The 72089-nt window shown below is 38.8% G+C and overlaps 2 protein-coding genes across 5 annotated transcripts in view; both read right to left on the minus strand.

The window, feature by feature from the left end:
* Window positions 1-4531: 4531 nt before the first annotated feature.
* Window positions 4532-35508, minus strand: LOC104612604 (B3 domain-containing protein Os07g0563300-like). 2 transcript variants are annotated; one of them, XM_019200307.2, is made up of 14 exons: window positions 35318-35508; window positions 34885-35218; window positions 31983-32064; window positions 31709-31807; window positions 25670-26448; window positions 25038-25134; window positions 15850-16024; window positions 14854-14930; window positions 11628-11675; window positions 11269-11535; window positions 8038-8087; window positions 6451-6564; window positions 5878-5945; window positions 4532-5672 (listed from the first exon to the last, which is right to left on the minus strand). In XM_019200307.2, the coding sequence occupies exons 2-14, from the start codon at window positions 35028-35030 to the stop codon at window positions 4903-4905; spliced, it is 2772 nt and encodes a 923-aa protein (XP_019055852.1). In that variant the 5' UTR covers window positions 35031-35218; window positions 35318-35508; the 3' UTR covers window positions 4532-4902. The 2 variants fall into 2 exon arrangements, with proteins under 2 accessions (XP_019055852.1, XP_088750540.1); XM_088894414.1 differs by lacking the exon at window positions 35318-35508 and adding an exon at window positions 32349-32457 and having other exon boundaries at window positions 34885-35007.
* Window positions 35509-57234: 21726 nt separating this feature from the next.
* Window positions 57235-72089, minus strand: part of LOC104612605 (sphingosine kinase 1-like) — a 23368-nt gene continuing 8513 nt past the window's right edge. For 2 of the 3 annotated variants that reach the window (XM_088894416.1, XM_010280076.3), the window contains 2 exons: window positions 69461-69583; window positions 57235-57744 (listed from right to left, as the gene is read on the minus strand). In XM_088894416.1, the coding sequence (XP_088750542.1) occupies window positions 57538-57744; window positions 69461-69583 (330 nt within the window). In that variant the 3' untranslated portion in view covers window positions 57235-57537. The remainder of the gene's footprint in view (window positions 57745-69460; window positions 69584-72089) is intronic. The other variant, XM_088894415.1, reaches the window with a different exon arrangement.

Here is a 72089-nt window from a genome sequence, read left to right on the forward strand (position 1 = left end):
GCCACATAAACTGGTAAGCTCCTCAAAATTAATTGATGTCTATAAAGTGAATTCACAAGAGAGAATATGATGAAGTTTGAGGAAAATTACTTGTAAGTGTTATAATTTGTTTCTGTGACTTATTCAATTTTATCACAATATATGAGGATTAGGAAATCAAATAGGATTTTCATCATGGCCAACACTAATTCCATTCATGTGTATAGTTGTACTTGATTGAAGTTTTAATGAACACTCGAGCATTTGGTGAACATCATGAACTGTTAATGCATGAATAATTTTTGACAGTTGAGAAAAAGAGGACAATAAGGAAGCAAAAATTATCCCTGGACAAAGTCCAAACTACTCCGCTGTCATGAATTGAATAGTAAAACTAGCAGTTCATGATATGAGTTCAGTCCCAACTTCGCTATTTCAAGTTGAATAGTAAAACTAGCAACTTGGAATATGAGTAATGTCATCTATCTCTATCCTATGACCTTTTTGAGATGGAGCAAAAAATGCACTCACATTCAAAAAAAAAATTAATAATATATTCTTTCGGTGACGGCTAAGGTTCAAGGGGGCAAATATAGTTGGATATTCAATTTAGTGCATTGACAGGAGTTAAGATCAAGCTCGAGGTGATGGTTAGTCATGGTAGTCAAGGAGCTGCTATATACTGAATGGAATTGAGTGTTGGAGCATGAAGAATCTCATGTTCTTCCCGTCCTTCGTTCTTGTGTATGTGGTAAGAGTGACTTGTCATGGGGATGAATTAGAATACTTATGTATGATTTCCGATCACCTAACTCATTCTCATCCCAGAATTCATGCGATAGATAGGAGTAATTTGGGGGAATGGCTAGTTTATGATTATTATCTTTGCTTGAGGACAAGCAATAGCTTAAGTGTGGGGGTATTTGATGTGTGTGCATGCTACACATTGTTTTTATTGTCTCATACATGGTTTTTATGATAAATCTTAATAGTTCTTGCCCTAATTGAGCTGAATTTCAAGAAACAGGAGTTTGGAACAATTTAGGGTTAATAGAGCATGAAGACATGGTGATATTGCTGCAAAGGAGCACTTCGGCCTAGGAGAATAGAGGCACAGCCGCAACTTATTGGAAGGCTCCAAGAGGCTACTGATTTTAGCAGAGTTCGAAGGGGAGTAGGAATCTAAAGCTGCAAGAAAGAGTATAAAAGAAAAAGAAAAAGAAAAAGAAAAAATTAGGATTCGACTTCTTGTTACAGGAACCAAGGGAGAAGTGTTGGGAGAAAGATCACAATGATGCCAAAGGAGAATTGGAGAGGAGATCGAGAATTCATGCAAAAGTTTTAGGTTGTCTTCTTCTTTAATTTAGCGATTTCGGTAACCTATGTTCAACTAGGGTTTTCTTTTGTTTGAATCTTTCATTCTTTCTACCATGCGAACCATGATTGATGTTATTTCAGATCTGTGATTGATCTTTTATGCTAATCCGATTGATAGTTATTCAGTATTGGGATTTCTTGATTAGGGTTTTCAATAATAAGAGTAAATTCGGCCAATCTACTCTTATTTCTTGGATTACCTATATTGCTTGAGAAAGGGTTTAGGTAATCGGACTAACTGATCAAGAAAACGAATTGAATGTATCTTAGAGATAATTTATATGATTCGTTTGGCATTCATTCAACAAAAACTGATATCATTCGATTTTTTTGTCCTTAATGCATTTATAGTAATTAAATTCTTAATAGAGATATAAGGGTTGTTACTCGTAGATAGATTGGCATGTGCTCGAAAGAGGTTGTTCATAACAAGAAGGAAATCGCCAACGCATAACTGAAATCAACTTCGGTTGGATAGTTTAATGAGATAACCACTGAACCGATTCTGCAATCATTTTCGTGAAGTGCTTTCTCTATTCAATTAGGGTGGTTTAATTCGAGAATACCTAAAATAGTTAGCTGATTAGGAAGTAATTCATTGATTTTCGGATTATCAAATAACATAAGGCAGATTTAGTACTAGTAGTTGTTAGATTAATCCTCGTGGGAATGATACTTTACTCATCAATATATTACTTGATTGGCTAGTACACTTGCTAGTGTAGTTCTAAACGCATCACTGCCTATACTAGATTGGTCGTCCGAGTCCTCTTCCAGATATAGATCTTCCAGTTGATAGTTTACCCAGCCCTCATCGACCCCTTCCTTTTCCTTGCCGCACCCTCTTACATATGGATTCGGATGATCTTTCTCTGAGTTGCTTCCTTTTGAGAGCTGAGGCACGGATCTAGGGACCCATTGCAGAGATCTAGCTGTTTTCTCTTTTCGCCTATTCGAAACAAAGCCTCCAACACAATTCTTCTCCGGAGAGGAAGAAAATAGAACTAATTTTGTGTCTATAATCTCCTTCCGTCTGTCCTGGGCCACGTGCTCACTTAAACAGTCACGTGGCCCCAGAACTGATTCTTTGGTTGGCCTAGCCCCACCTCTAACCGGTTCAGAAACTCCGGCCCACGATAGCATGTTATATGGTCCAACCCTCTTCTTGACCACGTCAGCAAAGGAGGTTCGAGCCCCCCCCCCCCCCATCCCCACTTCAAGAAGCTTCAAAATTTTTTGAATTTTTTGCTCTAAATGGCTTACTTGAGTTGAGTCTTGGTTTTCCAGTTGCAACTTTTCAGCTTCCTCCTTAGGTCTTTGCCTCTCTGCCTTCAAGCCCACCAACACCTGTCTGCCATGTGAGATCAAACCCGCCACGTCTCCTTCGTCTTCAACCTCAGTTCTTCTTCCCCAAAGTTCCACCTCCATCTCTGAAACCAACCATACTCTGTACCAAACATCATCTACAAAGATTTCGAACACCTTTGGGATCGATTCTGGTTCCACCCCTTTAACTCTCACCTCCACTACTCGAAAATCCTGTAGGTTGCATTCTTCTAGCACTCCCCCCAGCATTTTTACCAGGTTTTCTAGGATTAATCTATTCCATAGATGAAACGGGAGTCCAAACATTTTCTACGTGAAGCTCCCTCTGAATGGCTCCACCTCATTACACAAGGGTTTCCATTTCTGAACATAAGCCAATCCCTCTTCCCACTCGAAAGCTGTGAATCCCCTGTTGACACCATCTCCGACACTTAGTATTGCCTTCTGATTTGAAAATGGCTCCAAAGTAACCTCCGAGTCAATCTGCAAGTTATTCACTACCTCATACAACAGCTTCCTCCAGTCTTGAACATCCTTACTGGTGGAGACCACCATTTTCTTCTCCCATTCGTCCAGTTCCACCTCAACCCAAACTTTTAGTCCTCTGTTTGGAAACACTACGGCCTTGCCGCAGCTAAAAGAACTTTGCTTCAGTGCCTGGAAAGAGGACTCAGGGATATCCTTTTTGCTGCTCTGTTCTTTTTCTTTGTCTATTTGCAGGTGATTAGCCGTAGCAAGGAAACTCTGCAACTCCTCCGCAAATAGCCTTGACTTTGCTTCCCTTCCGATATACAAACCATTCCTTTTGGTCACCAAAGTGTTCTACGATAGTGATGAACCACCCTTTATTATTCCATCTGAGTTCCATTTCATATTTTTTCTTTTCCAATTCCAGTACATTCCTCCACCCTACGGTTTTTATGGACTGGAGTACACCATCGATCAAACCTTTCAACCAGTGAACAGCTTCCTCAAAAAGAATTATCGTCGCCCTTCTACCCTCTCTTACCTTTAGCAGATTCTTACTTTTAGATTTTCCACCTTCCAGGAGAAACCTCTTTGCTTCAATATCCAACCCAGTCCTCCATCTATTCACCACCTGAAATTCCTGTTCGTTTTCTCTTCCCATCACCTCCTGTTCATTTTCCACCTCCCCTTCAATCAACTCCAGAATAATGCCTTGTGATTGTTGTCCGCATGAAACATCAGGAGGTATTTTTAGAGCCACCCACATTCAGAGGCAAGGTTTTTAAAACCCGATCGGACAAGGAACCATTATGGGTCTAGTTCCCAGGTCGAACAGTATGACCATCTGATCTGGATGGATGGCCGCCCACTGACAAAAAAAATAAAAAATAAAAAAACGACCAAAACTGTTGTCTGGGTTCAGTTTCAGTTGTTCGATGGCCCAAATCAATAGTTTGCTGACCAAATCAATGGTTTTTGGCCATAAGACAATTTTTGGGTGAAACGGAACAATCAAGTGACCAATTGCTGGTTTTTGGTCCAACCATCTGGGTCCGGTCCAATTTTGAAAACACTGTGCAGAGGTTCTTGTTGAGGCATGGTTATAATGAACGACAACCTATTAGCCCCACAAGATATTCCTGGTGTTTGGCATGGATGATATAATAATGCTGACCAATTAGGCCGTAGCCTAAAAATTTCTCATTTAATTTTTGTATTGTACCGACTTGCAAGTCCAGTCCAACGATTCATCTATCAATAAGACGACATACTATAGAGCAAGTCGAGCTTCTATTTCCAAATTCGAAGTTTCTAATTCTGTATGGATTTTTTCATAGGTAGTTTGATACTTTGATTGCTAAAAAAAGTAACACCATCACCATGGTTTTCAAACTTAAACCATAAATGCAATGAAGCTCAAAAGAGTAAACAGGAAACATTCCTTTTCTCTGTTTTGAAGGATTGAAAACCCTCGCCTTCTCCTGAAGACAACAAGATCAGCATCCAAAAAAATGTAGAGCTTCTATCCTGCTGTCCAGTCTCTTGGTGTTGAAAAGAAGTACAAGACATACAATCAATAAATTACCATATTCTCCAAAATCCTACCTCTTTCCTTTTATGTACATGGGCAGCCGTTGTTTGTGGATGTGGATCGGGTTAAGGGAGCACCCCGTGTAGATGTCAATGAATTTACACAGAACCGCCCCCACTGTGCATATCTTCAATATTATATTGCAAAACACTGACAAGAATCTAGCCTGTTGCTGATGTTGGTGCAGACATGGACATAGATAAAGTGATAGGATGGTCGGCATCAACTTCTAGATGATTACTTCCGTGGGAAATACCATCAGTCTTGTCCCCTCCTGCTCCAGCACCATCCCCACCACCTTCGTTTAGATCTCTGGTGGCTGAACTTGAAAGTCTCTGCTTCCTCAGATACATGTCAGTTGCATCTTGGATCATCCTTAGCATACTGGCAGATTCTGAAACAGAAGGTGGTTCATCCTCCCTTTCTGGCTGGATGTTCAGATCAATTTGGCCTTTAAGAGGTGAACAGGAGGGTTTCTTCCTGTTTGAATCCTCCTCAGAAACCCCATTTTCTGATTGTTTCTGGTTTGGACTGCTATTTCTTGCATTACTGCTCACTGGTGGATCATCTTCCTGAGTTGTCTTCTTAGGTAGGTGAATCTGCTGCTGCTTTTTGCGAGCTGTCTCTGCTTCCTTCTCCGATTGTCGCTTCTCCCGCCGTAGCATGAGGGTGCGGAAGCGGCGTTTGACGGTCAGGCAGACATTACATGTGCATGTCTGTTTATGCTTGGGGCCCTTCCCACTTGGAGGCTGGATGCAGACAATGCATGTGCACCCAGGCCGATGGCGAGGATGCTTTGTAGTTGGCTGAGCAGATGGAGGCAGTGCATCACCTTCTCCCATAATGGCAAGGTTTGCAAGAGTGTCAAGCCCATCTGATGCTTCAACAGCATCTTTGTCTTGTTTGGCAGCCTTGGTTCTCTTGGAAGCAGCTGCCAAGTCATAGATACAACAGTTTGTCAAATATTGCTCTACTGGCTTTGACAAAATCTGGGAATGCAGTACAAGTCTACAAAAAAATAGTAATAGAAGCTTTTAACAGGTCCTTTGGGATCAAAATCTGCCACAAATATGTTAGGCAGTAGAAGACAAATAGTTAAGAAAAAAATACAAAGATGCATAACAGGTTCTACTTACTGGATTTTCCAGAAGAAATAATCTCTTCAAGCTGCTCCATGCTTAATTCCTGTGCTGAATTACAAGACCTGGTAAACACATACAAGCATCTGAGCAAAAGTACAAACAGTGGTTATGGTTTCCTTCCTCTCTCTCTCTCTCTCTCTCATATAACAAAGAGGATGGACAAGGTTAGGAACAGGGTTAATTTCAACAAGATCAGGGTCAGAGTAACCCCTAGTGCATTATCATCACCCATCTCCAAAGGAGACAACAGTACTAAAACATAATATCAGGAATTATGAAGAGGAGATATTCCTACTCCCCTAAATCTCATCTATCTTAAATTATGGACATGCATCAAAGAATCAATGTCCATAGAAAAGGAAATAGCATCTCTTTTAAACTAACCAACAGTTTGATCCCATGCACCATCCTAGAAACCAATGGTCTAAAGTATATCCAATCAAGACAAGGAAACTTGCTTAAGTGGGGAAAATATGGGAAGGAAACCATATTTCCTATAAGAAACAAACACCAAATTGTCCTGACAAACAATATGAATTGCCCAAGGTCTATGTTCGAAATGCATACCTTTTTGGATCCCATGAGTTTTTGGAACAGGTCCATCTGGATGGAAGAAGTGCATCAAAGGGTAGTTTACGCCACTTAGAACAGTCTTCACACTGAGCCCATTGGACCTTATCACTAACATAGATGAAATGTAGCATTGGCATTCACTTGTAGAAAATATACAAAACCAATGAAGTTTTGAGATTGGAAAAGAAAAGCATTAACTGTTTCTTAATGAGAAAGGAGGTACAAACTTGAGATGCTGTAACCAAAAAAAAAAAAAAAACCACAAACAAGCAAACAAAAAGAGTTTAGCACTATTAAAAAGTCTGGATTGCATTAACATCATGTTCAATATGTAATAGATCTAAACTCTTTGTGCCCAATTTGTTTGTATCCATGCCAGCATGCACTTTATACATTGGTAGTTTACAAGTTACTTATTCAATGCGTGACTTATTCAGCGTGCACTTATAAAACAGAAAATAGAAAGTATCAAAATACATGAGTAAATGTCATTGAATTGCTTTATGGATGGTAGATGCAAAAACACAGCAATGTCAACAAGTGATAAGTGATAACATGAGCTGCCAACAATATTACTCTTATGTTAAGAATAGAACTATGTTCATATTCCTATGAAATGTTATTGGCAGAAGAATTCTCATGATGCAAGAGTCTTTGTCATCTTTCTTTGTGTTAACGAATCAAGTATCCTGAAAGCATTCAAGTCTTGTAAAATTCTTCTGTTAAATAGTTTTCAAAATTTTTCTAGAGTAAAGATGATCTTTTGGCTTCTTTCTTTGGCTGTGGAATTTTTTGGGGGTCCTTAAAGATGGTCACATGTACAAACTTTTTGCACAGTATTCCTTGTATACATGTAAATTTTATTTTTTACTACAGTACTACTTCCTGAAGAAAATATTTCCGGCAAAACAGCAATTTCAATGAAGGATATAGCATCTAAACATTTCGAGTTCAACTAAATCTAGGACAGTAAATGGATTGGATTTAGATTTAATCCAACTCAGCTTCATTTTTTTTAAGCAAACAAAAAAAAAAAAAGTTATTTACTTTTTAAACTTATATATAATAAATTAATATAAATATGAAATATAGAATTTATTATGTTCACAATATATAAAATTATATATTTATATTAAATCAATATATATTATAATATAATCAGATTCAAATTTTAATCGGATCAGATGTCACTTTCAGAGTCTGTTCACAGCCCTAACTAAATCTATGACTTAAATGAAACCAACATTCTTATATGACATAGGTGAATAATTATCCAATTATGGATAGAAGTCAAATCATATAATTGCACGTTTTTCCCAAGGAATGACTGAATAACAATAAAGTGTTACCTTCCCAACCAAATATTATGAAATTAATATTATAGAAAATTATTGAGGCAAATTCTACAATACCCACAATAATTCCATTAATGAATATCAATTTATAAACATATGGAAACATAAATTCTATAGCAAGATAGTAAAGAAAATAATCACCAACCATAAGCAAATTTACAACTGTAACCAAGAAAATAGCTTTCTTAGCCAAACATAATGAGAATGAAAAAAGGATGAAAATTACCCCTGATTAGTGGTTGCAAAAATTGTCGGCCTCCCAAGTACTGGTGCTTCCTGTAAGAGACAATCATATTAAACATACAAGAGAGATTTTCTTGCTGCTGTCAGTTGTTGCACTTGAAAAGGCTAATTAAGACAAATGTTTTAAAAAGGACACATAGCTCACAAGCAACACTCATTTTGTGAGCTGCACCTTACCTGACCCTAGGTGTGCTTCATCAGTTATACTTGATGTTATCTCATCATTAATATAGTTGTGCACTGGTTGAAGAAAATGGAAAATTTTAGATCCTATTCTACAAACAAATTAATCAGGGATTGGTCCATAGGGACAGCTACTGCATCTAGAAGAAATTTGCCTCATATAGTTTGGAACCTCCTCCCCTGTTGAAATACATCAAATTAAACTTTGATGGCTGCAACTTGGGCAACCAGGGGATATCAGAAGTTGGAAGCACATTCAAAATCATATGGGAGATATGTTGAACGTCTATTCTAGATCAATTTGGAATGACAACTTAATTTAAGAAGAGTACTTATCATAAAAAAAAAAAAAACCTTCGAGCAGAGCTTTCACTCAATGCTTTAAGGTTTGAGGCTAAGTACCTCCCTAAAGCTAGCATCTAGCAAGGTCAGAGGAAGACAAGGACACCAAAGTGGTAATAGGGTGGATGATAGAGTAGTAACTGTTCCTTGGCTTTACAAGTATATTTTATTGGAGATTGGATCATTAACTTACAATGTGAATATCTCATTTGGATGAATTAGAAGATCAGCAAACTCCCTAGAAAATGGACTGGCAAGAGAGGGGGTAAACAGAGCAGATTTGTAAACTGGACTTACCAATGAAGGGTAGGCAAAAGGGACTTTCACATTGTATTCACAGAGATCATGGTTGTAATTCCAGCATTCTGATTTTCCTTCTTTACTTTCCCATTGTACTACTGTACATATTTTATTAATTAAGTTACCTGAATAAGTTAAATGATATAAAGTTTTCTTTCATTGGTCATTGATGGTTGACTCAACTCAGCCTTGATCCCAATTATTTAGGACTGGCTACATGAATCCTGTCCTTCTATTTTTTCTATCAAGAGAAATGTTTTTAGTCAGGTATTGATCAGAGAAGTTTTTGTGTTTATACTTCAAAGTTTCAGCCCATGCAAAATGATTTGCAACTTCTAGATCAGACTAGTCTGTCTACATAATAATGTTGTTAATTTAGGACTTTTAGGCCCTGTTCATTTAGACCCCGTTTGCTTTTCAATAAGTTACTTACCCAGGTAAATACAATTACCTGGGTAAGTAAGTGTATTTACCCATGTTCTTTTATTTCCCAAGTAAAAAAAGGAAAAGACTATTTTAGCCATAAAAATTCATTATTGAAAGGGGCATTTTTGTCCCATTCAAGTGTTGGAAACTTTCTCCCCCAGGTGGGAAAGTTATTTACCCACCTAGGAGATGGGTAAATAAACTTTCCCTGGTCCCCACATTAATCTGAACAAAGAACATGGGATTCTTGGTCAATGGGAACCAAAATTCCATTGACCTACTTTCCCCCCTCTCAAAATTCAAAAAAAGAATGCCCCCTTAGTGGTAAATAAGCTTGGGAAAGTTGGTCAATGGGTATCTTTTTCCCATTGACCAACTTTACAATGTTCTTTTTGCATTTACTAATGGGCCCTACGGTAAAATAAGCTCCACTTCCTTGGGTAAAACTTACCCATCTCCTAGGTGGGTAAGTAACTTTCCCACCTAGGGGAAATTTTATAAAGCATAATGGGACAACATTAACCATTTTTATATTAGATTTTTATGGGTAAAAATGACATTCTGTTACTTGCTTGGAATCTTAGAAATCAAAAGAACATGGGTAAATGCAGTTACCCAGGTAAATGTTACCCATGAAACATTTACCTGGGTAAGTTCCCTTAACCGGGTAAGTTACAAGGATGCAAAACGAGGCCTTAGTAGGGACTGGCTCTCAAGGTGATTTTACTATTAGAAATTTGTTCAGAAACTCTAATAGCCAAAATGTCATCTTTGCATTCTATATATATACAAAAGCAAGCCTATATAAGCCTTTAGAGGTGAGAAAAAAGCCTATATAAGGCCATGAAAGAGAGTCATAAAACTGAAGTATACAATTTGGCCATTTTTGTTAGATTCCTACCTGAGAAGTCCTGAGTATTGACTACTCAAATGTGTAATATAATACTAAATAAATCAAGATGCTGATCTAATGAACCCAAAAGGTTCCTATTTTCTCAAAATTACCTATGCTTCTGATGCTTTCTTATTTCTTCTTTATCTTCCTTTTACTTTTCCAAGATCATTTGGAATGTCTTCTAAACCACCGTATATCAGTTTCCATTTTGGGTCCACGGCCATTTTTTTTATCAGCAAAAGTTTATTGGATTAATTAATTATAAGAGAGATAATAGTACACCTTGATGACCATAAAATCATCCCAAGTATGTTTGCTAGGTTACATAGAAGCTCAAAACAACTGTTGCCTTTCCACTCCTTGTTTAGCAAGGGAATCAGCTAACCTATTTGCACACCTTCTAACCCACTTGAAATTAGCATTTAGTTCTCTTGCAAGCCTTTCAACTTCCCTGTAAGCATTCTTGAGGGTCCAAGGGATATGTTTATTACATCTCGCCCAAGAACCTTTGAATCCCCTTCCACCTCCATCAAAGTTCAATTTTACTTTATATCCCCTACAACAGGATATAAAAACACTACTTCAGCCAACTTTCTTCTTCCCAAGAAAGAGAAGGGGAAAGATCATGTGGAAATGAATGAAAGCAGCCATGTTATAGATAATTTGGGAAGAACAAAGTCCCAGACACAGAATACTTTCAAACAAAATCCAATCTCATCATCATCCAAGCCTCATCTCAATTCCAAGCGGTTGGCTTCAAACAAAAGCCAAACTAAAGGAGAATTAATTGGGGTGATAAAAATTAGGGTCATTGACTGGATCAAGACCATTGAGGAATTCTCTTGATTCATAATGATATCCTAAGAGAATGGTCAGTGGTGGCATCATCATCTTCCAGGAAGAAGCAACATTACATGGACAGCACCATCGCAGGGGCAAGCTGCAATGGTCCGACACTTTATAGAAAAATGAAATAGAAAGTCTCACATACCACGGTGTAGCATAGTTTGTATATCTTTCATATGTCAATAATACAATTATGAGTTACTGATAAAGAAACTGGCATACCTCATATTCTTCGAATTCATGGCCCTCGATTACTACAATACTGGGTGCATGGTTAGGAGGTGGGCGGAGCAGTCCTTGAGCTTCTTCCCATGTTAATTTGAGCTCTATCAAGTCCTCATTTTCAATCCGTAGGCGTTTACTCTTCGAGCCAAGGGTGCTGCTTTTCCTCTTACTTGGGATAGAAGCCTTGGCTCCAGGCACATCTTTTGCTATGTATCCAGATTTATCAACCTTAGACCAAGTGCTTGCTGGATCTGCTGATTTAACCTGGTTGATTGAGGAATAACTAGTTGATTTTGAATTACCCTTTAAATGATGAAGAAGAGTTGAAACATTTAAGTTTAGTTTTTCTATTTAACCTCTCCATTTGCAGAGATACCACTCCCAGATTTATGTGTTTGATTATCCTGTCAATAAAATATAACATAAACAAAATTTAGTAAATTTTCAAAAAAATTATTTTATACTGCACAAAGAACAAACTTGTAAATGGGTAGGCACGAGTAATTAATGAAGCAGAAGACCTAGAACAAACCAATATTAAACAGGGGTAGCAATTTCTGTCTAAATCCGTTCAACTGACCCACTTACAAGAAGGTGGATATGAAGATTTCATTTAGTGGATTCCATATGGGTTGAAGACCCAGAAAATTGAGTTTACATGGGTGGATTTGGGTTTGGTAGCACCCCTGATGTGCTCTCTATCCCAAACAAACAAAAGTAATAATCTGCCCCTATCCTTCCCATCTATTCTCTCTATCTCCTCAGATCAGCTGATGCAGGTTAAGTCACAATCATGTTAGGCTATACAAAAATTTGTGTTAAACGGGTTTACAGATTAAAAGTGTATGCTTTAACACAATCCACACCTAACCCATCCAGTTGCTAAAACAAAAGCCTGTGAACTATATGAAATTCACTTATCACTAAAGTTGGTACTTAAAAGTAAGGATCCCAATGTGGCAAAGCCAGTTTTGGCCTCTACACTCCTAATCACAAATCAAAGAGAAATGTACAAGCAATTTTGAGAGCTTCAACATAAAAGCATGGTGCACTCCTAACAGTAGTACTACCTTCCATGCCACATCACCTTTTTCTTAAATCCAGAACAGAAGGGCATTTCTTTATCTAGAAGGATGCAAGGAAATTGTACAAGAGCATGAAGCTGACAATCCAATGATTCTGTTAGCATTAACCCAGGTTTAGATCAGTGCCTGGGCCTGGAGTCTGCCATAAAAGCTGTTCCCTAGCTACTCCAGTCTTAACCAAAGCGTCAGTCTCTTAAGTTAGACAAGTGAGGTGTCCATTTGAACGAGCAGTTCAGATTTGATGCTTATCTATATTCACAAAGCAAGTTCCATTCCAACAGCCCCAGCCATGTGTCAAAGGTAAATTCATCCTTCTAGGTCTTTCTATATTTATTTAATGTTTGGAATTTATTCAAGAAAATTCAAAACAATTGAACACGGCCTCAGTTGATCCCCTATCTGATTAATAGTATGCATATGGCTGAAATAAGACAAATCATAAGAGATCTAGGTCACCTGGAATCCTTTAAACATGTACACTTGGATACCCAGAAATAGAATCCATGTGATTCATGTATTCCCACAGAGGTGATTATTTTGGTGCTGGTGATAATGCACAATTAGGCAACTTAATTTCTTTTTCCCTTTCCCACCACAAAAAAGAAAAAGAAAAGAGAATGGGAAGAAAACTTCATAATGGTCGACTAATATCCATGTTACATGAAAACTTCATAATGGGAAGAAAAGAAAATGGGCACCACATCTGCATTGGGCACATATAGACACTGATGCAGACATGACACTTGAGGGGACTCTTCCCTCTGTCAAATCAGTAATATGTGACTAAAAAGCCTCAAATTCTTGGGGTAAAATGTTGACATGAATTGTGAATTTTCTAATACTTGATAATTAACTATAATGATTTATAAATTGTTTAACTTGCTTAGTGTTTTCACAGAATTTCACTCAATCTGACACAGCTACAAAGCCTCAGACTCAGGGAATTCCAAAAAAAAAAAGATTCAGGGGTTTCTACAGTTATACTCTAAATTTAAGATTTATCTTTTAGTGATTCATTCTTATGTTGGTAGTTAAGTTGGGTGAAGACCCTGGAGGATTTCCAAGGCTTCTCAACAAATGACATTTTGAGAACTTGGAAGGAAGTGGCTTTATCGGCTCAAGCCAAGGAAAGAGTAAATATGGAATGGAGACCCCCAGCAACCAACTTTGTTAAACTCAATTTTGATGGGAGCTATATTGGTAATCAGGTTGCGGCTGGGCTGGGAGGGGTGTTCAGAGATACAGAAGGAAAGGTTTTAGCACTGTGTGGGTTACTCCATGGGTTCAAATTTGCTAAGCAATTCAGTATCACGGACAAGATGTAGCTCCCAAATTCCATAGGTCTATAGACATACTTTTCGGGAAATAGAAAGCATATCAAAGGAGCTGAATGTTGTCTTTAAATGGGTGAGAAGATCAGCAAATGGGATGGCGGGTGTTTTGGCCAAACAAGGGACAGCAAGGCACCAAATGTTTTGGGCAAAATTACAAATTATAATGTGTCTTTAAGGTGGAAATACCCACCTATTGTAATACTTGAAATTGATATTAATAAAATATTTTTACTGATCAAAAAAATCTTTATGTTAAATAAACAATGAAATAATCAATGGGAAAAAACTAATTATAGGTAGAACCATAAATGAATTTATTTGTAAAAACCTAGGAGTAGCTTCAATAGGTGATAAAATGAAGGGAAGCAGACTAAGATGGTTTTGTTGTCTAGAGAGGACCATCTGCAACAACAGTAAGAAGTGGTTTGTTACAAGTTGAAAGGAATAGAAGAGTTAGGTGCAGCCAAAAAAGGACATGGGTTGAAGTAGTAAGAAATGATTTAAAGGCTCATAATTTAACAATGTATATGACACTGAACAAGTATGAGAATGATGGTTCACATTTGAGAGTGGCCACTTTATGAAAAAAAAAAAAAAAAAAAAAGAAAGAAGAAAAAAGGAAAAAAATCCATAGGTTAGGCCCATATCTAGTCTACCCCTCCCAAGACCCCAGATAGCTGGGACCAACATTGGGTAATAGCCCTTATAATGGCAGAACAAGATTCATGTATCTGACCCCATATAGCATAAATCAAGTATTCATATGTGCAGGCCAACTGAGTTCAGCAAATAAGGAGTACAAAGTGCTTCCATGACATAGTATCAGACATCAAAGAATTGCAACTCTAAGATTGGCAACAAAAGAAGCAGTTGTATGAACCAAAGTTCAAAGTATCGACATAAGTCGATACTTATCGGCCTGTATCGGTGCTTTTTTTATGTTTTATTTATTTTTTTTCAGAACCGGTTCAGAGGGGTCAGTTTAAGTCCCGGCTACCCTCTGAACCATGGTCTGACTCGATACAACCCCTGTAGGTGTATCGGGAAGCCACCGTCATCATACGTATCAATACTTTGAACCTTGGAATGAACTATCAGTGGTATTCTCCATATTACGATCTCAAAATGAAAACTAGACACTAGACTACTTTATGATGCTATACCTGGTCAGCTGGAACACTAGAAGCCTTTCTGAATCCCATAACCAGTTTTCCTTCTGGATCAATCCGACTGAATGTTACTGAGAAAGAAAATTAACTCTCAATTACAATTTGAGGAAGTTAATTATATATTAATAAAAAAACAAGCCAAAAATGGAGAAATGGAACCAAATAGATGAACAAGAAAAATAAAACTCATGGATAATATATCATGCCAATGTTGCATGGAGACCTTATTTCTTTTTCAATTGCCCAAGTAATGTGTCACCCCAAGCCAACTAGTGCCAAACTCCCAAATCCCATGTTGGACTCCTTAGAGCAGGAGCAGATGAATTACAGAATTTTCCAATCAAGTTTTCTCTCCAAAGAGGCAAATCTTGGAGCTCAGAACATGGACATGACCATCTATGTTTGTAATGCATTTGTTCATTGCAAGATTCAAATGATCCCAAATACTAGATTCAAATGCACAAGACATCAGTAATTACTTAATTATTAAAATAAAAATTGGGTAATGGTCATCTCTAATTGTTGTTGTATTTGTCTCCAATCTGTAGTTTTTAGCTCACAAAGCCAGACTCTTTAGCATACATTTTATTACAATTTCTGCAACCTTATCCATGCATGAGTTTTTCCACCCAATTAAAACTCAAAGAAAGGCACTGTTATATTATCAAATTACACAAGAAAGTTGAAATTTTAGCATAAACTAGAAATCAAAGAGGGAGAAAACATGTATTGTAGCAGTATCCCAACATTACCAACAAAATAATCTAAAGACTAAAATAATGATGGTACAGGTAATGATTATGAGGTTCCTGAACTGGCACAATGTGGTATGCGAGTGCTGAACTGCTACTTGTAGATGATAACGGCGTCCTATTACCGACAGATGAACAGAAGCATGGAAGGGGAGTTCTGAAAAACTTAACTCAAGGCCAATCAAAGTGTCTAAGAAACAACTCCCAAGAATTAGTTTCCACTTAAGTTAATAAATACCTGTATCACCTGCTTGCAACTGCATTGACTGAATACAAGGTGTAACCCCTTCTAGAACATACATCCTGCTGTTATTATTTGGCCAGAAACGGAACTGGAATACCCATTCCTTGCCTTTTGCATCCTGGACTTTTAAAGGCAACCCTTCAGGTTGAGAAATTGCAGGGAAGTAAGCCTGTTTCATAGCAAGTGTATATTAGTAACAATTTCATTTGTAACGGAAGAGATATACCACATAATACCTTCATATAATTTAATGAAGAGCCACTTCTCAAAACGTATAATGATAATCTAATAACTGAAAGCAGAGGTTTTGTTTTTTCAGAATAGAGCAGCAGTTTAATAATACCCAATAATGCCCCCCCTGGTAAGCCAATCTGATCTTTTAACCTTTATAATAATGGACTCCATAAAGAAAATAAAATGCACCAAAATATCATTGTAGCTCTAAAGCCAACAACAGCACAAGAGCATAGAATAATTCAAGGAAAAGGCCTATCACAAAAATAATTCAAGGAAAATGCTTAGTTCTATAGCCATAGGACCCAAAATTGTCATTCATCCAATTTTCAGGAAGGCCACCTACCACGTTGAAACATGACTACAAATGTGTTCACTTTACTCCATATGCATTTGAACAATCAAAGGTCCTACTGGGTATCTCTAGAAAAGCTGTGAAACTAATCCATTACTTAAATGTGTTCACTAATCCATTAATAATCTTTTTTAAGATACTGGGGAGGAAGGAGTGAAAATTTTAAAGATTCTAATGCCGCCTTTTCAGAACCTGGGAAAAGCTATATAGGTGGAATCAATATGGAGGAAATGGTGATGGGATTTATGGAGGTTTTGGGCTGCTCGGGGGGCAAAATCATACTAATAAAATCAACCTTGGCTAACCTACCCTTTTTTTGATGAATAACTTTAAACTTTTATTAGAAAGATATCAAATATAAACAAGCAATACAAGAATCTCTAGGAGAGGAGTAAGATGTGCAACCTCTCACATTTTTTTATCAATAGAAGCAACCTCTCACATATTTAAAACATTTAGATTACAGATCAATATGAGCCAGTACAACTGATCCCTAGTTATCTCTTGCTTGGCTAAAGTATTTTCCATCCCATTAGCCGATCTTCTAACCCATTGAATCCTCAAGGTCATCTTGTTAGTTAACCAGTTAAACTTCTTTATCTCAACCCTGCAAGTCCAAATTACAGAATCTAGCTTCTTTAACCATCCCACTATTAGTGTTGAATCTCCTTCAATAACCAACTTGTCCAAGTTCCCAAGTTCAACTCTTTATCTATCTGTACCACTTGAATTACTGAAAGAAATTCAGCCCTGAACAAGTCTGCCATGCCCCCGGGCCCGAAAACAATGCAACAACACGGTTGTCCTTATTTCTAAAAACACACCCCACTCTAGAAGGGCCTCGATTGCCTTGGCTACTACCATCTAATTTCAATTTGATAAAATCTTCCTGGGGAGATGCCCAAACAGAAGATATCAGCTTCTTTTTTGAACTTTTTTCCACTTCAACCCAATTCCTCCATATATCATCAATGGATACATGAGAGAAAATATCCATTGTTCTAATCCAAAAAAAAAAATTCTAGTATTCCTTTCTTCCCAAATTGTCCAGATCATGCCCTTGAACATCTCCACATAACCCTGTCCCTTTTTCTAGGCCACACAAAAGTGGTTGGACAAAAAAAGTCTGTTCAACTCTGTTCACAAGTTCCACCTGCACCCAAACAACAAAAAAAAAGCCAACCCCAAATGCCTACAACAAAAAGGACAGGAAATTAGTAAGTGATAAAAACTCTTCCTATTAGCTTTGTAAAGTATACGCCAATTTGGGGATAGACACAGATAAGGTCTTCTTTTAACCTACCCACTTACTATTTGTCAATTTTTAGGTCCCCTGCTAGTGTTGCTAGAGTTGTGGAGAAATTAATGAGGGACTTCTTGTGGGATCCAGGGGACACTAAAAGAGACCATTTGGTTAATTAGGATCTAGTCTGTTTAAATAAAAGGGAAAGGGTCTAGGTTTCAGAAGATTGAGAAGTAGAAATGCTTCTCTCCTTGGGAAGATGAAGGGACTAGAATAGCTAGGAGCAGACCAGAAAAGGACATCAGTTGAAATAGTAAGAAATTATTTAAGCACTCATACTTTAAAAATGGATATGGCATTAAACAGAACAAAATGGTGAAATAGGATTCATGTAGCCAACCCCATATGGTTGGATTACAGATTAGATGATGATGACGATAATTGATTTTTTGCTTGCTAATATGTATAGACTAATAGCTAAATATTCTGTCGACTTAAACGCTTACGAAAAGAATTGCCCTATCACTACTTAAACTCCCCTAAAAAAAGGCTAAAATTCAATAAAATGTAAAACATACAATGATACTAATCAAAACTATGGAAACAAAATTAAAAAGTAGATTGAAAATCCCACTTTTGCTAAACAGTAAAGAATTTTTTCAACCATAAAAGAATAAAATATATAGGTACGAGCTATTAGAACAACCATAAGTAGTAGTGGTTGTTGGAAGTAGCCCAGGTAGCCCACCACCTCAGCAAGACTAGAAACATTCTTTCAACCTTTCCTCTGCAAAGAAGTAAAAGAGAGGTTTTTTTGTATGGGGAGTGTGACGATTTCAGTTTCAGATCTTAACTTGATGTAGAAAAGAAGTAAAAGAGAGAGAGAGAGAAGAAGAGGAGAAATCGAAGAAGAAGAAAAAACCTGTTCGAACCCAAGAGAAGAGAATAGTTCTAATTCTCCCTTAGGTCGGCCAGGATATATAGATTACTATCATGAATAGAAAAAGACTTCTATGCCCCTATTTAAGTTGGGACACATCAGCACTCACTAAAAGACATAACACCCTATTAATAAAACTTAAATTGACTATTCTACCCTTCTTTACTCGACACTAACACTCCCCCTCAAGCTGGAGAGTATATATCATATAGTCCCAGCTTGTTACATATGTAATTCACTCTTGCCCGACTCAACCCTTGGTGAACAAGTCTGCCCATTGACTCCCTGTATTAACATATGCTATACTTATCATTCCACTAAGAACCTTTTCTCTCACAAAGTAACAATCAACCTCTATGTGCTTTGTTCTCTCATGAAAAACTGGGTTAGAGGATATGTGAACTGTAGCTTGGCTGTCACAATATAGCTTCATGGTAATCGAATACCCCATCTCCTGTAGGAGATTTCTTAGCCACACTAGTTCACAAATTGTATGTGTCATGGCTCTGTATTTGGCTTCTGCACTACTTCTTGCCACCACGGTCTGCTTCTTGCTCCTCCATGTCACCAAGTTACCCCTAAAGAAAGTACAATAACCTGTAGTGGACCTTCTGTTAGATATAGATCCATCCCAATCAGGAGCTCCCTTCAAATACCTTACAATCCTTAGGACCACGTCCCAATGTGGAACCCGAGGATTCTGCATAAATTGACTCACCACACTCACTACAAATGAGATATCTAGCCGAATGATAGTTAGATAGTTTAGCTTGCCCACCAACCTTCTGTACCTTCCTAGATCTTCAAACTCCTCACTTGTATCACTGCTCAACTTAACATTCAATTCCATGGGTGTTTCCACTAGTTTGGCACCCAATAAGCTTATCTCCTCCAATAGAACAAATACATATTTCCTCTGGCACAAATTAATACCATACTTGGACCTTGCCACTTCTATCCCTAAGAAGTATTTCAATTTGCCAAGGTCTTTTGTTTGAAAATGATCATGTAGAAATGTTTTCAACCTGTCAATCCTGGGCCTACCACTACTAGTAATAACAATATCATCAACATATACCACTAACAAAATCTTCCCCGCATCAAGTCATAGCTGAATACTGAATGGTCAACCTGATACTGTTTCATGCCAAACTTCTTTATGACTTCACTGAAACTGCCAAACCAAGCACGAGGGGACTATTTAAGTCCATAGATAGCTTTCCTGAGCCTACACACCTTACCATCCTCTCCCTGAGCAACAAACCCGGGTGGTTGCTCCATATACACCTCTTCAAGAAGATCACCATGCAAAAAGGTGTTCTTAATATCAAGCTGAAACAAGGGCCAATCATGTATAGAAGCTAGGGAGATCATAACACAAACAGAACCAATCTTCGCAACAGGAGAGAAGGTCTATGTGTAGTCAATACCATATAACTATGAATAACCCTTGGCAACCAACCAAGCTTTCGATCTCTCAACACTACCATCAGGCAAATACTTGACCGTATATACCCACTTACATCCTACAGTATGCTTACCCGGGGGAAGAGTGGTGAGATCCCACGTATGATTATGAGCTAGAGCGAAGAGTTCTTCTTCCATCGCCTGACACCAACCTGGAGAGATAAGGGCTCCTTGGACATCCTTGGGAACAGAAACAGAAGATAACAACCAAACAAATTTTCGATGGGAAGGAGATAGGTGAGAAACAGAAACATAATTGGAGATAGGACGAAGGGTACAACTACGTTTACCTTTCTGCAGGGCAATGGGAAGGTCAAGGTCAGAAACGGGGGTGATGGTGCTGCGGAAGTCACTTCTGGATCCGTCGATAGTGAAGAAGCTAGATGGGTCGGTGCATGTCGATGCGTATACACTTGATGGATAGGTGGTCGTGCAAGAGGAAGTGGCACCGGAGGTGAAGACTTAGGTGCAGATAGAACAAGAGGAATGGGGTCCGCGACAGGAACTAGAAGCGGAAGGAAAGAAGAAGGGGAAGAGACATCAGACCCATAAAAGAATGGAACCAACTCAAAGAAGCTAACATTGGGACACAAAACAATGTCGAGAACTAGGATTATAACACTTGTACCCTTTCTGGGTCCTAGGATAGCCATGAAAGACACTTCGTAGATCATCTAGTTTGTCTAGTCCGGGACTAAGATTATGAACGAAGCATACACATCCAAAAACCTTAGGAGTAGGAGGAAAATGAGACAACGTAGGAAACAGAATAGTGAATGGAGACTGACCATCAAGGATGGACATAGGCATTCTGTTAATAAGGAAGCAAGATGTAAGCACTGCATCACTCCAGAAATGTTTGTGTACATTCATATGGTGCAACAGGGACTGAGCGGTTTCTAAGAGATGGCGATTTTTCCGTTCAGCTACCCCATTTTGTTGGGGGGTGTAAGAGCAAGAGGTTTGATGAATAATACCATGTTGTTCTAAATATTGCTAAAAGGGTGTATAAAAATATTCTTGGCCATTAACTGAATGTAGGATCTTAATGTGAATACCAAATCGAGTGCGGATTTCAGCATGAAATTTTTGGAAAGTAGAAAATAATTCACTTATTTCTTTCATAAGATAAAGCCATGTCATCCTTGAATAATCGTCAACAAAAATAACAAAGTACTTGTATCCATTGTGTGACACTACTTTATTTGGACCCCAAATGTGCAAATGGACCAAAGAAAAAGGACTCGACATACAATAATCGACTCTAGGACTGAAGGAAACCCGATGAAGTTTCCCATACTGACACGACTCACAATCCAAAGTAAAAAGATGAGTCAATGCTGGAACAAGTTGCTTAAGTGCTTTAAGAAACTGGTGTCTAAGTCTGCAATGCCACTGGAGAGGGGTGAGAGACGACTAAAGAGCTGTTGAAGAACCACCACCACCACTATCAAGGTAATACAATCCACAGCTTCATGCCCTCCACCAATCTTCATCCTCGTCTTGAGATCCTGAAATACACAAGATGAAGGGTAAAAGGTGATAGAGCAATTAAGAGACTTGGTCAATTTACTAACAGACATAAGATTAAAAGGAAATTTGGATACATACAAAACTGAAGACAAAAATAATGAACCAGTTTTAACATCACCAATACCACTTATGAAAGAAGTGGAACCATTAGCAAGAGTGACAGTGTTGGTTGTAGAGGATGAAGAAAGTGAAGATAACACACCTGGAACCCCAGTCATGTGATCGGAAGCTCCAGAATCAATGATCCAGTGGGAGGGTTTGGATGCCAGACAAGCCATACCTGAGTGGGTAAGCGTAGTTGTACTCGGCTCAGAAGTAGCCTGTATCAACCGCTCATATTCAGTACAAGAAATACTCACCATCTCCTGTCCGAAGGCATTTATAGGTGAAGGTGTCGGACTGGTCTATTGACTCCCTTGTTCCATATCACCACTTGCCACTGCATGATTTGCCCAGGATGACAGTGGGCCATGTAGATCATAGCAAAAATTAATAGTGTGCCCATCCATACCACAATGCGTACACTTTTTCGGACCATGATTACGTCCTCTACCACGAGCTCCCCCTGAATCTTGACCGCCAACATGCCCACCACCATGAATGGTACATGTGTCCACCTCTACCACCACGGCTTGGCTGGCCCTGATGAGCTACTCCTCTACCACCATGGCCGCCCCCTCTAGCCACCGCAAGGGCAGTCCTATCGGATATGGTGGGGTTCTCTAGAGAGCCAATAGAAATCCTCCAAAGGTGGGCAAACACCTCCTCGAGAGAGGGTAGGGCAGACCCACCTAGTATCTGAGCCCTCACTGGTTTATATTCAGGCTTCAATCCCACCAAAAATCTTGTTACATCAAGTTGCTCTCTGTTGTTGCTGAATTTTAACATCAGATGCAAGGGGGTGATGCACACTCAACTCATTCCTCAAATTTCTTAGACTAGCATAATACTCTTCAAGACTCTGGTTACCTTATTGTAGACTAAAATACTCTTGATAGAGTTGATATACTCCGGTGGTGTTATCCTGTCCTGAATAAAGCTTCCTTGCAATGATCCCAAATTTCCTTGGCTGTGTCTAAGAACATGAAATTTACACTAATCTTAGGTTCCATACTGTTCCACAGCCAAGTCATAATCTATGCATCTTCTTGTTCCCAATCACCATACTCCTGGGAATCAACTGGGGGTTTTTCTTCTCTTATATGTTTTGCTTTCTTCTTGGCTCTGAGAAACACTTCAATAGGTTTGGCCCAAGGTACGTAATTTTCTCCATTCAATTTAATTGAGGTCATCTGTACATTCAAGTAGTCTTGAGGGATCATAACCGACTTATGTTCATTATCTCCCATGGCTGTAATTTTTTTTTTTTTTTGTTTCAACCTGCCTTACCCAGTAATCACTACACTGCACTCCAACAACATTGTACATCACTCCTCAAGTTAATCACTCACCACCATAGGACAGACCATTGCTGAAACATACACTGTCACAGGTTTCAGCAATGTTAACCTCTACTATTGTCACTTTCGGCACCTCACAAACACATCACAGACAAGAGTACCACACATCTGCACCATACGACTGTTACTAATCTGAACCACACATCTGCACCTACCACAAAACCTACTATTGCAGCCCTCTTCATTCCATCGAGTAGAGGGTTCTCTACCAATCACCTGAAACCGCAGCTTCACACCCAACCGAACACATTAAAAACTCCAGAATGAAGATACGGCAACTCCTTCTCAGCCCTATTACGAAACTCCAAAAAAAGAAAAGAAAATTGAGAGATTACGAACAGAACAGATCTGAACTGACTTAACCTGGCTCTGATACCATGTGACGATTTCAGTTTCAGATCTTGATGTAGAAAAGAAGTAAAAGAGAGAGAGAGGGAGAGAAGAAGAGGAGAAATCGAAGAAGAAGAAAAAACCTGTTCAAACCCAAGAGAAGAGAATAGTTCTAATTCTCTCTTAGGTCGGCCAGGATATATAGATTATTAACATGAACAGAACAGATCTGAACTGACTTAACCTGGCTCTGATACCATGTGACGATTTCAGTTTCAGATCTTAACTTAATGTAGAAAAGAAGTAAAAGAGAGAGAGAGGGAGAGAAGAAGAGGAGAAATCGAAGAAGAAGAAAAAACCTGTTCAAACCCAAGAGAAGAGAATAGTTCTAATTCTCTCTTAGGTCGGCCAGGATATATAGATTATTAACATGAATAGAAAAAGACATTTATGCCCCTATTTAAGTTGGGACATATCAGCACTCACTAAAAGACATAACACCATATTAATAAAACTTAATTGACTATTCTACCCTTCTTTACTCAACACTAACAGGGAGAATTCTATCCAACATGATTCTTTATTGAAGACAGATGGGAATTATCGTCTTTCTATGTTTTATGTTTATTCAATTGTGTATACATTCTTATTTCTTTTTCAATGAAAACATTACCTTATCCTTGTAAAAGATAATTTTTTTTATAAACAATGTCATAAAGTTGTATTTAACAAGTTAAAATAACATCAATATACAAATGATCTTTGCAAAAGTATACAAACAGTAGGTGATTGGAATAGCACTATTTTTGAATCCTCTAATGATCAGTAGTTGTCTGTGCTCTAGGATGACCAAGAAACTTGTTATATAGGGGCCTCACCCCCCCCCCCCAAGTACTTACTATATTAACAAAATCATATTTTACCTGTGAATAAAAAATAAAGAAGATTCCAAAACAAACAATGGAACTCTCCACTACAAAGGTCCAAAAGATGCTTTAGCATAGCATGGCAATCATACATCTCTTGTAAAATTCTGCTTGAGTTAATGCAGCAGCAATCACCAGGTAGAACTGCATAAAACTCAACTTTTATAGAGGAAGCATCAGTAATCCAGACCCTCCTGGAGTAGGTGGGATGTTTTGGGATGGGATCCCAAGTCTCCTGGAGTAGTAGGTGGGATGCTTACCACTTTCAGCAATAGACTATTTGAGCTTAACACTCTCAAAACCATATCCAAGTCATGTGATATGAAATTTGTTGGACCAGTTATCAGATATAGACCATTTCTGAGCATGGAACTAGGGATGGACATGTCAATTATGAAGAAGCAATTGTTATTTCCATCAAGAAACTTTTTATCCTGTGTACTTTATCCATTCTTTATTCCTCTTTTACTTAAAAAATTTAAGTTTCAACAATAAGTCATGCCTCTCCTAAGGAAATCAAGAAACTTGTTATTCGTTATTCCTCTCCTAAGGAATTATCTTTAGATTTGGTCTATGTTGATCAAATATCGAAAAAAACAAAAATTTACTTTATAGTCATTTCAAAGTGTAGTTCAACCTCAAAAATAGAGATGTTTAACAATTCAATCATCAAAAGAAAAAAAAAATGTCTAACCTCTGCACATTTTTTGGGAAGCACTAAACGCCCAATCCGGCCTGCATCACTAGCACTTAACATCTTCTCAAACAATGGTGTGATGACAGCATTTTTGCTTTACCATGGTCAAGGTTTATAATTTGTTTTATAAGACATAATAATTATGACAATGAGAAGAGAACTCGTAGCAAAGTAAAAACAAAAGTAGAACAGGAGGTTCTATCAACTGTTAAACAAAATAGAAATTATTTCTACTGAAAAAAAAAAACCTTTTTACATGTGGCAGCTGAGGTGGAATGGAAAAGGTCATAAATCCATTAATCACCCCATGGTCATCCACTCATCTGTCAAGTGGCAGAAGTGGCATACCCTTTTGGTATTCTTCTCTTAAAAAGTTTAAAAAGAATTCCTTTAATGTGAAGTTTCTCCTAGCCATGCAGGTATGTGGCTGATGAATGACAAGTTTGGATTAGCCGCCATGTCACTATGTCATCCATCCATGAGTAAGAAACCCTGAATTAAAAGGAATTAGTTGTTATTAAAGATGGTTATCTTTGTTGTTGTCATATGATGCTAAAATGCAGCCACAATGTTTTACATCTGTTATCTGAAAATGCTAAGAAACAAAAATATTATTAATTAGTGGATACTCTCCAGAGATTTGTTGTAGCTCTTGATCTGTTATCCTTGGCCAGTATCTGGGAAGTAACTGATTCCTTCCTCGAGCATCCCCTCGAGGTCTTCCATTGCGTAATTGAGATTCGGTAGATGAATCGCCACCATTATTTGGACTAGCACAGATTTGCTTTGTCAATGGAGGTGGAGGGGTTTGCCGTTGTGATTGAGTTCCAGAAGTCTTAGTTGCAGCATTTGTGTCACTGGTTGAAACATAAGGTGCACCAAACCCAAAATGTGGAGTTGATGGTTCATCCTTTGGAATGGATGATGATAGTGAAATATTTACAAATGAACTTGGATGTATGTCATTGTTCATAGAAGTATCTCCTTTTCGTGTATCTGCTGGATCATTTTCTCCCTTATGGCGGTAGGAATGATGTGAGCCATCAAGATTCCCTTCTTCCCTGTGAAACGTAGTTAATCCAGCCAATGTGTCAATACCAGCATTACCATTTGCAAGTCTATCTGATGTGGGAAGCTTCAAGCTGCTTGATGCTAATCTTTCAGATGGATCATCAGACTTCTTCTTGTCCATTGCAGAGACAGCACCTAATCTGTCAACTTCATAAGGCAACCTAGGGTGCAACTCAGGCTGAGAAGTAGCAGTATTCCATAAATTGGGTGGTTGACGCCACTGTGCTGCAACTGCACTTGGACCTGAAGTATGACTCCAATTCTTGATTGAGAGGTCTTTAAGTCTCTCGGGAAGTGGTAGAGGCAGAAAAAAAGAGGATGGCCATATCGTGGATGCCTGAGAAAGAAAAGATACAAAATGTTAAACATAAGACCACATACCATTTCTCCACACAGATAAAGAAATAAGTTCAATAAATGGTTGAACTAAGTTGAAGCAATATGCAATCAATATCAGATTAGAAATAAGAAATTAATTAATGTTGATAACAATGAGCCAAACAATGACATCACAAACCATAATTGTAAAGGCACCAAGGAGAAGCTAGGGGAGAGGAAAGTGCCTTCTTGCCTAGGTGCCTAGGCAAATTATTATATTATTAGATAAGAAGGAAGACTAGAGGAGAAAAGGCTCAATCTTGCATCCAGCACAGAGGAATTAAATAAGAAGGAAGCACAGGGGACTATTGTTGACAAGGAAAGAGCCATGAGATGCAAATTAAAGAGAGAGTTGGAAGAAACCTTACTAAGGGAAGAAATCAGCTGGAAACAGAAATTTAGGTGCAAGTGGTTAAAAGAAGGGGACGGTAATACAAAATATTTTCATTCTTTGGAAAATGGGAGAAAGAGGAAGAACTATGTAACTAAATTGGAGATAGAAGGGCAGGAGATAACCAATCAAAGTGAGATTGCCAGGAGATTTGTAGATCACTTTAAATCCATCTTTAGAAGACCTTTGATTGAAAGAGTGGATATGGAGGACCTTGATTGGACTTGCCTGGAATCTGAAAAAGCTTGCTGGATAGAAAGGAATTTTGAAGAAGAGGAAATAAGGATGGCAGTTTTCTCAATGAACAGAGCTAAAGCCCCTAGGAAATTGTAAAACATGATCTAGTTGAGGTGTTCATTGAATTTGTGGAGAAGGGTTTCATTAGTCCAGGGATAAATGCGACCTTTTAGCTCTTGTCCCAAAAAAGCCTGATGCTTGCCATCCAAAGGACTTTAGATTGATCAACTTAGTGACCAGCTTGTACAAGATTATTGCTAAGGACCTTTCCACAAGGCTAAAAACAGTTCTTCCTACCTTAATCAGTTAGCAACAAGGGGCTTTTGTAAAAGGGAGACAAATAGCTGGCCAAATCCTTATCGCAAATGAATGTGTGGAAGAAATGAAGAGATCTAGGAAAAAAGGCTTTGCATGTAAGTTAGACCTTGAGAAAGCTTATGATCTAGTGGATTGGGTGTTCTTAATTGAGGTAATGAGATCTTGTGGATTAGGGGAGAGATGGTGTAATTGGATCTTTGGATGTGTTAAGACTTGTCATTACTCAATTCTGGTCAATGGGATTGTGAGAGATTTCTTTCTAGCTCGTAGAGGTTTGAGGCAGGGAGACCCCCTTTCACCCTTCCTCTTCACCCTAGTTGCGGAGGTCTTGAGTAGAATGATTTATAAGGCTGAAAGGAATAATAGAATTAATGGTTAGAAGGTTGGAAGGGATAGGTTACTGATTACTCACTTATAGTTTGCAGATGATATTATAAACTTTTGTGAAGGGGGAGATCAACTTTTGGAGAGGAATCTGAAGGACTTGGTGAGGAATTTTGAACTTGTCTCTGATCTTAAAATTAATCTTGAGAAGAGTTGTATCGCGAGATTTAATATGGAAGAAGGAGCCCTTACAGTTGTTGCAAATGTCCTAGATTGCTCCATCTCAAGTTGGCCTATGACCTATTTAGGACTTCCCTAGGTGCAAACCCTAGAAAGAGTAGATTTTGGAGTCCAATCTTTGAGAGGTGTACCAAGAGACTAGCAACCTGGAAAAAGAATTACATCTCACTTGGGAGTAGGATTACTCCGATTAAGTCCATGCTAGCTAATCTGTCAATCTACTACTTGTCAGTCTTTAGGGTCCCTAAAAAGGAAATAAATAAGATAGAGAAACTGATGAGAGACTTTTTGTGGGAATCGGGAGAAGGTAAAAAAAGAACACTTGGTTAATTGGGAGATTGTGAGTAGAAGCCTAGAAGAAGGAGAACTGAGAATTGGGAATGTGGATAAAAAGAATTTGGCATTGCTAGGAAAATGGTTATTGAGATGGCCACGGTAACGGGGCAGACTCTAGCATAAACTAATAGCCACTATTCATGGTAGGTTAGGGAATGGCTGGGATGCAGGTGTCTCTAACCAGGCTACATTAGCATCTCTTCCTATCCCTATACTCAATTTCCTTGTACAAAAACAAATGTATTTCTAAATTCATTGTTCCCCATGTTCATCCAGTGGATCATAATTGGGATTTTGGCTTTCATAGAGGGTTAAGGGATGATGAATTGAGAGGGCTTGCCTGGATTTGCTTCAAATACTTCAAAGTGTGTGTGTCTTGATCCTGATAAGTCAGACAAGCGTATCTGGGAAGTTTTGGTGCAGACATTGTTCCCCCTGTTTTCTTGTGCTTCCTTCTTCAAGTCTCTTTGTAATTCTTTGCCCTCTCATTTGTTTCCCTTGAAAGAATTTTGGTGCAAACCCATTCCCCCTAAAATAAGAGCTTTTTGTTGGGAAGTAATTCATGGGAAAATTAGTACTTTGGATTTTGGAAATACTACAAAAGAGGAGATCCAATTTATGTCTCTCTCCAAAGTTTCATCACTGTATCATGAATATATGGTGATGGATCTTCTGGTCGATCAATTAGGCTTCATTTGTATTGAAAGAGAAGCTCCTTTGTTAGCATCCAATCTGAACGGTTCAGATAGGCACATTATTCAGCTAATTCAATAACAGATGCCCTTGCAAGGCCTGGAGTAACCAGGGAATAGATCTTATGGGGGAACCAGGGCAGGGTATTGATGTAAACCCACCTTTAATATAACAGAAACTTATAGATGTATGTCAGCCTAGTGCTGTTTGAATAGTCCTCACCAAGGTTCAAAGTATCGACACACCTCTGTATATCGGCAGCGGTGTATCGGTACTAAAAACCATGCGCTTTTATATTTTTTTTAATAATATATATATATATTATTAAAAAAAGGGTTCCCAAAACACCTGTTACCGGTGTTTCGGAAGTTGGAACCCAAAAGATACGGTATCGTATCAAAATTTTGATCCTTGGTCCTCACTGCAACTGTTTTGGATAGAGAGGTTTTCAGTCATTTTTACAGCTAATACAATCCAATGTTACTGCTCAAAAAAGTAAAATGAGATTTTACTTGGGTTAAATTTAGTGTGTAAAATGATAGGCTTAGTTTCTATCACTTTTTACTCTGTCTCCATTTGTTTGCAGCAGGACAAACAAATACAGTTCATAGACTGCCCTCTCTACATAAGAGGAACTGAACCTACACCTTCACTCCTTTAGCAAGTTGATCAGCAAAAGAATGGGTTGGTCTTGGAATCCATTTGAAGGAGATTTCCAGTCCTATGATACCCAGAGATACCTAGATGATGTATCATGTCTGATCTGATGCTTCAATTTTTAGCATAAAATCTGTATGCAGAATTTTATCGATGCCCTTGTCATATCTGGGTAACATAGGTTCAGAATCTTCAGATTAAATGCCAAAGATCTCACCTAACAAATATGATAATGCAGAAATCAGGGTTCACTGCCATCTCTCATCCAACTAATAATCACTTGAAAATCCTCTACAACCTCATATAAAGAAGCTCCAATTGTTGAGAGGTCAAATCATTATTGTATTCCTTAGTTGCTTATTTTATGCAAGAAATTGTTTGGAAGAGAAAATAATTAGTTTTTCTAATCATTAGCAATCTCAAAATTACATTGACAACCTAAAAACAGTTATAGGATGTCTTTCCAAAAAAAAAAAAAAAACAAAAAGAAAGGCCAAGATCCCTAGTGGCTGACCATGCTCACATTGAACATGAAATACTTTTTTTTTTGAAGAATTAAAGAAAAAATTTATTGAAAAATAAAAGCAGATTACAGCACTACAGGGGTGTTAAGATAACACCCGAACCTGCTACCAATCCCAACAAAGCTTACAAAGACACAAGACTAACAGAAAAGACCTAAGAAATTCCCCCCTCATACAGCAAGGCTTGAACATGAAAGACATTACTAGTGCTGCATTCCTAATACCCAGTACAAGTGCTTCCCCTTTACTCTCTAGCTAGACTGCCCGCAAGGTTATTGGCTGATCTTAGCACCCATCTGAACAACGTGGTCATCCTGGCTGTGCTGGCGATCTTGCCTATCTTATGTAGCATCACAGTGGCAAACTTTCATGGGCCCAAAGGATAGCAAACTTTCAAATATTGTAGGAGGGCTAGAATCTCCGCCCTTATTCCTGTGCCTCTCCTACTAACCCTGAAAATGTAGCTACTAGCTCTTCCATCGCTCCTATAAAAGTTTGCTATATCAAGGAGGGGCCCATGTTTCATACAAGCACTTCTATGGGTATAGGGTTGCATTTATAGGTAGACCATTAAACCCTTCCCTTCTATATATCCAATGTAGAACCCTTCTTTTTTTTTCTAATAACCAATAGTCTTCTCCATCTCTGTCTTCTCATCATTGAAGATCCTTGAATTCCTCTATTCCCAAATGCTCCAAATAATTGCTGGTCATAGTTGTCAAGGAGACAAGGCGTCCTTGGAAGCTCGCCTTGCCCAATCGCCAAGCAGTTTTGTATACTATGATATAAAATACTTTTATATTATTAATTTTTTGAGATTATAATTATAAAATAGACATCATTAAACAAAAATATTCATTTTGTGTGTTTATATACTAATTTCTTTTTATTATTTTCTTATTTTTTAGGGTTTAATCAACACAAACATTGCTAACTGCTGTATTAAACCCTCACAGACTTCAAAACCTGAACCAACAAGTAAGGAAAAACTTAAAATTTTTTCTAATCAACACATTTTTTTCTTCCTTTCTTCTTTTTCTTCTCATAAATATGTCGATTATCTAGACTTTGACATGAAGTTTATACTTTTCTTATGAAAATTATGGATAATTATTAAAGAAATATGGTTATGGAACCTAGGGAACTACCCTAGGATATATGGTTTTTACTTAAAAAAATCCATCGCCTAGGAAACAAGGCACCCCCTGTCGCCTGGCCTCACCTTGGTGACTTGAAAACTATGTTGCTGTTCTAGTTCTTTTTTTTTTTTTTTTTTTTTGGATTGGCAACAAGAAACGAATTGTATCTGTGTTTTTTCATACAAAATTCTAATTATTCTAGTGGAATTGATAACCATCTATCATCAAATTCTATAGCCATTAACCACTACCACAAGGATTAGGCAGCTTAACAATCTTCTTTTCATATTATATCCATAATAAAACAGCAACAGGGAAACATTGAGAGATCTGATTAGGAACAGGTTAAGCATTTCGTACCGGGATCATATTTTTTCTAGCACATGCGATGCACTCAACTCCTCCAGCATCCAATAACAAAAATGAATGGAAAGAAACAATACATCCACAGTGCACCCTCTGCAAAAGAGATGAACCACTATAAAATTTAGAAAATAAACAACAGCTAAATCTGAAGATACATTTTTGAAATATACATAATCTATTTAATGTCTACATTATATCAGTTAACTTATACATCTACCTAAATAAACAGGAAAACAAACAAAAAATAGGAGTGATACTTTCAGCTTACCTTCCCACATGACTCACAGCCCCTCCAACCAGCAGCTTCTGAGTGAAAAGTTTCACAGTATCTCCCTTCCTCAAATGCAGAACTGGAGTCACATAGGGTTAAAATCACATTCTAAAGAAACTACATAGAGGAATTGGCAAAAATACAACCTTAATTTTGGCAAGAATACAGGATAAGCAGCAAAATTAAATTCGAAGATAAGTAGTACCGTTTAAACTGATGCAAAACTACATGGAGGAATCAGCAAATACACAACCTTTATTTTAGGCAAGAAAGCCAAGAACACAGGATAAGCAGTACAACTAAATGTGACAATAACTAAAGTTGCTTAAATTAACGCACATCTATCTGACAAAGGAGTAAAACCTGGTTGTGAAGATTCTCCATTCTCCAAATAAAGTTCCACCACTCCACAAGTCCCAAGCACAATTTCCTCATTCATAGGTTCCTTCACTTGGGATTTGGAAACCATTAACTGATATAATGTAGACATTAAATAGATTATGTATATTTCAAAAATGTATCTTTAGACTTTAAAAGCACAACATTTTTCGGAAGGGCCTTCTAGCGCCTGAGGCATGGCATGGAAGGCAAGGCATCCTTCATTTTGAAGTAAGGTTCAAGTTTTCAAAAATAAAAAATAACAATAATACATAAAAAAATGCAGACCTGAATTTTAAAAGAAATTAAATGTTATAAAAAGCATATTGGGGCAAATTAAAATGCATAAGCATGACATAGAAAATATATCCAAAGTCAAAATGTGGGAGTGACAGAAAATATATGGATCATACCAAATTCAAGCATGTGAAACTTTCAATGTGTTTATTTATCTCCTAGTTGCATTATTCCTAGGAGATCAGCCCTCCACCTCTGTAAAGGCCCTCTACAACAAGCCCAAAGAACAAGTCCATACAGGGGTTTGAGATAGCGCACTAGTGCTCATGACCTAAATTTTTAGCTCGTACATATAAAGGGAATGATTTCATATTTTAATCACAATCCATTCTATTTAGGACCAGGAATCAGAAATTAGTTGTATTGTTGTTGCTTCTTTAGTGGAAACATTGCTTTTTGAGATCCTATTTGCACGAATTGAGGCTTCAGGTATTTAAAAGGTCTTTGTTTTCTGTTGGTTTTAAAAGCTATAGACCATTACTAGTGATAAGAAGCAATAAAAGGTAGTTTAGAAGTTAAATGTGTAAAACATAAAAGATTCTACAAAAAATAATGAAATAAGGAATATCCAAAAATGGCATGCACCAGCACCTAAGCTGATGCACAAGGGACGCCAATCACATGCCTTTTGAAAGGGGCTGACCAGTTCAAGAGAGGCACATACCTTAAAATGTGCTTCACCATTGCACCTAGGCATGCCTGAGGTGTGCCTTTTGAAATATTGGATGGTGATAGGCTTCTATTTTACTTTACTGCAATTATCTCTTTTAGTTAGTTGGGGTTAAGGCTGAGTTGAGTTGAACTGTTTTAGTTCATTAATGAATAGATTTCTTCATATACATGTATTCCATGGAAGAGACAAGACTAGACATGCTGCACTTCCATTATTAGGATTTGAAATATCTATGGAAAAGTAATGATAAAAAAATATTTGTGGACAAGTTTCAGGAGAAAACAAAAGGAAAGATCTTATTAATACCCTACTGTATAGACTTTCAATTTGTTTCTCCTTTCTTCAAATCATCTTATATAATTCACCTTCTAATCAATGATGTCCTGATTTGTGTTTTCTTTCCTTATGGTAACCATATTAGGCTAATAGCTTTTCTCCTTCAACTTATTAAAAAAAACAAATCACTAATCAATTCTAATCTAACTAGTTTGCATTCCTAAGTGGTAGGAGGCAATCTAGGTAAATATGATCCTGAGTTTAATTATAAATTACATTAGGCAGGACTATTTGCCTCTTTTGTGCGGAAAGATTACATAAAGAATAAACTTTGATAGTTGGGGGTGAGGAAGTAGTAAATGAATAGTCTTAAAGGGTAAGCCTACTGCTTATTACAGGTCAGAAAGCTTTCTTTTAAAAAAAAGTAAGGAAGAAATGATCAACTAATGTTTGCGTTTTCTCCATAATGAAAGAGAGTCATTTTAACCCTTCAAACAAATCGAACACCAAAATTCAGAGCCTCAAGGCAAACCCTGCATATGATGAAACGAAATGCAAAGGCCAGGTCAATGGGAAAAAAAATAGAAGAGACAGATTTATGTAATGTCCATGACCATTCCAGATAATAGTAGAAGTTATATAAATATCAGTTAAACTTGAGTGCCAGAACAAATAATGCATGGGAGACAACAATTGAAACATAAGAAAATAATCGTGGCAATGGAGAACAGAACATAATTCACAAATCACAATAGAAATAAGCACACACTTTCGGACCAGTAACAGGTACCTTCTAAAATACACCTATACAATGTGACAGAGTACAAAAGAAGTTTACTTAGGAGGTCAGAACTTGAAAATGAAGGGAAAAAGGCTCCATTTTACAAACATAAACCCCAAAGAAGCAATTTTTCTACCAAAACGTAACGCACTCGGAAGGGACTAAAACCAACTACAGCCACTAATTAACGCAAAACCGAACATTCAAACCCAAAAGAACTTCCATCTCCAGTAAAAAGAGTAAAGTCGTCCCTTCACGAACAAAGCTCAAAAGGAATTCGAATTTTCACTTCAAACAATCGTAGTCAGCTTAAACATAATCCCAAAACAGCGGAAGAATCCACTGAATCAGCACATAGAAATTTATCAAAGCTTCAAAAACACATAAAAATCCTAGGCAACCCGATCCACCAAACTCCAAATTAACGTTGCAACAAATTAACAGCCGAAATCGAAACGAATACAGAAAAATAGAGATGAAGTAAAATTGCTTACGCGCATCGATCGCAGAGCTCAGCGTATTCTCCATTCCGAAGCCGCCATCCCTTCCTCAGCCTCTCCGATTTAGCATCCTTACAGTCTTGATTGAAACAGATCTTCGAAGAAGCAGCAGCAGGAGCAGGAGCGGAAGACGACGACATCGAAGTTCTCCGGTCTCCACTTTCAGAACCACAAAAGCAGATAAGCACGAAGAACAAAAACCCTAGAGACGTACTTCAGAAGGAGGAGACGAGAGAAGAAGAGGGTGGTGCCTTGATCTGTAATCATGAGAGTGAGAGAGGAGTTGAAGAGAGGGGTTTCGGACTGGGCGAGGGAGAGCAAAACACAACTACACAAGTAACAAAAATATATTATTTAAATATAAAATAAAATAAACAAATAAATAAATCTTTTAAAACACGACGAGGCGAGGCGAGGCGTGGCGTGCCTTCTTTTTGGCGTCGTCGACCTCGTCGTTCTATTTCACTATATCTCTCTCTCTCTCTTAGTATTCTCTCTCCTCTCCCTTTATATATATATATATATATATCTCTCCACTTTCTCTCACGTCGTCGTCGTCGTCGTCGTCGCCGTTGTCATTAATGGACGAGAATTCCGTTCTTATCGCTTAGCTTTTTTTCTCTGAGACTTCTCTTTTCTTGAAAGTTCTGTTAATAAAAAAAAATATTAATCTAAATAAAATAAAATAACAACACATGCATGGCCCGCGAGGGCGCGAACGTCATGCAAGCACGTAACACGCACCCTTCTTTCTCAAGTCTCATTTGTCACTCACACGCGCTTTTTTGCTCACTTCAAGGCTTGAAACCCACGCCTTGGGTGGTGGGCCCCGTGGAACTTAGGTGGGTCACACATTAAAAAATCAATCACATGGCTAAGATTACGCGATAGAGACGTTATACACGAATACGATACGCTAAAAAATAGCGTAGCTCGGTTTTGCGAGTGCTCCATCTGCTTTTGTTCTTGTCTCTACAACCGTGGTATTCGGCTGGCAAGGTGGGAAATATCTCGGAATTCTAGGTCTTATTTGGTCAATGACCGGTCAGTGTAATAGGGACTAGGGTAGTTGCTCAAGGTGGAATGCCGGGTATGATATAGTATTACTCAGAGTTTCAACACGGTAACAGCCTGTAGACCACGGAGAGGGAGAAGCTCCCAAGGCCCAAGCTCGGGTTTTTTTTTTTTTTTATTACGTGGAAACGGTATAGTATTATACGGTGGGACACGGTAACATGTGATCACAATGTCCTCAAGAGCTAACAGCCTTTATTTTTCAACACGTGCCACATAGAAGAAGATGCTCCTAACTGGACGACGACGACGAACCAAAAGCCTATAATTTCCTCCGGACCACACGTGGCACTGGATGAGACACGAAACCTGTCTCATAAAACCTCAACTCAAACTCGTGGGGTTCGAGTTTGGGATAGAAGTTTGGAATTAGGACCACCGCATTTGCATGCAGCGTGTCGCATCGTAATAAAAGCTTAATAATATAATAAAAGAAAATACAGAAAAGGAGTTCGGATTCGAAGTGAGCTCGTGAGGGGGGGGGGGGGGTTCAGACCGTCCGGGTCGGAGTTGGACCCACCACCACAACCTGGAAATAGATCACCACCGCAGAATACGAAAATGATGAGCGGTGGGACCGCCTTCCACAAAAAGCGTAAAGTTTACGGCCTCACGCACAATAATATAAACGGTAAGAGTTGGCCGTCTGAACAGGATAAGTGTTGGAAGGGTCGTACCTTGGCCCAGAGACAAAGGTGGGACCCAGGAAAAGACGCTGCAAAGTTAAATATGTCTTTTCATGGAAAAGCTAGAGCCTAGAGGTGGCAAAAAATTGTAATTTACCAGGATGGTAGATTTTGAATGAAAAAAAAAAACAAAACAAAACAAAAAATGATGCAAGAAAACCCAATAAGATGACGCCATCGGAATTAGGATTCAGCTAATATCGCCACGAATACTATTCTTCTCATAATTGAGAGTGCGTTGTCGACTTGTCGTGGGGGACCCGTCGTCATCCAACGAATCCCCAAAACCCAAGAGCTGGGGCAATAAATACACACAGTCCCAAAACCGAAACAACGTATCTCTCAATCTCATCCTTCCGAATTACTCGTGAAGTGAACACTCTACAATTATTATATTATAGGATGATTTTCGTCAATGAGCGTTAATTACATTCAAGCCCATTCCATCGAATTAGGATTAGATTTAGGTTAGTATGGGTCCACCAGAAATGGATGGCCAGTATTTGTGGAGTTTGGAACCTTTGTTTGTTGATTGGGTGCCAATGTGCGACGCATGTGATATGCACGTAATTAGGGAATAGAGATATTTTTATTTTATTTTTGGTAAAAGATATTTTTATTGGGTTCTGCGTTGCGTGTAAGCACGTGTATAAGAAGAGTAAGACAATGATTTGTTGATTGCTGGAGTGTTTATTATTGGCGGTGGACAGTTTTGTGGTGGTTTTTAATAGGGAAGGAGAACGTCTATCGTTAATATGGCGTTTTCAGGTTGCCAAATCAGCTAAATGTTAAGTTGAGGAAATGCAAAGAGAAGGAGAATTTCTCAGTAATAGTTCTTCGTTGGCAGCTGGGGCATTTGATTTCTAGCGCAACAAACAACTTTGCAAACAATACTTTCCGCCCAATCAACCGAGATAATGCTATTGCTCAAGCCAAACGTGTTGTTTCATTAATTTCGTCAGAAAACATGTCAAAAACGCTACGTTGGTTTCGTCTCTACTCAACGTTATGTTTTTTAGAAACTTCTCAGTTTCCAAGACGTGAATTCCTTTCATTATTGTTGCTGGTTTTAAAAATAAATCAAAATCATCTGTTTTGAAAACATATTCTTTCTCTGCAGATTTTCTTCTTTGTAAAACTCTGTGCTATTTTCTTCTCTATGATTTCTGTGCTATTTTACATGGTATCAAAGCCACTCTGACTTCTTTGCTCTATATTTCATTCTTTCATTTTGCAGTGGAGTTAAATCACGATTCACCTTATTTCTTGTATACCTCGAATAATCCAGGGACTGTTGGTGTCTTGTCCGTTCAATTGAGATAATTATCCAACCTAGCAGCTTGCGATGAGGAATGCCCTAGAACTAAGAAACATGCAAGTACTGCTTCATTGATGGTTTACTGTTGAAGCCAGATGTAGGATCAATGCAAGAATCGCTTTGGATCAAATGCAATTAAATGGTTATTTCTTGGATTTTCAACTCATTGGTGCGTAAACTCTATGACAGTGTTGTCTACACAAACACAATTAATGAAATCTGGAAAGATCTTGAAAAGAGGTTCTCGTAGAGAAATGCACCAAGAGCCTACCAGCTCAAAAAAAAAAACTTGTGACCCTTGGGGTAGCCTATTTCACCAAATTAAAGGCACTATGGGATGAGCTCTAGACATTAATACATGTACCTGAATGCACTTGTGGAGCAGCTAAACAATTTGTGACCATACAAGAAGATGAGAAGCTTCATCAGTTTCTCATGGGACTTGGTGATGCCTTCAACACTATCAGATCCAATGTTCTTGGATCAAAACCTATGTCAAACATCAATAGAGCATACACTCCTACAGTATATGAGGAAAAGCATCTTGTATCTTGTCGTCGTCAACACGCAGATTATGCTAAATCTTGATGTCGGAGTGGAACTCTTTGTGAATTCTTCCAAGAATCGTTCGATGTCGAATTCCCAGATCATGCTTAAGGTGAAGTGTGAACACTACAAGAAACTTGGGCACACACAAGAAAACTGCTATAAACTTATCAGATATCCGCTAGACTGGAACACAGGTAAAACACAAGCATGGGGCAAAGGGACAAGAGTCGCATTTGCATCAATTAGTACACAAAATGATGTGGCATCTCTCGTGCAATGATTGAATTTGGAATAATACAATCAGCTTTTGACTCTCATAACACCATATAACATTGTAGCCAATGCCTTTGGTAAGGCCCTTGTTTACCTTTCACAGTCAACCTTCTTGGATCTTGGATAGAGTTTTAGATCATATGGTCTCTGATCCGAAACTTCTTACTATTCACAATACCTTAGTCTAACCTAAGCTAGTTTGCTTACCCAATGGAGTGGTTTTGCAAGCCACACATCAAGGCTTGGGTATGCTAACCACCAATATTACTCTTCATGAAGTTTTCCATATACCTGGTTTCCATTGCAATTTGATCTCTATTAACAAATTAACTAATCAATTGCGGTGTATTGCCTTTTTCTTGCCAACTACTTGTTTGATCCAGGACCTAGTGTCAAAGAAAGTGATTGGCACGGATGAAGCACGTAACAGAATTTATTTCCACACTGTTGACATTCCATGTTCCTCTATTTTGACTACCCACAATGAAGTTACTACTAAAACATGGATAAGCACTTGGGTCATGCTTCTCGACATTCTCTTTCATTAGTTCTTGATATTTCTACTCATCATGTTAGATTGCCATGTGACACTTGCCACAGTGCAAAGCAATTGTATATGCTATTTCTAATAAGCAACTCTTGAGCAATGGAACTGTTTCACCTAGATCATGTTGACATTCGGGGTGGTTACTCTACTCCTTATAGTGGCACGATATTTTCTCACTATAGTAGATGATTTTTCTCATAGTACTTGGTTGTATCTGATGAACAATAAATCTCAAGTCCTTCATTATTTTTCTTAGTTCTACAATATGGTCAAAATATAATATTCAATGTTCTATACATATCCTATGGGCTAATAATGGATTAGTGTTTTTTCACACCCCATGAAAAGTTTCTTGTTACAACAGGGAATTATTCACCAACATTCTTGCATCGACATGTCACAACAAAATGGTGTGGTCAAACGCAAACACAGACATTTGCTTGAGATAGCTCAAGCACTTCGTTTCCAGGCAGGCCTCCCTCTTTCTTTTTGGGGAGAGTGTGTAACTACAACAACATATTTGATTAATTATCTCCCACCTCAAGTACTTAGCAGCTAATAAGGGCAGATTTGGCCCTCTATTGACATCATGGCACATGGCATCTCAGAACAACTAGATGACACCTCAACACCACCTAGGCGATGACTTGCCTTAGCCAAAGAGATGGAGTTTGACCTAGTGACCTGGTGAAAACCTAGCTAACGACCTCGTCTACAACTCTGAGCAGCTTGTAGCGCCTCATCTAGGGGCCGATCTATGGCACCTCGTTAGTACAGTCAAAGTGACCTCAATGAGGAGCGACCTCCCTTGAGGGCTTGCCGACCTAATTGAGGTCCAGGTGGCAACTTGCGAGACGTGCTCACTAACCAATTCGGCATGCATATCCTGACACTTCCAGATTTCTCGAAAGTTGACCCCTATATCGAATGTTCCAAAGGAAACCAAACAAGGCGTGAAGACTAGTCTATGTGCACAGCTACCTCTGAGGATATCGGGCTAGTTAGGCACATCTTCCCAAAGACCTCAGACATGACGCATGAAGCGCACACCAAACAATGCCTATATAAGGGCATCTACCTCAGTGACACAAGGTACACATGATTTGTGCTTAGTAGCTCTCTTGCATTCAAGTATTAGCTCGCTTACACAACTAGCCATTGACTTAAGCATCGGAGTGACCACACCGAATTAACCACCCCGGGTTCTCTATGCTTTCTCTCTTTGCAGCTTGACTCGCCAACCAAGCAACCGACGTCCGAGCTATCATCCAGCTAGGAGCTTCCAGATCATGCACTATCAGCGACAAAACACCTTTCAAATTGTTGTTTAATCAACCATTAACATATGATCATATTCACGTGTTCAGCTGCTTAGTCTATGCCAGAAACCACAATTGCACCCGCAAAAGTTTCCGATTGCACAATTAGAGGTATATTTGTCAGATATCCATTTGGTCAAAAGACTTACAAAATCTTTTATTTGGATTCCTACTAAATTTTCACCTTACATGACGTTGTCTTCTATGAAGATTATTTTCTATTCATATTAAATGAATCTACACCTCTTACCAATTCTAGGCCCGTTATACTATTACCTACTAACAACATTAACAGCTTCTCACAAGATGAACCAATGGTTCAACCTAGCCCAAATCAGTTGGACCTAGTTCAGCCCAACCTGGTTCATCCTACACATGGCATAACTAACATAACTCATCCTTGACGACAACGACATCCTCCTACATACTTGAGGGATTATGATTGCCACTTCTCTGGATATTCAACTAGCTTTCTTCATCATGTAGATACCCCAGATAAGCTACGCACATATAATCAAGCAGTTCTTGATCCACGATGGCAGCAAGCTATGGAAGATGAACTTTCAGCATTAAATCAAAATAACACATGGACTCTTGTTGAACTTTTATTAGAAAACGGGCAATAGGCATACAATGGGTGTACAAAATCAAGTATCGTTCTAATGGAACAACTGAGCATTATAAAACAATGGCTAAAGGATACACTCAAGTTAAGGGTTTGGGATTCCATGATACATACGCACCAGTGGCTAAATTAGTTACAATTTCATGCCTTCTATTAGTTTCTGTTAGTCGAGGTAGACTCTCCACCAACTCAATGTTAACAATGCCTTTTTAAATGGCGACCTCTATGAGGAAGTCTACATAGAAATTTTGTCAAGTCTCTTTACTTCATGAGACAAACGAGTGTGTAAACTCAACAAATCCCTTTATGGCCTATGGCAAGCCTCACGACAATGGTTTGAAAAGTTTTTAGATGCCCTCATGCAGTATGGACTCACTCAGTCCTTAAATGATTACTCACTCTTCTTCTCTTCCAATTCAGGTTCATACATTGGCATCCTTGTTAATGTCAATGATTTGATTATTACCAGCAGTAATCTTGACCAAATTAATTATTTAAAGCAATACTTACACAAGTGTTTCTATTTCAAAGATTTGGGACCACTTACTTATTTCTTGGGGATTGAAGTTCAACACTCTTCATTTGGAATTTATTTTTACATTAACAAATATACATGCTTGACATTCTCCATTAAGTCGGCATGACTTATTGTCACCCAACATTATTTCCAATGGAACAACAACTATGGTTTGATGAACAAAGTCCCTTACTTTTAAATCCTAGCCGATTTCGCTATCTCATTGTCCAGTTAGTGTACTTAACCATCACATAGCTAGAACTTTGTTACTCTGTCCATGCCCTTAATCAACATATGCAACATCCAACTGAAGCCCATATGTCTCCATCCTTGCACGTCCTCTAATATCTTTTTGCCTCTCTAAACAAAGGTCTTTTCCTACCTTCATCAAACGACTTCATTGTTCGAGCCTACTGTGATTCTAACTGGGGTAGTTGCCCAATCTCATGAAGATCCACAATAGGGTATGTAATCTTTGTTGGTAATTCCCTTATATCCTAGAAGAGGAAGAAACATAATATTGTAGTTCGTTCATCAACCGAGGTAGAATATCGTGCAATGGCTTCTACCACTATAGAATTGCTCTGGCTCAAACAACTTGTTGATCTCAATATTTCTGTTACTTACCCGTTGTTGCTTCATTATGACAATCAAGCTGCTCTTCACATAGCAACAAACCCAGTTTTTCAAGAACGGACAAAGCATATTGCAATTGATTGTAATTTCTCGCGTGAACATGTTCGAATGAAGACAATCAAAACTTCACAAATTTCAACAAAGGAGCATCTATCTAACTTATTTACCAAAGCCTTGGGAGCTGACTGCTTTCATTATCTACTTAGCAAGTTAGGCATTCGGTCTCTTCATGTCCAACTTGAAGGGGGTGTTAATAAAACAAGATTTTGTTAAAAAAAGTTCGAACATTCCATAAAGATAGGCTGGCAATCCAAACACATTCACTACGTGTTCACTCTCCTAAGACTTCATCGCACCTGTGTTTATAAATATTATTACCACGCGATGAACAAAAATCCTCATGCGATGAGTTAAAAGGCAGATAGAAAACTCTTCTTTCTCTGTAGATATTCTTCTCTATAAAACTCTATGCTATTTTCTTCTCTCTAAATTCTGTGCCATTTTACAATAACATATCTTCATTTTGTTATTTAATATCATGTTCTATAAATTATATAATTTTTACACCACAAAATTTGTGTCTATTTTAAAATCATTATTTTGATAGTTTTAAAAACATGCATTGCTTTTTGAAACAAAACCAAACTTTGTTTTTATCTTTGGAAACAAAAAAAAATCAAAAACATGTTTTTTATTTATTGTCGATATGGCAACTTCAAAAACAAATGAAAACAAAAACATTCATGTTGTAGAACACCCATAATAAAACATGTGTTTCCATTTTCCATAAATGTTTAAGAAGAAAATTGGTGATTCATAACAAAACTTTTCCTCTTAACAACCACTAACATCTATCATCTAACTTACTCAAAATGCACAAGTAAAGCCCTTAGATAAGTGAAGGGATCGGAAATCCATCATATGGATGGCCGAACTCTACAGGAAGGTTGGGCAAAATTTCAAAAGTTTCTTTACTCCCATCAGGGAATCCTATTCCCAATTTAAAAAACTGCATTTTCAAAGTTCTTTCATGTAACCAAACCGGACCAAATATCAAACCAAAATAAGGAAGGGATATACCTGATATGGAATCCATGCAAGAATGTTCCTCCCAACATAGGTGTTCACGCCCAAAGAGTGTACCAAATTCTCCCCTCCACTGAAAATAACACAGCTTAGGATGAGGCAGGATCGGCAGGTAGTTCTTGCCTATTTGCGCAGGTTCAAATCAGATCCGATTTCGGTTCAAGAATGTGAACTTGGATCTAATACCACTAAAGGGATGAGAGATCCATCATATGGATGGCCGAACCCTGTAGGAAGGTTGGGCAAAATTTCAAAAATTTCTCTCTCCCATCTACGAATCGCATTCCTTATTTTGGAAAACTGCATTTTCAATTATCACTCTTGAAACAAAATCGGACCAAATCTAAAACCAATAGGAAGTGAGGGATATACCTGATACAAAGTAGCGGTAACTCCCAATGAAGGTGTTCATGCCCAAGGAGAAGACCAAAACCCACCTCCATAAAAGATGACACAGTGTGTGGTGAAAAAGGATCAACATGATGTCTCTTCAACAAGAACCAGGATTCTTCAGCATGAATCGAATAGGGGCTAGTGAGCATGACTTCAAATTGTTTCTTCAACCAAGAAACAATATCAGAAACCTTTCTTGATCAAATAATTGGAGATTGAACCGGTTAGGGATGGCAAGAATAGGAGAGAACTCCGCAGATTGCTATGTATTAAAATTGAGGAATTCGCCTCCTATTTATAGTCTTCTTTGGATCAGCCTCCTAATCTAATTATGAGAGAGTTTCTTGATCCAAATCTGATATTTGAATATGGACTCTTAAACGGATAAGACTTATTTTATCCTTCAGCTAATCCTAATCAGATTATAAATCAGATCTTGCCCCTTTTAATTAACTAACTTAAGCCTAGTTCGAATTGGGTTTTAGGCTCATTAAGCTTATGTGCTCACTTACTCCATAACTTGCTGCCCAGTTGGCTATCTTTGTATGGCGTGGGATCCTTACATCAATCTACACATCAGCCACATGGGTTCAACCCAGCCTTTGTTACATGGCCTGGCCGAATTCACTATAAGAGATAATGAACCCCTGAGTCCATCACCATGGGCTCTTAATGGGCCCAACATCTACACTAAATGATTATTGGATCCAACCACCTTATGAAAACCCAAGAATTGTGGGCAGATGCAAGATCAGCTCATCAGGTATTACCCTCAATGGTCTTACACTTAACCTCTCAGCCCATAATGATAAAACACTGCCCGACAAGAGAGAAGCTCTCCCTCAGCTACAAGGAATAGTGATGCACTCTCGACTCACATGGATCCCGGGAATTAAAACCTTTTTCCAAACATTTTGAAACCATAATATATATATATATATATATATATATATATATATATATATATACATGTATATATGTATATGTATGTATTTATCTATATAAAATATATTTTGCAAAAACAAATCTCAATGTTTGAAATCAACTGCCGGTAGTTTAGGTTTCCATTAGAGAGAGTGCATTCCCCAATCATTCACTTTGTCCGACAAAGGGGCTGATCTTGTCACTACGATCACCCACTCAGATGAATTCTCGGACTGTCCCAACATACTCAGGTTTTGACCCCCTCTAAGGATCTCACTGATTGACATATCAAAGGCAGCCCAATCCGACACCTAGTGTAGTGCCATAATCGAGTCTAAAGGTCAAGTGTAACATTTCAGTTTTGCCCATCTATCTCCAAGGTCCAGGGCAATACTAGAATTTTGTCAAGTTCAGGGTTTCAAGAAAACCCACACTACAAGTACCTTAGGTCAAACCCTGGCAGCTGAGACAAGCCACCCCAACCAACTTGGCAGCACATCAGTGTCAGCCTTGGTAGGATAAATCTCCCCAGATCTATCCAACGGTTATGAAGATTCTAAACTAACACAAGTTTCATAAGTGTCCAGTTTAAGGGTATTACAGAGAAACACACCACAATGACATGAATCAATTATGTACTTTATTCATTTACAATAAATGTCAAAAGATACATCAATCTAATTGGAGCAAAGGGCATAACTGTCTAACATGTAGTGGCCAATCTGCTATGTCAGCAAGGTCCTCTATGACGCCGAGACCCAATACCCTGAAGTGGAGAAGTTTGCCTTTGCTTTGGTGGTCTCAGCCATGAAATTCAGACACTACTTTCAATCCCACAACATCCTAGTGCTAACTAGCCAACCCCTCAAATCTATACTTTCCAAGCCTGAAACCTCAAGTCAGCTAACCAAATGGGCCATTGAGCTGTCCAAGTTTGACCTGCAGTACCAGTCGAGGCGTACAATAAAAGCACAACCCTTGGTAGATTTCTTGGTGGAGTGCACCTTTAGCAAAACCCTCAACTAGGCTCTCGTAGAAGATGAGGAACATCGACCGACCTAGAGATTGTTTGTAGATGGTTCTTTCAATACTAAGGGAAGTGGAGTAGGCCTCATACTCCTGACCCCGGATGACAACAAGGTGGAGTACACACTGAGATTCAGCTTCTCAACCTCCAACAATGAAGCCAAGTACAAGGCCCTGCTTGTTGGACTACAACTTGCCAAAGACCTTGGCGCTCAACACATCAAAGCTTCAGCAACTCTCAACTAGTGGTGAACCAAGTAAACGGGGAGTACGAAGCCAGAGAACCAAACATGGCTAAGTACTTGGCCAAAGTATAAGAGTTTGCCCACCATTTTCACCACATCGTCTTGCACCAAGTCCCGCGGGCCGAGAACATGAGGGTTGACACCCTATCTAAGATGGCAAGTACCTCAGGTTCAACCCTCGGCCACACTGTCCGCATCGAGAAGCTAGCATGACCCAACATTGAAAAAGTACAAAAGCTCCCAATCCAAACCGAGTCCTATTAGATGGACCCCGTCTTCATCGATCTGCAGCATGAGCAACTCCCTTCTAACAAGAATGAAGCGAGGTGAGTCCGACGACAGGCAGCCCACTACACTATGCTTGAAAGAAAGATCTACAAAAGGTCCTTTACCTTACCTCTTTCCGATGCCTTCATAAGGAGGAGGGTAAGTATGTTCTTCGAGAGATCCACGAAGACATCTGTAGCAACCACCTCGAAGGCAGAGCCTTGGCACAAAAAGTACTAATGCAAGGGTACTTTTGGTCAACCATACAAAAGGATGCGATCAAGCTAATGCTGAAGTGTGACCGATGCCAAAGACACTCCAACATCTCCCATTGGCTAGCTGCAACTCTCTCGGCCCTTAGCAGTCCATTGCCCTTTTCCAAATGGGGAATGGACCTTGTCAGCCCCTTCCCTCAAGCTACTAGGAACAAAAAGTACCTCATCGTCACAATTGATTACTTCACCAAGTGGGTCAAAGCTGAGCCCTTGGCAACCATTATGGCCAAGATGATCCAGAATTTCTTCTGAATGAACATTATTTGTTGCTTTGGCATCCCCCACATGCTTGCCACTGACAACAACAAGCAATTCGACGATGCCAGGTTCAGAGACTAGTGTTCGAGCCTTGGCATTAAGCAGTAGTACACCTCGGTAGGATACCCCCAAACCAACAGCCTAGTCGAGGTCACTAATAGAACCATCCTGGAAGGGGTGAAGATAAGGTTGGATAGATCCAAGGGCCTTGGGCCGATGAGCTATAAAATGTCCTATGGGCCTACTGGATGACACCTCAGACAACCACGGGTGAGACCCCATTCAACTTGATTTATGGGACAGAGGTTGACATTCTAGTAGAGATCAACTATCCAACGCTTCGAAATGAGGCATACAATTAGAAATGGCAACAGGGCAGGGCACCCCTCCCTATCCCCGCCTCGAAGTCATGATACCTTGCCCCATACCCGCCTCATCCCTGGTGGTGGGGTGGGTTCGGGGTGGGGCATCCATTCCCCATCGGGGACGGGGAATCCCCGAATTTTCCCTACTCCAAGGCAATTACTTAAAAAATATCCATTTTATGGACAATTTTACATAGGATATAGGAATTTGGGGGTATTTTAGAATTGAACTATAATACTTTATCGATAATTCAAAAATAAAATTATGGGATCCTAGGATTTTAAAAATTTAGGGAAAACTTAGAGATATTTTAAATATCAATATTAAACCTATATATATATTTTAATAATTTAGCTTCGGGTTCAGAGAATTATATACAAAACCCGCCCCCACCCCATACCCAGTTCGAGGAAAATTATTTTCCCCATCCCCGCCCCGTCCTTGTTTAGGGTCGGGGAAAACCCACCCCGTTCGGGGCAAGGTGAGGCCTTGGTTTTATGGGGGGAAATTGCCATCACTACATACAATGAAGCTGAGAATGATGAAGAACTTAGAAACAATTTAGACCTATTGGAAGGTGTCCAAGAGCAAGCTCAACTTAGGGTTGCGGCCTATCAACGGAGGGTCGCCTGTTATTATAACTCTTGAGTGAAGAAGCAACACTTCAAAGAAGGTGACCTCATTCTCATAAAAGGTCATGGTGTTTGAGCCCGGTGTTGGAAAGCTCAACCCCAACTGAGAATGACCCTATAGAATCAAGCAGGTCGTCAACCCCAACACCTTTCAGCTAGAGTACTTGGGTGGAGGATCAGTTCCTCATACTTGGAACTTCGATAACCTCCAGATGTATTACTAGTGATATGTAATCTTTTGCACAAAGAGCTTGTCAATGAAAAGTGCAAAGTTCCTCCCACCTTGGCTCCAACTTTAGTGTAAATGTTCCTACTACACTCAAATGCCAAAACCCCTCGGTTGTACAACTAGTTGCAACACACAACCTTCAAGGTTATACGCTTGGGTTGGATGACAGCCAAGGCACACGACTCTCACCGAGTCATATGCCTACTTGCCCTTTTCACTAAGGCAGAGAACCTCGGGGACCTTGGCCATGGTATCGACCAACAACGTTGGCCCATTACCTAATGAACAAATACACTAAAACAAATAAGCTACTTCGCTATGACAGGAAACACCAATGACCTCGGCCAACCACGGTTAGCAAGACCTAGGACCCTAGCACAAGTTAGTCAAAAAAGTATTTCATTGATATATCTTGTGAGCTTTACAAAAAGTAACATCAGATGGGGGAAACCGAGTCCCTTACAAAAAAATGACAAAGTAAAGAAAAAGGGAGGTGGGGAAGGACGGATAAAAGGAGACCCCACAGCTTGCGACCCTTTAAGCTTCAATGTTTGCATTCTCCTCAACCGCCTCGGTCTACATCGGTTGCTCCTCGCCGGCTTGGCCCTCAGAGGGTTGTACCCATCGACCTCTCATCCACTGGATTAGGTTGAATCCCCAATCGACTAACATCAAAGTCGGGCTATAAGGCCAGCACTTGGGCCTTAGTGTCTTTGATGCCCTCCAGGTAAGAGGCAACATCGAAGCTGGCTAGCTCCTTTTGGTAGGCCTGGGTAGTCTTCTGATGGGTGTGCTCCTCTTGACCGCTTTCAATTTCTGCCACCCGCAGCTCCAACTTCTCCTTCTCCTTCGAGATTCTCATCTACTCCAGGAGGACCTTGACTTTGTCACAGAGGCCGACAACAATACTAGGGGAAGAGAAAAATTGGCTAAGTACTAGGGGAAGAGAAACTCACATCGGCCATACGATCCAACAAGATGTCTCGGGCACCCTGCGCACTCACTGGGTCCAAGAGTGTCTGTCCTCAGTTGGGAGCATCCTAGTGATCAGGGCCCGGCCGACCCCAGGGGTGCTCAAGCTATTGCCCTCCTGGACATTCTAATGGAGGTAGAAGATATGTCGTGCAAGCAATGACATCTTGTTGTGGTGCTCAAATGAAGTATGGGGCCTTGACTGGTGGGAACCCCCAACAGCACCCTTGGCAGGGCGCTCCCTTAGCAGACGGGACCCCCGCCAATGCCCTCAGTTGGACACTCCTTCATAGGCAGCCTCTCCTTCCTCTTGGCCTCGACAGGCCCCTTTCTTTTCTCGGGTCCCACAGGAGCCTTTGACCGAGGCTCCCTCTCGGCAATGACATCCTTTGACAGCTACTTCCTCAATGGCCCCTCAGCCCGGATTGTCCCCGATACCCAAATCTGGGTTATCTCCTCATCTCTATGCCAAGGCATCATCCTCTCGGCCATGAGATCCAGTTCCTCCCAACCAAACCTAAACGGCCAACCCTATGGACAAGACATGAAGAAGTACTTCTTCTTCTAGTTGTGGACAAACGACGAATTATCTACCACTCTACCCCGTCGGCCCTAGAAGTAGAAGAGGCCTTCCCTAGCAGGGTGCTTCCTCAGCACAAACATGCACCAAAATATATTCACGACCACATGGACACCTCAGAGTCGGGCCATCACTAGCACAATGATAATGGTCCTGACGGCATTGGGACAAGTTGACTAAGGGAGATGTCATAATAGTTTAGGAGCTCGGAGACGAGAGGGGGCATGGGGAACATAAGGCCGAAGTAGAGGTAGTTCTCGTGTATGCACACCTCCCCCTCCTTTGGCCGCCAGGGCCAATTACCTATATTAGGGGCTCTTAGCTTATATCCCCTCGGAATATGGTACAACTTAGCAAGAGACTTCACTTGCTCTATGCTAAGTTCACTATCCATGCCGGAACACGGATAGCGCATTAGAGTTATGCCTTAAGCCAGGCCTTAGCTACTTCCTCAGGGCTCGGCTCTTCAACCTCATCGCCCTCCACCACTTTGGGTGACGCCAAGTCACTAGAAACCGAGGTCTCCACTTAGCTCTATGCACCTCGTCCATCACAGCCTCGAGAGTGGGGGCAAGTGTTGTAGGCGCATGTGGCAGGGCCCAGGATGGTGCCGTGTGGCATCGGTCTGATGCGATCCTGGCCATCCGCTGCTAACCACCTCCAACCACTGCCAAAGCAAAGTCAAGTATAAATAGGGGCATCCCTCTATTGGTAAGATCACTTGGCTTATTCTTGATCTTAATCTCTCTTACTCTCGGGTGACCTCATCTGAGCTCTCTCCTTAGGCCTCGTCCGACTCCCTTGTATGCACTTGACTAACTTGACCGTCAGAGACTCCACCATTGGGATAACACCTGAGGCCTATGACACATTAGCTCTCGACTAAGGAAGTGAAATTACCTTGTTGCCCTCCACCCATCCTTAACGACAACAATACTTAAATTTTATATTTTATCTATTATTAAAGTTGATATGATATTTTGAATGATACATTTATACAATAAAAGTATTGATTCATGATATGCAATATTAAAGTATTTTTAGTTACTTTATTAACAACATCATTTTTTATTTAATTCATTAATGCTATTGATCGATATCCAATTGCAATCTGAATTGTTTGCAAATATCATATGGATAAGATTCTAGTCGATTTCAAATACTAATGGCTCAAATTTGGATGTACCTTCTATCCAATTCAGTATGATCCGTTTGTAGCCATAGAACGGGCATTATCCAAATCTATTCTATATTCTAAAATGCAGTTGTCCACATCAGCCTGCTACTCTCTCTTGCTTCCATACCCTCTTAACCACTCCCCTAAAACATGATCATCTTTTAATCCTTATAGAAGATGCATTGTTTTAGGGAAGACTTTGGATCTCCTACCCACAAGAATTCTATCCACACTTACCCACAAAACACTACATCCATGTATTGGGAATATCTCCCCATACATAATAACATGTAAGTGGGTAAGATGTTACCCATGTGTGGCTGCGATGTTATGTCATGTGGGTAAGTGCGGATAGAGTTGTGATGGGTAGGAAATTCAGACTCTTTTGGTAAGCCCACCACCAAAATAACCCAAAGAGATAGTTGAAAAGGCGAGGCATTCCCACTAAGGTTTTTAAAACCGGACCAGACAGGGAACCACTCTAGGGTCTAGTTCCTGGGTCGAATGGTCCAAACAGACGACCTGCTCTGACAAAAAAATTTAAAAAACCTAAAAAACAGCCAAAAACCATTCCCAAGTCAAACAGTGTGACCACTTGAATTAACGGTTCACTGAACAAATCAACAATCTTTGGCCAAATAGCGATTTTGGGGTAAAACAGATGGTTCCCAGTTTTTCCAATCCAATCATCCGGTCCGATTTTGAAAAAAATGATTTCCACAACAATCAGACCAATCAACCTTGTCCAAACCTTATTGGATGGCGTGATTTTTTGGTTGAGAATTGAGATAGAGAATCCGAATCCAAGAGAGAGTTAAAATTAACGTGGGGTCGGGGTGGTACACATACTGCAGTTTTGTCCAGGTTCAAGCGTAGCCCATGGAAGAATTTGTTGAGGCAAAGGCGTTGTCTCTGGAATAAAGGAAGATGAGGAGCTTATCAGCTCTTTAATTAATTTGGTGTCAAATTGTGATACGCTGCATGGTGTCATATGTATGCAGACGATAATCCAGGCACATCCCAAACCAAATAATGGACCTGCACCGATATGGGATTCAATAATCACTGTAAGGCCCATTCAAGCAATCATAATAGCCTTGTATTGGAAATATCTCCCCATAAAATACAGCATAAAAGTACAGAAATATTCTCAATGCAAGGCTGAAAATGCTGTTACGGGCCTTGCAGTGACTGAAGCCCATCTCACCTGCACCTGCCCGCTTGTTTTCTTTAATTAGTAACCTCACTCTTTTGTCTATGTTTTTGTATATACATGCATGTCTTTCTTTCTTTCTTATTTAACGTGAAACAATTAAAAAATTTATGAACTTCTTCTCTCTCACTTTCAAAATAACTAGAAAAAGAAGGAAAGAAAAACTTTTTTTATTTGTTATGATGGAACAAACCCAAGACCAAAAATCGATTGAAAGAAATAGAGGAAATCAAGAAGAAAATGCTTATGTTTATAGCCTACATCTACAGTCGACGAAAGAGAAACAGAAATTCACTATAAAAACGATAATGAAAAATAAAATATTTCGTACATAAATATTAGATTTTAATCACAGAAACCCTAAATCCCATTACAAATGTGCTCTCACTCACATACTCAATATAGATCAGGACATAAAATGAGCCTCAAGAAATATTTTTATCCAATTTCTTGATTTAATTCATTCCCCTTCATTATCCAAAATGAGCTATTGAGTCCTGGACTCTCTAAGGGATTGGGTTTTTCAGTGATTGCACGCTTTGATTCTTGTGCATTATCCTCTCTTGTGTTACAACTCCAATATCCTTTATAATTCTAGCTTCTTCTGTGCATCAAGATAATGTTTTTAAATTCGATGAAGTTTCTTGGTACAGGGTTACGATGTTGACTACTCAACATCAAACAATGATAATCAATGTCATCTACATTTAAATAGAAGAAGAGGGATTGGTTTTTTTTTTCTTTTGGTTGAAAATTTTTACTTTCTATTGTTTATATAATTCGGATTAGTGGGTCATATGGGTCAGTTGGGGTGGGTCAGGGTCAGGGTGGGTGTATTGATTTTCAACCCACACCTAACCCAAACGAACGTACCGATTTCCACCCCAGACAAGGGGTTATATTTATCTCACTCAGAACTCACATGGACCCCGTTTTTTCTTTGAGTCCTTTTCCTTTTTAAGGCAAAAGCAAATTAATTAGTTGATTTTGATTGATATATTACTGTTATATGTAAGGTTCAAAATATCGATTAGCCCAATATGTTGGTAGAGGTGTATCGGGTCATATCAGTATTTTTTTTTTTTCAAGACCAGTTTAAAGGGGTCAGTTCAATGCTCCTCTACCCCCTCAATCAGTTAGAACCTTGATACATCCCTTGTAAAGACATATCGGAGAGTTCCCAAAATGATACGTATTAATTAATATGGGTCGATACATATCGATACTGTGAACCTTGCTTATATGATTAATCATTTTATTTCACCCCCAGCCTGAGAGTTAGAGTGAATGTGAGCCATATATATATATATAATCAAATTCAGCTAATCTTTTCTCAAAATATAAAGGGACATGTTAATCAGTCAGGTAACCAACGTTAAATCCGCCATGCTCAGACTAGCAAGGACAAATCATACAAAAAGTGAAATTTTGCATCAGTTAGGAATGCCAATAATACCTACAAACAAACAAATGCAAAATTGAAACCGGAAACAAGATTTGTACCTTGTTGAGATTTACGCTGAAACCGAACTCGGCTTTAGTTATACTAACTATTATAGCATAAAATAGTCATCCTTCGTTTGTCGGTTTTTCAATGAGGTTAAGTTGGTCAACCGGATAATTGACCAACTTTTCTAGGTTCTCATGCCGCTATAAACAAACAATGTCATAATCTCCTGACCACTCCACCATCGGTCCTTTGTTTAAACTATGATGTTATCTATTGAGAAGAAAAAAATGGCTGAAAATATGAATATTGTTTTGCCATGTTATAAAAAGCTACAGGTGTCAGTATGGTTAAATTTTGAGTGTCTGGACAGAGACTTGATGAGTAGGAACATTGAAGGATCGACATCATTCAACAAACAAATTAATTAAAGAGAAAAGAGGAAGAATGGTTAAATTTGCATTTTTCTTGCAAAATTGCATGAGTCCAGATTTGTTGAATCACGCCAAGTCATCTTTTCTCGGGTTAGTATCAAAATGGCAATTTTAAGATGCGTGTCAAGATAATCATTCTTTTTTAAGTATAATATGAATGAAATATCAGTAGTATTGATTTAAAGCCAAAATTACTAAAAATAATGCATAAACCAATAAAAAAACATATTTTAATAGTTTACGTTAAGTGCAAAGTATCTGGATATGCTTGGAAAATGATAGAAGAACTGATACACACAAGCATGCACACTCACCAAAAGAATTTTAAAATTTTATGTTATATTTATATTAATTTATTATATATAAAAGTTGAAAAGTAATTTTTTTTTGTAATTTAAAATTTTAAAATAAAGCCGGATTAAATCCAAATACTAACTTCGAATCTGAGGGCTTCAAATCCAATCAGATTTTAGATCGGCTTCATGTGCATGTTTACAATTATTGGATCAGATTTGGAGTTTGTTGAATCCAATCCGAATGCAAACCCTTTACAGCCCTAATATCACCATCGATTTGCAGTGGTTGAGACTCCAAGAACAAGAAGCCATGTTGGGCCAGAATCAGATGTGTGGTGCACTCTTGCTCTATGACATGCATGGCTCCTCTACCCAACAATTCTTCAACCACTTCACAACTCCATGATCCAGTCACTCTTCAACAACCAGCAACTCTTCACTACTGCAGGCTCCTTCCAACAATTTAAGATCAGAGAGGAACCACAAGTACAGGTGCAAGTAGGTTTTTTCTTGTGTTCTACTCATGCAGTGGGAAAATTGCAATCGGCAGTTTGAAAAATCTTGGGCTCCATACTGACCATGCATTGCTTGGTCCGATTAACTCCCACATCCATGAACTGTCTACGCCAGCCAAAAATCAGATCAACAACTTTGAAGCATCTTTTTGACAGGTGGCAAGTTAAGGGGCTCTTACGAATGTGGAAATGCTGTCCATGAAAGACATGGCAAATTGGCAATGAGGCTTGGCTTGCTAGGCGAGATATATTTGTTATTGGCTGTCCATTGATTTTTCAAAAGATGAATGCGTGAATACATACACATCCAGCTGAGTCGACAAACATACAAAATAGAAGAGTCTAATCTTCTTGCAATTCTGGATAAATTATTAGGAGCGGATGAGCTGAAGACAAAAACATACACATCCAGCTGTGATTGGTTGTTCAGCTGGGTGTGTATGATTTTGTCTTCAGCTCATCCGAACTCAGTTATTAGGAGTTGGACGTACCTGTCCTTGTCGCGCTGGCTGCTTGCTTTACGTAGATGAAGGGAAAGCCTTACGTGAAGTTTATTACACGACCTTGGTCCTGGGCCAGTCATATTAATATTATACCTTCTTTCGTCAACAACAACAACCGTATTTATTGCTGTTTCTTAAATCATCGAAGCTCTCACCAAACGCTTGTATTTCGATCACCGTTTCAAAAACCATTCCTGTAATGACTGGTAAATTTGGTAGAAAAACTCTACTTAATTAATTAATTATTATGAAATATGCAAGAAAAAAAAATGGACAATACTATCTAATTCAGGACTTGAATTCATTTCCCTTGCCACATTGATAACATCTTCCTTAAATTTAACATACATTCCTGATGTGCGGTTAGATGTTATTCTCTCAAGGTATTTATACAAATTTTCTTTCAGGAGATCTGGGCTTGTGGTTGAGTAGCATCCTCCAGAAACTGCAAGCTCTCAATGGTATGGCCAATGGATGGTGGACCTCACCTGCACCCTGCTCTGTCCCTACCCGAGTCCTGAGTCCAAATCCCCCTCGGATGCGTACTAGGTAATGTAATGCCAAGAAAAAGGAGAATTGCCACTTTGTGAAAAACTTTTTATATATGTTTCGCCTAATTTTCAAACTAATTAGGTCATTCTTCCTCCTCAACATCACAGACTTCATGAAAAACATATAAAAACATCATAGCGCAAGCATTATCAAATTAAACTAGATAGCTGATCAAAGATACTTTTTCTCATGGTTCAAAGTATCAATATATTACTAAGATTAAAAACTAAGTAATCTTTGAGAATTGACCCGAGATATGACATGCACGCACGATACTTTGAACCTTTGGGGCATGATATCAACATTTTGAACCTAGTTTGGATACAATACGTTGCTCGCCATGTTCATCCAACCACACATTAGAAACATCTCTTGTACTTTATATCACACCAATATTCCTGATGTGTGGCTGGATGAACCTCACCAGCAATGTATTATGGTCAGCAGATCCAGACTCCTTTGAACCTTTCTTTCAATTAGTAAACAGTAGATACATCATACATGCCTTAGAGTTGGAGGTACTTCAGGCAATCCCCGTCAGGCCGTCGCCTTGCTTCATTAGAAACTCGGAATAATAATTTGACCTACTTATTAGTTATTGCTGACTTGACTGCTCACAGACAGGTGAAACACTTTTTGAAGATATGGCTTTACCTAACAGGAATATAATCAGATTCCTTGCTGCTAAACTCCACCATTTCATTCAGAAGCCTCCCAACAAACTCTGCAAACCATATATCTTGTTTAATCTCCTCCACCAAACCAACAACTGAGTCAGGGCCATAGGTTAATGAGATGGACATGAGTCATGACGATGGGGTCCATTGTGCATCCAGTCATCCACCTTCATACTCCTATTAGGCAAAGACGCAATGCAGGTCAAGTTACAGCTTACCTGTTACCTGGCTACCTGATCCCTCCCTGAAAAGCAGTATCCTCAACCCTAACCTAACATGTCCAAAAGGTTAATTAACCCAACACAATCAGACCGGTTATGACCAAAACCGAGCTGGGCTGGATTCAGATCAAACGATGTTGGTTATCATGGTATATAAATAGGTATAAAAAGTTTTGATCTAAGAAAGTTTGGAGACCATGATCCAAGGATGGTGACTTCAAAGTATTGATAAAAGACAGGTACAGTAGACTCCAATCCAATGTTTTAGATGTCTCAATGAACCAGTCCGAGTGTTCAATGTGAGACAGCATTTCATCAAGTTTTCTGTTTGACCAATAACTCCTCCAAATGCAAAAACAAACCTGACTCTAAATTGATTGAGAACGGAATAGACTGCATTTCATCAATTTGTTCCTCTCTCTCTCTCTCTCTCTCTCTCTCCGACACACATAAATGAGCATACAAGAAATGAACGAATATACAAAGAGGGCAAAATAAATTAATTCAGTACATGAAGAAAACACACTTTCATATTAATGCCTCCAACATCATTCAAAGTATATGGTAACGGTACAAACAGAATGACCCTTGACCCAAATAGTTTTCAAAAGCAAGGGTTATTTTGAAGGCTTTCAAAGCAACCTGATAGCAAATCCAATTTCCAACATTCATCTTACAAACAAGTATCTTTTTCTTTTCTACTCTTTTTAACAACAGAATTTTTTTCCTCCTTGCTTGTATTTATATACAAAGAAATGAATAGAAAACCCCCCAAAAATGCATACTTAAAACAGAATAGAAAAACGGATACAAGATCAAGAAATAATATCAACTGGAGAAAATAGAGTAGCTAGACCTTGATCCACAGTCATTTGGATCGAATCATAAACCATTAAATCCCTTTTTCGCTCAGACTTGTATGTGCCCTCTCCTCTGGCCAGGACTTCCCCATCTGAGTCTATGATGCCACCTTTTGTTGGGCAATCAGAATGCTGACCTGGCTCCAAAACAAATGCTTTCACCTGTAGTTTTTGCAAGAAATGGGAAAATGCTAAGAATAACACCACCACCACCACCACCACCACCAACAACAACAACAACAACAACAATAATAATAATAATAATAGTATAAGTAATGGGAAAGAAACAAAAGTATTAACACAATGTACGACCTTGAGAAGATCTTTCAAGATCAAGAACAGTATCAGAAAATAAGAGATCCAATCACAAGTAGAAATTTGTCTTGGATGGAGTTTCAGGGTAATGGGCTTCAAGAATTACAGAGATATTGAAAGACCATGATTGAGAACAGTGATGAGGGATTTGCAAAATTCATATCAAAGTACTTGGATTGGGAATGCATCACCAAACTGAAGGCTATCCTTTTTTAATATTTTTGATAAGTAGAAGATATATTGGAGTAAATCAATAAAGGGCTAGACAGAGCTCAAGATGGACTTTTACAAGGAGTTCTTCAATATGCATGGTTTCTGTTAGTGTTCAGATTAGAGAGGAAGAAGAGAGGAGAAGAAGGTTGAGAGAAATGGGGTGGAAGTACACTCTCACAGCCCCTTATCTTATTATTTATAGTAGGGTTTTTAAAGGAGTACAAAGACAAATCTGTCCCTGATTAGTAGGCAGAAAAGAAAGAAAGAAAAAACATATTAGAACAATAGGAGCCCAAGCCCATTAAGCCCAAGAGAGAAACGTAAGAGATCACATGACATAAACAAAAAAGGCCGAAGCCCACAAACTAGGTCTCACAATATTCCCCCTCAAGCTGAGCATAGATATCTTTAATACGCAGCTTGCGTAACATTCCTATAAATCTTGTCTTGTCAAACCCCTTGGTAAGAACATCAACTAGTTGTCTTGTAGATGGCATCTATGGGATGCAAAGGTCCCCAGAAATAATTCTTTAGAGGCCCGGTTACATCTATCCCCAACTCCTTTAGAAGAATCTAAAGCCAAAGTAATTCAGCAACTCCGTGAGCCATAAGCCCTTCAGCCTTGGCACTTGATCTTGCTATAACCATTTCTTGCTCCTCCAAGTAACTAGATTACCACCTATGAAGGTACAATATCCAAATGTAGACCTTCTACCTCCACGAAAACCTGCCCAATCAGCATCAGTGTAGGCTTCCACTTCTATTTTGTCATATTTCTTAAACAGTAATCCCTTCCTGGGACATGTCTTCAAATAACTCAAGATCCTTTCCACTACCCTCATATGTGTAACTTGTGGAGCATGCATAAATTGGATGATCACATGAATTGCATATGCAATGTTAGGCCTTGTGAGGGATAAGTAAAGCAATTTACCAACTAATTTCTGATATCTCTATTTGCTAGGATACAATTCTCCATCATCTTCCTCCAACGCATGATTCTGCTTTATAGGAGTATCTGCTGGTCTAGCTCTAAGCTTCCCTATCTCCTTTATAAGATCCAATTCTTACTTCCTTTGGCAGATTTAGATTCCCTCTCTAGACCTAGCCACCTCTATTCCTAAGAAATATTTCAAAGGCCCCAAATCCTTGATTTCAAACTCCGAGGCTAAGAAGTCTTTCAACTTTCAAATCTCATTCAAATCATCTCCCGTAACAACCATATCATCAACATAAACAATCAATACTGTTAGTTTTCCTTCATTCTTAGAAAAATGTGTGATCAACACTATACTTGTACCCAACAACCTTCATTGCCTTGCATAATCTTTCAAACCAAGCCCTTGGAGATTGTTTGAGGCCATATAAAAGTCCTCCTTAGCTTGCATATTTTTCCTCTCATGTCATACCCTAGAGGAGGATCCATGTAGACTTCTTGTAGATGTCCATTTAAGAAAGCATTCTTGACATCTAATTGATGTAGTTCCCAGGAAAAATTTGCTGAAAGAGAAAGTAGCACTTGTATAGTATTCAATTTGGCAACTAGAGCAAATGTCTCCTTATAATCAATAGCTTCCTTTTGGGTGAATCTCTTTGCAACTAATCTGGCTTTATACATCTCGATAGAACCATTAGCCTTGTTTATGACTGTATACACCCACTTGCAGCCCGCAATAGATCCATTAGCTCCTAAGTGTTAACCTTCAATAAGGCTTTCATTTCCTCATCCATGGCTTTCTTCCATTTGGGATCAACAATAGCCTCTGAGTACCTAGAAGGGGCAAAAACAGAACACAAGGCAAAGACAAAAAAGTGATAGGTAGGAGACACATGAGAATATGAAACAAATTTATTTATAGGATGAAGAGTGCATTAACGAACAAGTTTTCACAAGGCAATAGGAAGATCTTAATCAGGATTAGAGGTAGTGGGAGCATCCATACCTTGGCCAAAATTTGAAGTTTCCGATTAGTTGTAGTCATTCGCTAGTAGGTCTTCTCTTTTTCTTCCTTCGATAAACACTTAGATATCTTTCATCATCAAGGTCAGGAGCAATTGCCCCGGTGCAAGTAGTACCATGAGGAGGATTTTCATCACTTGTATCTCCATTGGACAAGAAGGTTCGACATGAGGAGGGTCTAGAGAGAGAGAGAAACAGAGGGAGAAGTGGGAAGAGAGGAAGTAGGTGTTGAGACAAAAGGGTTACCCTCTGAGGAAGTCTCTTCCACTCCACTAGTCTCCCCATGAAGAGGATTCCAAGGAGGCTCAAAGAAAGATTGTGACTTACAAAAGATGACATCCTTGGTGATGAACCTCCTTCCAATAGCCGAATCAAGATATTTATATCCTTTTTGTGTAGGAGAATAACCCAAGAACATCCCACGAATTACTTTTGGATCCAACTTTTTCCTTTTAGGATCATTAACATGAATAAAACATACACAACTCTACCTTAGGAGGCAAAGAGAACACAACATGCTCTGGACGAAAGACATAAAAGGGGTTCACATCCCCAAAACCTTGGATGGCATTCGGTTGATGAGATAAGAAGCTATCAGAATAGCATGAGACCAAAACTCCATTGGGACCTTGCTTTGAAACATTAGAGCACGAGTGGTCTAAAGTAAATGTCTATTCTTCCTTTTTATAACTCCATTCTGTTGTGGTGTGTAAGTGCATGACGGTTAATGTAAGGTCCCTTCATCTTCAAAGAACACATTTAGAAAACTCTTGAAATATTCAGTTGCATTATCTGAACTGAACTGTTTAACTTTCTTTCCAAACTTTGTCTCAATCATCTTGCAAAAAACCATAACGATTCTAGGTATTCTTGTTCTTTCATCAAATAAATCCAAGTGCATCTTGTAAAATGATCAATAAAACTAATGAAATACCGATAGCCATCCATGGAAATAATGGAAAAAGGACACTAAACATCAAAATGAATTAAATCAAAAGGAGCATTGACTTCATTACTAGAACTTGGATAATTTTTCATACAATGTTTAGACATTTGACACACATCACAAAAAAGACTTTCAAATGACACATTTTCAAATAGTGGCTAGCATTCACGGGCTTGAGAACAACGGATGGAATCCTAGAATTCTGGCAAGGACAAGTGCTTTACCTTGGAAAGCCATCCATGACTTGTTACCAACTTTCTCCCCTCTGATAAAGTATAATTTAAACTCAAGCAGCCTCATAAAATTCTGGGAAAAAACCTGGTTGAGGAATTCCCCTCTGAAGGACCAATTTCCTTCCTTGTATGCTCTCTCTGACATAAAAATTGAGCTGATTTCATCCTTTCTTGTCCCTTTAAACTCAAACCCTGGGATTGAGTGGAATTTAGGTTTCGGAAGGGCTGTTAGGTATATAGAATTGGGTAACACCTTAACTCTTCTAGGTATTCTTGGAAATGGGTTCTTGGGCCCTACAAAGGAAGATACCATAATTTGGACTCCTCCCTCGGGCTCATTCTCTTGTGCATCATTCTTTAAAATCTTAAATCAACCACCCAGCCCCATTGGCTTATCCTTCCCTATTAAAGAGATTTAGTGGAAGCTAATTCCTCCTAGGGTTGGGAGTTTTTGTTGGGAAACTTTCCTAGAAAGGATCAACTTTGGTGATTTACTTAAACACTAGTGTATTCTCTACAAATCTGGTGGGAAAACTGATTATCACCTTTTAGTTTCTTGCCATTTTGCTAAAACTATTTGGGATTGGGTCTTCTCCCTTTTGGGGTGTAGGTAGAATCCCCCATTGAATGTGCAAAGTTTATTTTCATCCTCCTTTTTTAGGCGGCCTTTAAAAAGAGGAGGGATTATGTGGAGGTGCTTAAGGGTTGTTGTTTGTTGGTCCTTGTGGAAAGAGAGAAACTCAAGAATCTTCTTCGAAAAGGAGAAGAGCATTGAAAACATAATAGAGCTAATCCACATAAGGGTGGCACACTAGTTGAAATCCTTGGATTTTTTTCATAGGTTTTACTTTGGATGACCTATTGAGAAACTGGAAAGAGATCTCTAGCTTTGCCCATGTTAAAAAGGGTTTAAGTCCTTGGATTCCTCCCCCCACTAGATTTATAAAGTAGAACTTTGATGGAAATAGAAAAGGGAACCCAGGGCACTCTGGTATTGGGGGAGTGTTCAGGAATCAGGATGGGATTGTTTCAACCTTTTTCTTAGACCCAATTGGTGAAGGTGATTCCCTTAGGGCCGAGATTTTTGTGCCTTGGAAGGAATCCAAAGGGCAAAAGAAACGAATATAGGGAGGATTGTAGCTAAAGATGATTTGGAGGTGGAAGTAGGATGGTTAAAAGAAGACAAGACTATTTTGTGGAACTACAACAATGAAAAGAAAAAATTTAAGTGGCTGGCTAAGGACATGGAAATAAAGTACAATTTAGGGTTTTCATCAGCACGGGTTGGTTTCGGGTTGTGCAAATTCCTAAACCGATTATTCGGGTCGACTTCAGTTTTCACACAAGAAAACCGAAACCGAGCCGAACCGAACCGACTTAGTTCCTAGTTCAAACATGAAGTTCCAAAGCCCACTAGGCCACTAGTTTTTGAATGGTTGCAAGAAACTTTGGATTAGTGAATAGTGATTAATGAACAACTTTTGTGATTAACTTTTCATTTAAATTTTATCATAGGATATGGCTGAAATGATGTTCAATTTATGACTGTTTTTAAAATTAGCAAGATTTTATCACAGGGATGAACTTAGAACCGAAACCGACCCAAACCGACCCAACCCGACTCAAACCGACCAGGTCAGTTTTGCTTAACACTGGGTCGGTTTCGGTTTCATTGTCAAGTAACCCGACCAGGTCGGGTCAGTTGGAAAAACCGCAATAAACCGACCCAACCCGACCCATGAACAGCCCTAGTACAATTGGGTGAAGAGATCTACTAACTCGTTTGCATATGGGTTAGCCAAGCAATGGGTGACTAGGGAATTTATAGTCTGGGCTCACTAGTAATTCTATTTCTTTTGTTTTTGGGGGCTCTATCCTCTGTTGGGGGAGCTAAGACAACTTATCTCTTTTGTACCTAATTTTTCTAATTGATTAATGAAAGTTCTTTGTTATTGATAAAAAAAAGGATACCTTTTCAAACAACTTTGGAAATTAAACTCTTAACAAGGAAAAAGACAAATGGCCCAATCTAGCATGTCAAAGATAAACCAAAGTACTAAACTCCTTGCATTCACTGATATTAATTGACGATGCCTTAAGAGCTGAATTGATGTCTTCATTAATATAGTAGAGACCACCAAACTCCCAACCACTCCCAATTGTTTGCTTTGTCAACCGGTCCTGAAAAACACAATGAGTAGGAAAGGTTGCAATACAATCCATAGTTTTTGTTATTCTAGAAATTGAGAGATAGAGCCATCAGCCACCCTTATTGTCTTACTCGGAAACTAGATGATAAGATGAAAATAAAGAAGAATTATTGGTCATGTGTTCATAAGCTCCTAAGTCAATGACCCAAGAATTTGGGGAACAAGACTGAATGGCACTAAGTGCAGAACCAATACCTGTCTTGGCAAAAGAGGAGGAAGCAATTGAGAATTGCTTCAATCAATCCATAGCCCGATTGAGGATATCTACCTCTTTATCCATGAACTCAAGGAAGCTATTTGAAGGAGTAGTGGTCTGTCCCATACCAAAAGAAACACTAGTGGTTCCAATTGTATGCATTCCATCCACCATATTTGAGCTTGCTACATGTCCATGGGATCCTAGACCTTTACTTGGCTTCTTATCCTTTCTTAAAGCTATACTAGCTTTAGATGGGGGTGCAGAATCCAACATGTATCTTTGGTGTGTTTCTCCCCACCAGAGTGAGAACATTTAAAAATTTTCTTGTCTCACCCTTTTCCACTTCTTTTAACAACTGAAGAAAGAACTGAGTTCATCTCTTCCCAAAATCTGAGGTCGAATACCATCATATGAAGAGTCTAATCCAGCAAGAAATTTAAACACCCTCCCCTCTTCAAGTTGTTTTTCATGCATTTCCTTATCTTCAGAATTTTATCAGTCAATGATGAGATGATGATCAAGTTCTTCCCAAAGCCCTTCAAGGGTAGCAAAGAAAGTAGCAACCAACAAGTTTCTTTGATTCAAAACTGCAATATCTTGTGTGAGCCTATAGACTCTTACATTGTTCTTTCATTGTCCATAAGTATTAGATAGCTTCTTCCAAATTTTATGAGCTGTAGAATAGTGTTGAACTGTCCTAGTAATCTTTGGGGTCATGGAAGACAGCAGCCATGATATAACTAGTGCATTTTTCTTAGTCCAATTCCCATATCCCAGCAAACCTTGACTTGTAATATGGAGTTTGGAAGAAATAGACCACTCTTTCAAGTTATATTCATCTAGTTTCACATTGGTAATCTGAAGACTAGAGAAACTAGGGTTTCTCATGCTCAAAAAAATCTCACTTGGTCTATTTTCCTTTGTGGTTACTTCACTTGAGTTTGAGAATGACATTTGATCTTCCAAAACTCAGCTGTAACAGAAACCAACACTATCCCTTCCCACCAGAAGCCACCTATCAACTTCGATTCAGCAGTCTTTTATGTTGAAACCCTAACCTTCCACTCGTATGGACTAAAAAATCCTTTGAACTGCACCTTCTTGCAATCCACAAACTCTAGTAATCCACGGATTACTCCAACTCTGTCTTTTTATGGTGGGCATACCCAAACCTATTTTGGGTCTTCCTGGGTCTGGTAGAGAGGGAATAAATATATGTTGTTTTAAGTTCAAACCAGGAGAAAACCAGTATCAAAGCTTTGATACCATGTTAAGTGTTCAGATTAGAGAGGAAGAAGAGAAGAGAAGAAGGTTGAGAGAAATGGGGCGGCAGCACACTGTCATAGCCCCTAATCTTATTATTTATAGTAGGGTTTTAAAGAAGGAATACAAAGACAAATCTGCCCCTAATTAGTAGGCAGAAAAGAAAGAAAAAACATATTAGAACAATAGGGGGCCAAAGCCTACGATTGGTGGATTGGAACTTCTTAATGGACATTATGAGGAGGTGTGGCTTTGAAGAATTGTGGTGTAAATGGATTAAGGGTTGCTTACAAACCAGTCACTACTCAGTCATTGTTAATGAGACGGTGTATGATTTCTTTAAGGGCTTTTGCGGGCTTAGGCAGAGTGACCCCCTTTCCTATTTACTTTGATATCTGAAGTGCTAAGCAAACTGATTTCTAGAGCAAATTGCTTGCAGCAGCTTTTTAGAGGTTGGTCAGTTGGGAGAGACAATATTGTGATCACTCATTTGCAGTTTGCAAATGACATTCTCATTTTTTGTGATGGAGAATGTGAGGGGGTATAAAACTTGAAGTTGGTGGTAAAACTCTTTGAGAGGATGTCTAATCTGAGGATTAATTGATCAAAGAGTTTACTGGTTGGAACCAACATTGAAGAGGAAGTTTTGAGGTGTATGGTAGATTCCCTAGGGTGTGAGAAAGGTGGATGGCGTATGAAATATTAAGGTTTACCCCTAGGTGATAACCCTAGATCCACTAGTTTTTGGTCCCCAGTGATGGAAAAGATTGAGAAGCACTTAGCTGGGTGGAGGAACTATATTTCAATGGGGGGAGGGGGGAGGGGGGAGGGGGGAGGAGAATAACTCTTATTAAATGTACCCTTGCAAATCTTATAGTGTACTACATGTCAGTGTTCAAGATGCCACAAGGGATAGTGAGGAAAATTGAAAAAAAAAACATGAGGGATTTTTTTTTTTTGGGAACTGGGGAGAAAAAAGAAGAATCATTTGGTCAAATGGGGAGAGGTGATGAAATTGAAAGGAAAAAGGGGGATTGGAAGTTGGTAATGTTAGGTTGAAGAATCAGGCTTTGCTCAACACAGTCACATGGCTATGGAGGTTTCCTAATGAAAATGAAAAATTATGGCACAAAGTAGTTGCAAGCATTCATGGCATGTGAAGCAATGGAAGGGACATTGGATGCATTCGTAAATCTACCTTGGTTGCTCCCTGGAAGTCCATCCATGATCCCCTTCCTACCTTTCTAAATCATATCAGGTATGACTTGGCATCTGGTAAAAAAATCAGATTTTGGGAGGATGTGTGGATTGGGAATATCCCTCTGGACGAGAGATTCCCTTCTCTTTTTTTTTTATCTTTCTAGGTTCAAGGGTAGGCCTATTTCTGAATTTCTAAGTCAACACTCTCACCCCTCAGGGCTGAATTGGAACCTTGGCTTCAACAGGAACTTTAAAGAGTCTAAAATTCCTAGTGTTTTCGAGTTGGTAAACTTGCTGAATTCATTGTTCTTGGGAGAAGGTGGATCGGATTCTAGGCTTTGGAGCCTAATTCTGATGGGTTGTTTTCTTGTAAATCCTTGTTACATTCTTTGATAACCACCTCATCTTCTCCTTTCCCAGTCAAGAAATTTGGTACTCTCACATTCCCCCTAAAGTCAGTGCTTTTTATTGGGAAGTGTTTCATGGTTGTATTAATACTTATGATTGACTTCAAAGAAAGAGATCAAATAGGTGTTTGCCCCCTAACTAGTGTGTCCTGTGTAAGTTGAATGGTGAGACTGCACTTCATCTTCTAATCTCTCGCCCTTTGTTAGCTTTATTTGGAATTGGTTTGCTGCCCTCTTTGGGTGCAGGTTGTCTTCTCCTGACAGGTTGGATGGCTTGTTTAGCCCTATTGGCATTAGTTGCACTAAAAGGAGGGGTAGTATCCTGTAGTAGAGCAATACTATTGTGGACTGCTTGGGAGGAGAGAAATGCAAGAATATTTGAAGAAAGAAAAAAAAGCAAGGAATTCTACCTTAGTAGCCTCCTTTCCTAAACTTTTCAACCTCTCCCTAGATAAAGACTCAAGTGTTTCCTCTTGCATTCCTGACCTTCTTGCTGTCAACAATCTAAATTTACAGCTGAGAAGACCCTTGGGCTATGTTTGGTTTGAAGGAAAATGTAGGGAAAGGAAAGGAAAGGTAGGGAAACCTATACAAGGTTTGTAAAGCTTTCCTTACTTTTCTCTTCCTTTCCCTACCTTTTCCTTCAAACCAAATACAGCCTTAAGGGACCAAGAATTTTCTGATCTTGTGTCCCTCATCCAAGCCAATTAAAGAGGTCTATATCTCCCCTCACTCCCCCGATACCCGAGTGTGGACCCTTCACCTAAATGGTGAATTCTCTTCTAAGTCGCTGTTCAAGGCTCTAACAACAGGGTAAGACAGATCATTATTCCCTTCCAAGAAAATCTGGCGTAGTAACAACCCTTGTAGAGTTTTTTTTTTTTTTTTTTTTTTTTTTGTATGGGAAGCTTGCCTTCAGAGAATAAACACCTGCGATCTCCTGTAGAAGAAAAGTTTGGGAAGACTTTACATTTCTCCTCATACCTGTTGCTTGTGTCTACAAGATGGAGAAACAGCCGATCACCTTCTTATACACTGTCAATTCACTCAAAAGATCTGGCTGCACTTACAGTGTTATATGCAGTAACGTGGAGTGTTTGGGAGGAAAGAAACAAGTGCTTATTTGAAAATAAACTCAGATCTCTCGATGAGTTAATTTCAGATATTTCCTATCTCTGTAACTTCTGGGTGGCTAATTCAGAGCTTTTCCAAGATCTCTCAACTGATGATCTTAGCAGAAATATACAAACCATTCTTTTTCTTCCACACTTAACTCAGATTTCCTTGAGACAACCAGTAGTATTTAGTGATGGTGGGATGATCTTACACTTCAATGGGAGTGCTGCAGGTAATCCAGGTTTAGCTGGAATTGGGGGCATCTTAAGGGATGAAAGAGGTGATATTTGCTGGGTTTCCAGTGGCCCAATTTGGATTTACAGATTCAACCAAGGCTGAAGTGCTGGCTGCTCTAACTGGAATCAGAATAGTAAAAAGTTTGGGTATTCAGAATCTCTCCATAGTAGGGGACTCAACAAATACTATCAAATGCCTAAAGGATAAGGAAGGGGGTCCTTGGAGGTTGAGCCATTACTTGGCAGAAGCAAGGGACTCCTTGAACTGTCTAAATGCAAACCTGTTTTGGATCCTGAGGGAGCTAAATCCTATTGCAGATGGCTTATCTAAACTAGGTGCCCACTTAGAAAAACTGTATAGTGACAAAATTCCTCCCTTGTAATCTCTTTGGGGATCTCCCCTGTAATGTACATCCTCTCATATTTTCTCTTCTAGTTTAATGAAATTTGGTTAAACTTTTCTCAAAAAAAGAAAGAAAAAAAATCAAGGAAGCCTTGATTGAAACAATAATATTGAGAGTGGCACACTGGGCAAAAAGCATGAAGTTGTTCTCAGATTTCAAGGTTGAAGATTTCTTCAGGGCTTGGGGTATTATTGCTGCCTCTTCATCTACAAGACAGAAATCTGTTGAGACATGATCTCCCCCATTAGATGGCTGGAAGAAGCTCAACTCTGACGGGAGTTGTGTGGGTAATCCGGCTCCCTCAGGCATACGGGGGGACATTAGAGATGTTGATGGAAACATCATTGCTCTATTCTCCAGTCCTGTGGGGCAGGGTAACATGGCAAGGTCAGAGTTTATGGCTGCTGTATATGGGATTAAAAAGGCAAAAGAGTTGGGTATTAGCAGACTGATCATCGAGGGAGACTCAAAAACTGTGATAAAATGGCTACAGAAGGGGGAGGGGGTGACATCGCAGTTGAGAAATGAACTCAAAAGGTTTAAGTGGTTCTCAAAATACATGTCAATTCGTGTGATATGGGTAAGGAGAACTGCCAACAGCTTGGCAGATAGATTAGCTAAGCAAGGGGTACAAAGAACATTATCTGTTTTGGGCTCAGCTGTAATTTTGGTTTGGGTCAGCTTTCTAAAGCTGGGCTTCTTTCACAACTTCTTGTTGTAACCAATTTTTTCTTTTAATCAATGAAATCTTTTGTGTTGCTGATCAAAAAAAGAGAAACATAACATAAACAAATAAAGCCCAAGCCCACAAACTAGGTCTCACAACAGTTTCTAAAACAAAAATAAATGGCACATAAAAAAAAATCATGCAAATTAGAAAATCCCTTAAGGAAGTGGTGCCCAAACTTGTACGTGATGGAAGACTAGTCTCTTCATGGATTCTTTTTTTTTTGGCAGATCAATGTAATAGATGATAGATACTTCAAAAATATCATAGAAGCTGCAGGGTTGACTGAGAAGATTATCTTTTCACATCTTGGCAGTATTTCATGGTACAGAAGCTCGCATCAGACCTAATGCTTATGTGGAGGGTCCATGTGGAATTTTTGCATAAATACATATACATATATACATACATACAATTAGGTCAGTTTGCTGATCGTTAATTTAACTCACCTTCAAATACAAGACATTTGGCAACTTGACATAACTTCCATCATTCAATTTTGACATTGATGCTAATATGGATGCTCTTGTGCAATCCCTCATAATGATCAAGTCCAAATAACCATCTGAGAACTGCTCAACAAGAAAAAAAGAAAAACAGCATGAAGGAATATCTACAACCAAAAGTACCAAGGAAATTAATGTTTTTTTTATAAGTATACCAAGGAAATTAATGTTTAACAAATCCAAATGCTTTGACCTCATATTTCAGAAGAAAGTCATCAAAGATAGATCAAAAGTCTAAGGCATATAGGATATTGTCAAAGCCCATCAGCTAAATGTCTCCATGTGTTAGAAAAAGGTAAGCTTATCTGGATGCATGTTTTTTATTGGTAATTTCACATTTGATTTGATTTTTTGATGGATAACAAAATTTTAATACTGAATAAAACAGAAGATAATATAAAGAGGTGCAGGATGTGATTAGCCTCATCTGACCACCAAAAACATTGAGATTACAATTAGAGCTCCCTTTACTCAGCAAACCCCAATACACAAATGTTCTCTGCCCACCCCTTGCCTTGCTAATCCATCCATTTTCCAATCTAGGTATCCAATTTATAGTTGCTCCTACCCTTGAATTAGCTGCTGCAATTCTCTTAAATATGTCTGTATTTCCAAGGCCCACCCTTACTACCAATAAGCCATCCAGTAACCACACGAGTCACCTTCAACAATAATATTTGGTCCTCCTAAGGTCTTGGAGAGCTGCCCAAACTTTTGCCATGGAGAGTCTCCTATCTCTATAGGCCCTGAATATAACACCAAAATATTTCCTTCTTCATTTCTGAAAACACCACCAATCCCTGACCGGCTGGGATTCCCAATGCTGCAGCCATCAAAGTTCAATTTTATGACATTAGGAAAAGAAAGGGGTCCAAACAGATTTGCTCAAAACTTTAACATCTGAGGAATCTGCCACCTGCTTCTAATTTCTCATAGTGTCATCCATTGTATATGGCAAGAATAACTAACTTTGATTGTCATGTTCTCTATTATCTTCTTTACTAGTCTCCACCGTATCATTAAATAATCTCGCATTTCTTTCTTACCATATACACCAAAGAATGGTAAGTGGAATGTGTTCTCAATTTCTCACTACTTTCTCTGCAGAGAAGGCGAATGTGAGGTGATAGATACCAGAAAGGTTTCTCCTTTGAAGGTTCTCACACGTATTAAATTTATCATGTAACACCTCCCAACAAAAAGGTTAATTTTAGGTGGAAACAGACCTCTTCCAATGGTAGAAAAGAAAGCAGAACAGAAGGAACTAGAGGCAGATAGGATCCAAATTTTGGAATCAAAAAGTGTTGGGTTCAATAAAAGCACCATTCAAAGGTTAAGAAGAGCTACAATGTCCGGAGTTTCACAATCCCTGACCCCTCAACGAAGACCTAGACCCCAATTTAGATCACGGTTAGAGATTATAGGACAGTTAGATATCAAGCAATCTTTATAGTGGGGAATTGATTCTTGAGTGGCAAATCCCCCACCATAAGTTCTTCCAAAATTTTGTTTTGGTCCCAAAGGCTACATCTTACCCAAGGATCAAAATTTTCCAACATATCACTGTATCATCCAGTCACTGATATGTTGCTTTTAAGTTTTTTATTTAAGAAATGCCTATTCTAATTGTTAAACAATGTTATTCCCACTATTTTCTCAAATTTTGAAAAAAAAAATGGTGTTAGGTTCAAAGTTCCAATACATGCCATTTGTCATATCAGGGTGTATTGATATTTTTTTAATAAGCTGGCAAAAAGTGTTGAATTAATGATATGAGAATGAGAGGGGAGGGTGAGGTACCCTCCACTGTACAACTGAAAAAAGAACTACTCAAAAAGTACCACTATAACATTTACAGTGATTTACAGAATTAGCTCAAAATAATTGATCTTCAATCACTTGTAAAATCAGCCACTGCAAGTCCAAAAAACTAGCGCAGCACTCTAGCCCACCGAATTAGGGGTGAGCATAGTTCAGTTAAAACCGAATAACCGAATCAAAAGTTCGTTTCGACCATATTGGTTCAGTTGAATTGGCTATCAGTTCAGTTTCGGTTTTGTAGTTCGGTTCTTAACCATTTTAGTTCTGGGTTTTGATTACCAGGGTTGAAACATCAGCTAACTGAAAAAAAAAAAAAAACAATTTAGAGGTGTATTTATTTTTTTAAATATTATTTTTATGGGTGGGACATGATATAACTGCCCCTTTTACATGTCATTTTCTTTTACTTGTAAAGACTAATTAATAGAAGTCCAAGAGAAGGGGAAACAAACCCTCTTTCAATCAATTGCAAAATACCCTCTTGGCTCCTTCTGTCCTTTTAGTTTCCATTCCAGATTTCCAGAGTTTAAATTCCATGCTTCATTGCTCCAACAAGACAACAACAATAGGCAATGGCACAAGCAACACAATGCATAGGGCTGCTGGCTACAATTTGCAAGTGACAGGTGAGGTTGTGAGGCAGTTACAAGTCTGCCTCTGCAACTGCAAGACTGCAATAGTACGACCTATAAACTAGGTGATTGTGTGCCTCTTCCTCTTCGAACTCTATGCTCTATGTAAGAGAATGTTC

This window comes from Nelumbo nucifera, chromosome 1 (genome assembly GCF_055504915.1).
Source record: "Nelumbo nucifera cultivar China Antique chromosome 1, China Antique-T2T, whole genome shotgun sequence".
Lineage (NCBI taxonomy): Eukaryota > Viridiplantae > Streptophyta > Magnoliopsida > Proteales > Nelumbonaceae > Nelumbo > Nelumbo nucifera.

Coding starts and splice junctions, on each gene's coding strand:
- LOC104612604 (XM_019200307.2), bottom strand. CDS start 35,030: ATGTCGTCGTCTTCCGCTCCTGCTCCTGCTGCTGCTTCTTCGAAGATC. Junction 11,536..11,627: donor GTATCTCTGCAAATGGAGAG/GTTAAATAGAAA, acceptor TCAATCAACCAG/GTTAAATCAGCAGATCCAGC. Junction 6,565..8,037: donor TTTGCAACCACTAATCAGGG/GTAATTTTCATC, acceptor CATCTATGTTAG/TGATAAGGTCCAATGGGCTC.